This window comes from Mytilus californianus, unplaced genomic scaffold (genome assembly GCF_021869535.1).
Source record: "Mytilus californianus isolate M0D057914Y unplaced genomic scaffold, xbMytCali1.0.p SCAF_10, whole genome shotgun sequence".
Classification (NCBI taxonomy): domain Eukaryota; kingdom Metazoa; phylum Mollusca; class Bivalvia; order Mytilida; family Mytilidae; genus Mytilus; species Mytilus californianus.
In genome coordinates this window covers 863597-935685 of record NW_026262582.1, presented here as the reverse complement: position 1 = coordinate 935685, position 72089 = coordinate 863597, and the positions used below count along the sequence as shown (strand labels likewise).

General features: G+C 32.9%; 3 protein-coding genes across 3 annotated transcripts; all 3 read right to left on the bottom strand.

Moving 5' to 3' along the window:
- Positions 1-34335: 34335 nt before the first annotated feature.
- On the bottom strand, positions 34336-50691 carry LOC127717443 (E3 ubiquitin-protein ligase TRIM71-like). Its single transcript, XM_052223083.1, has 2 exons — positions 48754-50691; positions 34336-34958 (listed from the first exon to the last, which is right to left on the bottom strand). Exon 1 carries the CDS (start codon positions 50655-50657, stop codon positions 49119-49121), a length of 1539 nt encoding a protein of 512 aa, XP_052079043.1. The 5' UTR covers positions 50658-50691; the 3' UTR covers positions 34336-34958; positions 48754-49118.
- LOC127717441 (E3 ubiquitin-protein ligase TRIM71-like) lies at positions 34955-37162 on the bottom strand. Its single transcript, XM_052223081.1, has one exon. The coding sequence runs from the start codon at positions 37012-37014 to the stop codon at positions 35323-35325; it is 1692 nt and encodes a 563-aa protein (XP_052079041.1). The 5' UTR covers positions 37015-37162; the 3' UTR covers positions 34955-35322.
- An 11277-nt stretch (positions 50692-61968) lies between the features above and the next one.
- Positions 61969-64157, bottom strand: LOC127717442 (uncharacterized). The gene has a single exon (XM_052223082.1). The coding sequence runs from the start codon at positions 64146-64148 to the stop codon at positions 62469-62471; it is 1680 nt and encodes a 559-aa protein (XP_052079042.1). The 5' UTR covers positions 64149-64157; the 3' UTR covers positions 61969-62468.
- Between the last annotated feature and the right edge of the window lie 7932 nt (positions 64158-72089).

The following is a 72089-nucleotide window of genomic DNA, read 5'->3' as shown; positions in this document are numbered from 1 at the left end:
CTTTTTAATAGATTTACCAGATTTAAACATCAGTGAACTTGTTTGACCTTAATTTATTTGTGTTTTTGTTTCATTGAAATTGAAAGTTTGAATTTTGGTGGTGTCACTTTAACTGTTTTAGAGTTATGCCCCTTAACATATGGAAAAATTGCTGAATTTTTCGTTTCCGTTCTCTAACTTTAGTTTGCCTCAACCAAATGTTATGAAACTTATACACAATGCTTATTACCACACAATACAGATCAAGTTTGAATTTTGGTGGTATCACTTTTACTGTTCTAGAGTTATGCCCCTTTACAAATGGAAAAATTGCTGAATTTTTCGTTTCTGTTCTCTAACTTAAGTTTGCCTCAACAAAATCTTATGAAACTTGTACACAATACTTATTACCACAAAACTCAGATCAAGTACAAATTTGGGTAGTGTCACTTTTACCATTCTTCAGTTATGTCCCTTTATAACTTAATATGATATGCAAGCGGGGGCATCATCTGTGTCCCATGGACACATTCCCAATTTATTTGATTTAAGATTTTGATTACCCCTGTGTACTTTTTATACGACCGCAAAAAAATTTTTGTGGTCGTATATTGGTATGACGTTGGCGTCGTCGTCGTCGTCGTCGTCGTCCGGCATCGTCGTCCGAATACACATTAGTTTTCGCACTCTAACTTTAGTTTAAGTGAATGGATCTCATTGAAATTTTACCATAAGGTTCAATACCACAAAAGGAAGGTGGGGATTGATTTTGGGGGTTATGGTACTAACAGTTAAGGAATTAGGGGCCAAAAGGGGCCAAAAATAAGCATTTTTGTAACTTCCAGACATAACTTGTGTGTAAGTGTATGGATCTCTCTGACATTGTACCACAAGGTTCCATATCACAAAGGGAATGCTTGGATTGATTTTGGGGGTAATTGTCTCCAAATTTTAGGAATTAGGGGCAAAAAAGGGGCAAAAAACAAGCATTTTTCTAGTTTCATGACAATAACTTGTTTGTAAGTGTATGGATCTTTATGAAATTGTACTACAAGGTTCCATATCACAAAGGGAATACTGGGATTGATTTTTGGGGTAATTTCCTCCAAATATTAGGAATTAGGGGCCAAAAAGGGGCAAAAAACAAGCATTTTTCTAGTTTCATGACAATAACTTGTTTGTAAGTATATGGATCTTTATGAAATTGTACTACAAGGTTCCATATCACAAAGGGAAGGCTGGGATTGATTTTGGGGGTTTTCCCTCAAAATTTTAGTAATTAGGGGCCATAAAAGGGCAAAAAAAACATGCATTTTTCTAGTTTCAGGACAATAACTTGTGTGTAAGTGTATGGATCTCAATGAAATTGTACTGCAAGGTTCCATATCACAAAGGGAAAGCTGGAATTGAGTTTGGGGGTAATTGCCCTAAACGTTTAGGAATTTGGGGCCAAAAAGGGGCCAAAAAACAAGCATTTTTCTAGTTTCCAGACAATAACTTGTGTTCAAGTGTATGAATCTCTCTGAAATTGTACTGCAAGGTACCATACCACAAAGGGAAAGCTGGGATTGAGTTTGGGGGCGATGAATCATAAGGGGGTTCAAAAAATTGGGGGGGGGGATTTTTTTTTTCCTTTTTTTTCTTTAACATTTTCCATTTTAAATTGGTTATTTGTGATTTATATATAAAAGCAAATAATAATGATATGGTTTGAATAGGCATACATGTGAACCTCCCGACGGGAGTACAATAATCCCTTTTTCAGGGGTCTCCTCCCCCCCTCCCGTTGAAAAAATCCCGTGTATGAAATTTTTCATGAATGAAAAATTTCTGCCCAACATAACATCTCAGGCATCTGGTGTAACTGACATTACCTGAAGTTATATTTTACCTGTAAATCAATTAACATGCATAATTATATGGCTTCACTTGTCAGCTTGGGTGTCAAACATACTGGTAAGCAACGATTTTTACCTCAGGCTAACTGCCGTTGTGTAACAAAAACTGTGTATTTATTGGGTTACTTCCCTTGATTTATCCTGTTTTAAGTTACTTTCCTTTTAATAATGAAAATTTTTAAAAGAATATAAATAAAATATAAATTGAACAAATAATCATAAAAGGATGGTTATTAAATGATTTTAAATGTCTTAGGACAAATAAAAAAATAATAATTTGAAAATTATTTGAGGATTCTATACTTCCTTTTAAGGCTTAAATTGAAATTTATATAATAACTATGACCCTAACTTTACAGATAGAATGAATTTCTGAGTTTGCAAATAAAAACTATTTGCAAGAGAAAAAAAAAAAATAAAAACTATTTGCAGACAGCTAAACAAATGTTCTGGTTGCAATGATTGTTTTATAGAATATGAAGTAAAAAATTTAAAGAACATACTGGAAAAAAACAATGTTAGATTGAACATGTAGAATATAAAGATGGAGAAACTTTATAAGTACAAGGGTACTATAAACATAATAAATTGGTTGGAAAGTTGAAGAAAACACACTTTAAAAGACCATTTTTACAGCACACGGTAACATTTACAACAAAATTAATGTCGATTAAAAACCTCCTGATCTGAGTCCTAATCTCCTGACCAAAATTTCCCAATCTCCTGATCTGAGTTTCACAGTCCATCACATGTATGAATAGGTAAATTGAAAATTTTTAAGTTCTTAGACCACTTTCATTCTGTGTCAGAAACCTATGCTGTGTCAAATATTTAATTACAATCCAAATTCAGTGCTGTATCAAGCTTGAATGATGTGTCCATACTTGCCCCAACTGTTCAGGGTTCGACCTATGCGGTCGTATCAAGCTGCGCCCCAGCGGAGCATTTTATTCACAGAGAAAACCATAAATATTTTGTCTGTATTTAGCCTGAGATGCTGACCATGTTTGACGCACTCTGTCTCACTTCTTTTGCGATTCCCACAAATTATTATTTTTGCTAAATGATGGCAAAAGCACACAACAGTTGAGCTAAAAATTGCCTTAAAAGTAAAATAAAAATCACAAATGTATTCCTTTATTTCATAAATTACATTGGTGATGATTACTGTTATTGTCAACATATATATTTGTTCCACCTAACAGAAGTTCCCCTGGAAACTTTGTTATAAACAATTCCATAATATCTGTTCCAATTGGAACAAGTATTCTATACCCTTTCCATTAGGCAGTGGAAATCCATTTGGAACTTCTATTTTGACAATATGACTGTATATGAGCTGGGTCAGATAGAAATTAACCTTATGCAATTGCACATTTACATGTACATGTATAAGACTTTGATTGATTTTGGCATATTCAAATATGAAATAAAAGATGCATTTTGGTCTGTTTTGAAGGGTTCTTATAATAATTTAATTTTCAAACAGTTCAAGATTTTCTGTACAGATTTTTTCAACCTTAAAAAGGTTAACAGATGCATTGATATTTATTTGCATAAGGTCGATTTCTATCTGACGCAGCCCATTTCATTACTAAGACAAGACTACAATTTTTCATCATGAGTTATCTTTCTTTAACCTGGTATTTCTTTTTAGACATTGTCATCAAATTCTTTAACAATCAATTTTTTATAAAAATTAGATATTACTGATGGATCAATTTACAAGCATGGAATTTTAGATAAAAGGCTATTTTGAAAATAAGTAAATAAATAAATTAGAAAATATATTTCATATATCTTTTTTGAGAAATTTACTGCAGTGAAAAAAATTACCATTGGTTCTTGCAAGGATTTGTATGGTAAGTCTTACTATACAAATCCTTGGTTCTTGTAAATAAAGACATTAAATAAAAGAGGAATTTTTGTAAATTCCAACTACAACTAATAAGATTTTTACTAATTAACAAAATAAATAACACAAAATTGTACAAACAAATTACATTGACAATGTTATCCTTTTTTTCATGCCTCCTCCCAAAGTAAGCATAAGTACAGTAAAAATCTCTTTTACTAAGCATATGAAATGATGAAAAAAGATTGAATATATCGGATATACATATAAAACTTGACATAACACAATTCATGTTTTTATCATTTCGTGTTTTACTTTTGCCATAATCATTAGTCTTCAATTAGTAAACATTCTTCACAAGAAAAGATAATATCAAATTTTTTATCAATACCCATTGACTTAAAACAAAGAATAATATCAGAAATTTAATTGAACATTTTGATTCTAGAGTTGTTTAGTTTTGTACACATTATTAAAAAATGAAGTTCATCTTCCACCTCTATATTACTTAGGAGGCATAGCTTCCTTGATATTTCATATGGGGCAATTTCTATTTTCTTAAGCAATTAGGCCAAAGATACCAAAGGGACATTCAAACTCAAAAGTAAAAAACAAACTGACAAAGCCATGGCCAAAAATAATAAAGCAAGAAAGGAAAAATAATTACATATACACAACATAGAAAACTAAAGACTGAGCAACACCAACCCAACCAAAAAGAGGGGTGATCGCAGGTATTCCGGAAGGGTAAGCAGATCTTGCTCCACATGTGGCACCTGTTGCTCATGTAAGTACAAACCCGGTGATAAGTCTTACTCAGTTGGTAACATTAAGCTGTTTTATAAATAAATCATATAACTTCAGTGCTTATTCTAATGTTGGCATTGTTTTTTTTATGACATTCTCGTCTTATTTCGATAAAAGATACTTTTGACATTCTTTAGGAGCATTAGAGATTACCCCTAGTTTTTGATGGAGTTTGTTACTCAGTCTTTAGGAGCATAAGAGATCACCCCTAGTTTTTGATGGAGTTTGTTACTCAGTCTTTAGGAGCATTAGAGATCACCCCTAGTTTTTGATGGAGTTTGTTACTCAGTCTTTAGTTGTATATATTGATTATATTTCTAGTTTTGTTTGTCTTTTGTATTTTCCTTGCCGATGTAAGTTTGTCTTTGAGTTTTGAATTTCCCCTTGGTATCTTTACTTTACAATTTTCTGTAATTTGGTTGAATTCTCATAGAAAATTAGTCTTATAATGATCTGGGTGACTGAAATGTTAATTACAACACCAGACCACCATAGATGTCCCATCATGTTAGTTAAGGTGTTATCTAAAGAAGTAGTGTGTTATGTATTAACTAACATTAATCATGATAAATCAATTACACTTTTTGTCATATTTAACAGGAAGGATTTTAGTTGATTATCAGTTATTTAATATTTTTTGTATCAATGATAGTCATATGCCAAAAAATAAACAATCAAATTTATAAATCAGATTGAAGAAGTCTGATTAATGGCCTGTATATGTTCTGTGGTTGTAAATTATATATAAAAAGACATTTGGTATGATTGCCAATGAGACAACTATCCACAAGAGACCAAATGACATGGAAATTATTATCTATAGGTCACTGTATATCATGTATATATAAATAGTCTACATTCCCTTTTTATGCCCCCTCCTTAGCAGAGGGGCATTAAGTTTTACCCTTGTCCCTCCGTACGCACGTATGTACGTCCTAAAATTGGTTTCTGTTCTCTAACTTTAGTTTGCCTCAACCAAATGTTATGAAACTTATACACAATGATTATTACCACAAAACACAGATCAAGTTTGAATTTTGGTGGCATCACTTTAACCGTTCTAGAGTTATGCCCCTTTACAAATGGAAAAATTGCTGAACTTTTCGTTTCCATTCTCTGACTTTAGTTTGCCTCAACCAAATGTTATGAAACTTATACACAATGCTTATTACCACAAAATACAGATCAAGTTTGATTTTTAGTGGTGTCACTTTTGCTGTTCTACAGTTATGCCCCTTTACAAAAGAAAAAATTGCTGAATTTTTTATTTCTGTTCTCTAACTTAAGTTTGCCTCAACCAAATGTTATGAAACTTATACACAATACTTATTACTACAAAACTCAGATCAATAACACATTTGGGTAGAGTCACTTGTACCATCTTCAGTTATGTCCCTTTATAACTTTATATGGTATGCAAGTGGGGGCATCATCTGTGTCCCATGGACACATTCCCCATTTATATTTGTATTCTTGACAGTGCTCAAATTTTTTTTTCATCAACCAATAACTTCATTGATTAAATAAAAATGGCAGGGAAGATGTTTGCAAGTGATTTTTTTCAGAGGAGAAATTAAACATTGAAACAAGTGACAATCAAAATATTTTAGCTGAAGTACAGTCGTTTTCCCTTCAATGTAAATCTTGTGTGATCCCAATCCCTGGTCTGACCCTTCAGACTAAACATGAAGATGTGTTGTAACTTTAGTGATAGTGTCTGCCCTGTCTGGTATATTATAACATCTTGGTTATATTAGTTTAACACTGTGTATCTTACTGCAATTTCCCAATTTACCACACCCAATCCATAAAACCTCATTTTTGTCAATTTCAAGACATAGAGGTATTTCTATTCCTAGGCTTTCTACATCTATAAATTCAATAACCTTCCCAGCATGATTTAATACATGTATAACATTATAAAATCTGTCAGAAACTAATAGCATGTCTGTAGAGGTAATTGCCAAATCACTTGGATAAAATTCATCTTGGTAAGAATAGATACCAGCAATACCTGTGTAGGTCCAACTGAGTTGTCCCCCATAATCTACCATTACTAGTCTACCCTCCCTATCTTTGTTTATAAAATCTATAACTACTATCTTATCATTAACAGAATTGAATTTATGCAGAAATGAAAACAGTCTCTGATTGTCCCTATCATATTCAATTGTATGTTGTATGTCACCATCCTGGTTCATAACTACAAGTCTTCTGATAGTTTCTTTTGTTGGGGGGAATGTATCAGGAATAGATTCTTTCAAACCTACTAATAACTTATTATCTTTGGTTATATGGACTCCTAAAGTTATTAATGGAGAAAAGGACTTAAATTTCTTTAACTGTCCATCTTTGGTATATAGTTTCAGATCACTCTCTGCAGATGACACAATTATTTCTCCATCCTTTGTCAATGTCATACCATAGACTACTATCTCAACTTCTTTCTCTACTTTGATATTATGATTTTCAAATTTTATTTTCTGTAACTTTGTATCTTGATAGTTTCCTATAAAAGCAGTATTGTCACTAGATAAAAGTATGCATGTCACAGTCTCAACCTCACTTCGATAAGTGTCTATAAGTTCAAAGTCTGGAACTGTATAAATATCACCAAGCATTTGACTTCCTATTTTCACTTGCATTTTGCTAGGAATGAACTTTGCCTTATATGGTTTGATTGTTTTAACTGCGTATTCTAGAAATGACTTATCTAAGTTTTTACTTGTAGCAAAAATATCTTCTGCTTGATGAGACTGCAGCGCTTGATTTATGTTTTTCTTCCTGGTTTTCAACTCATCTTCTCTTTTTTTTATTGCAGAAAGTTCTGTTTTGATCATATTTTCTGAAGGTTTCCATTTTGTTTCATGCTTTTGTAAAAGGTCATTGGCATGTTTCGAAATAGCTTCTTTCATTTCTTTCTCAGCTTTTAGAATAAGTCTTCTTGTTTCTTTAAAATTTGTATCACCATCGGAAAGCATTTTTTGCAGTTTGTCTTTTTCATTTAAAAAGATTTGAAGATTTGTTTCATATGTATCTATTAATTTCTTCATTTCAGAGATGATATCGTTATACACTTCACCAATGGCTTTGAAGTCATGTAGTTTATGGGTCTCCACAACACATTCGGAACAGGCAGGCACACTGCATTTATTACAGTAGAAAAAACACCTCTGTTTAGTATGCTTTGTACATACCATGTTGTCAAGGTGTACTTTGCGAATGGAAGAAGCAAAAGTTTCTGTTTCTAAATCTTTTATATTTGTAATGTTATGCTCAATAGATGCCTTACTTTTACTGTGTATCTTTGAACTGCACAGTTGACATAGGAATAGTTCACAATTAAAACAATACCATTTAATATCCTGGGATTCTTCACAGAACTTACATACAGCAGGAGTTTGTCCTTCCCCTGAAGACGCCATTTTTGTAATATATGTTGTAACTATCGGTGCTTTACCTTCTCACTGTAAATTTATTATGATAGATATGGTTTGTTATTATTTAACAATGTTTAAAGGACTGTTAAATAATAAATGAGCAGTGAACCAGTATTTTTGGCTAAATGGGTAGAAACAAAGCAATAAGTTGAAATTGTACAAAGATTGAAAAAGGATATTTTTACATTTTTTATTTGTCTTATTTGTAAAATGATTTGTATTTTAGACTATTTGTCTTTACAAACTAGAATTAAAGAATAAGAATATTTATTATTCCAATCAAGGGCCCTTGATGGGCAGCATGACATGTACACATAAAACAATACATCATGATTTGTAACAGAAAAACATTTTTATGCCCCAGCCATAGCGGAGGGAGTATTAAGTTTTACGCTTGTCCGTCCGTACCTACGTCCCAAAGTTGGTTTTCGTTCTCTAACTTTTGTTTGCCTCAAACAAATGTTATGGATCTTATACACAATGCTTATTACCACAAAACACAGATCAAGTTTGAATTTTAGTGGTGTCACTTTTACCATTCCAGAGTTATGCCCTTTACAAATGGAAAAATTGCTGAATTTTTTGTTTCTGTTCTCTCAGTTAAGTTAGCCTCAACCAAATGTTATGAAACTTATACACAATGCTTATTATCACAAATTACAGATGAAGTTTGAATTTTGGTGGCATCACTTTTACCCTTCTAGAGTTATGCCTCTTTACAAATGGAAAAAATGCTGAATTTTTCGTTTCAGTTCTCTAACTTTAGTTTGCCTCAACCAAATGTTATGAAACTTATACACAAATGCTTATTACCACAAAACTCAGAACAAGTACAAATTTGGGTAGCGTCAATTTTACAGTTTTTGAGTTATGTCCCTTTATAACATTAAATGCAAGCAGGGGCATCATCTGTGTCCCATGGACACATTCCCCATTTATTTTATATATTGAACTCTATTGTAGTCAATGTTGCATAAAAATGATGCAGTAATAATAATTCTAGATTAAAATTTTTTTCAGGAAATCCTTTCCCATTTTCAAACTTCTTAAATTTGAGTAAGTCTTAAATAACTATCAGTAAACTCTTTCTCTTTATTAGTAAATAAAAAAATCATTAACATGCAGGACATTTTTAATTTACTTAAACAGCTTGAAAATAAATGAATACTTAGTAGGAATCATTTTTCATGGAGAATTAAATTAGGATAGTAGGAATTTAGTATTATCAATGATCTGGGTGACTAAGTTGTTAATTAACACCAGACCACCATAGATTTATGCTAAGATGTTTTCAAAGAAGTAGTGTGTTATTTATTACCCCTTATGTAGTTGGTGATGCTCAGTCTTAAGTTTTCAATGCTGTGTTTTGAATACTGTTGTTTGTCTTGTTTTGGTCTATTTGGTTTTTTGCGTGAACCCCCTGAGGAGCTAACGCTTATTCAGGTATTTATGTCTTTGATACGGTCACTCTATGGATAGGCTACCATGTGCATTGTATATTTCAACAATCAAAGTGCATTTGTAGATTGGAAAGTAAAACAATAAAGACTAGGTTGCAGTCAAAAAATCATTTATATGTTAGAAGCTCTTTGCCTTTTGACAAAACATGTTTTTAGCTCACCTGACCTGAAAGGTCAAGTGAGCTTTTCTCATCACTTTGCGTCCGTCGTCTGTAGTCCTGCGTCCGTCGTCTGTCGTCCGTTGTCCGTAAACTTTTACAAAAATCTTCTCCTCTGAAACTACTGGGCCAAATGCACCCAAACTTAAACACAATCGTCATTCAAGTATCTAGTTTAAAAAATGTGTCCGATGACCCAGCCAACCTACCAAGATGGTCGCCATTGCTAAAAATAGAACATAGGGGTAAAATGTAGATTTTGGCCTATATCTTTGAAACCAAAGCATTTAGAGCAAAACTGACAAGTGTAAAATTGTTCATCAGGTCAAGATCTATCTGCCCTGAAATTTTCAGATGAATCGGACAACCTGTTGTTGGGTTGCTCCCCCTGAATTGGTAATTTTAAGGAAATTTTGCCGTTTTTGGTTATTATCTTGAATATTATTATAGATAGAGATAAACTGTAAACAGCAATAATGTTCAGCAAAGTAAGATCTACAAATAAGTCAACTTGACCAAAATGGTCAGTTGACCCCTTAAGGAGTTATTGCCCTTTATAGTCAATTTTTAACCATTTTTCGTAAATTTTTGTAATCTTTTACAAAAATCTTCTCCTCTGAAACTTTTAAGACAAATTTAACCAAACTTGGCCACAATCATCATTAGGGTATCTAGTTTAAAAAATGTGTCCGATGACCCCGCCCGCGAACCAAGATGGCCGACATGGCTAAAAAAGAGTACATAGGGTAAAATGCCGTTTTTGGCTCATATCTCTGAAACCAAAGCATTTAGAGCAAATCTGATGAGATAAAATTGTTCATTAGGTCAAGATCTATCTGCCCTGAAATTTTCAGACCAATTAGGCAACCCATTGTTGGGTTGCTGCCCCTGAATTGGTAATTTTAAGGAAATTTTGCCGTTTTTGGTTATTATCTTGAATATTATTATAGATAGAGATAAACTGTAAACAGCAATAATGTTCAGCAAAGTAAGATCTACAAATAAGTCAACTTGACCAAAATTATCGGTCGACCCCTTTAGGAGTTATTGCCCTTTATAGTCAATTTTTAACCATTTTTTGTAAATTTTTGTAATCTTTTACAAAAATCTTCTCCTCTGAAACTACTAAGACAAATTTAACCAAACTTGTCCACAATCATCATTAGGGTATCTAGTTTAAAAAAATGTGTCTGATGACCCCGCCCGCGAACCAAGATGGCCGACATGGCTAAAAAATAGTACATAGGGTAAAATGCAGTTTTTGGCTTATATCTCTCAAACCAAAGCATTTAGAGCAAATCTGATGAGATAAAATTGTTCATTAGGTCAAGATCTATCTGCCCTGAAATTTTCAGACCAATTAGGCAACCCATTGTTGGGTTGCTGCCCCTGAATTGGTAATTTTAAGGAAATTTTGCCGTTTTTGGTTATTATCTTGAATATTATTATAGATAGAGATAAACTGTAAACAGCAATAATGTTCAGCAAAGTAAGATCTACAAATAAGTCAACTTGACCAAAATTGTCGGTCGACCCCTTTAGGAGTTATTGCCCTTTATAGTCAATTTTTAACCATTTTTTGTAAATTTTTGTAATCTTTTACAAAAATCTTCTCCTCTGAAACTACTAAGACAAATTTAACCAAACTTGTCCACAATCATCATTAGGGTATCTAGTTTAAAAAAATGTGTCTGATGACCCCGCCCGCGAACCAAGATGGCCGACATGGCTAAAAAATAGTACATAGGGTAAAATGCAGTTTTTGGCTTATATCTCTCAAACCAAAGCATTTAGAGCAAATCTGATGAGATAAAATTGTTCATTAGGTCAAGATCTATCTGCCCTGAAATTTTCAGACCAATCAGGCAACATGTTGTATGGTTGCTGCCCCTGAATTGGTAATTTTAAGAAAATTTTGCAGCTTTTGGTTATTATCTTGAATATTATTACCATGATTATAGATAGAGATAAACTGTAAACAGCAATAATGTACAGCAAAGTTAGATCTACAAATAAGTCAACATGACCAAAATTGTCAATCGACCCCTTAAGGAGTTATTGCCCTTTATAGTCAATTTTTTACAATTTTCATAAATTTTGTAAATTTTTGTAAATTTTTACAAAATATTTTCCACTGTAACTACCGGGCCAAGTTCATTATAGATAGAGATAATAGTAAGGAGCAAGAATGTTCAGTAATGTAAGATCTACAAACACATCACCATCACCAAAACACAATTTTGTCATGAATCCATCTGTGTCCTTTGTTTAATATGCACATAGACCAAGGTGAGCGACACAGGCTCTTTAGAGCCTCTAGTTAATAATGTGAATGTTTATTAAATATCAAGTATAATGATAACGCAATTATATAATTCATGCTTTGAGACGGTCCCTGTACATGTTGTGTGTGTAGTATTTACAGCTTGCTCCATTGTGACAATTAACCTGGGAATAGTTTATTGATATATAATGTCTCAGAAAAAACTGATTATTTCTGAATGTTTGTCATTTGATATTTTGTATTTCAATCATAGCATGGGAAAATGTCAGAAAGCATGAAGAAAATTAAGAAGACAATATTTCTGTTAAAAATATTTATCTTAGGTCGGAAACACAGTAGTCGGAAAGCAGAAAGATATTCAAACAAAAGGACTATTCTGTCAAAAAAATCTAATTTCATTAATAGATACTACCAGACCAAGAGAATATTCACTATCAAGTTTAAACTGAGACTGAATTTATTCTTAATAGAATATGATTAAAATTGTCATATATACGTGCATTATGTCTCACAGGTTTAAAGAGTCATTACATTATGAAAATTATATGCAACGTATGAGCACCAATGAGCAGTGATGCGTATCCAAAGTTAGCTAAATATCTAAATTCTAAACGGTTGTGAATGAAAAAAATACTTGCATGGTTTCAATTCACAAGGATTTTAAATCCTTGCATCTCACAAAAAACATAATTAATATTTTACAATAATCATAACAAAATTTAATTCCTATCATAATGTTAATTATTTTATACTGTTTTAGTATTGGATTTATAAGTCTCTGTTTATATTTTGTATAGCAATATATTCATATAGTGGAATGTTAGACTTTAAAAAGAGATTGATTTGATAAATAAAATGTCAATCTGTAAATATTTATTAATATTATTCTAAATTTTTCGGAAAAAATTCACTAACAGGAATGTATGTTAATTATAAAATTTCAAAATTTTTGTTTGTTTGTTTGTTTTAATAGTTCAACCTTATAGCATCTAAATATTTGTACTATGGTACGATTTTGAAAATTGTATTCATTGTGTTGACCAGCTGCCATTCACATTATACATCACCCTGTTCATACGCACACAGGTCTGTGTTCACAAAAATTCCAGATAAAATGTCAATGAATCTGGAGTCAAAACACTAGAGGTAGGTAGTTTGTCATCAGAATTCAACTATTAGATTAATACATTTGATGACGCAAATGAGTATTCTTATCCAGAGTATCAGTGCATATGCTTTCTATTTACTATTTCTTGCGCAAAAAATACCACGTGCATGCATAAATATTAATTTCACTCGTGAATGCAAATTTTCGCTTTTCTTATCTTAATTCAGGACACGGCAGTAAGAACTTGACACGTGACTTTCAAGCACAGTCATCATTACTTACGGTATTCTGACCTGTAGCTGTTTCTCTTTTGTTTTCCTTTTTTAGTCACTATCCTATTATAAACATTAACATTTTTGAAATGCTGAGGATTTTCTACCCAAGGAATAGATTACTTAACTTCGTACTTTATTTAGTCTTTTTAACTTTTTTTATTCAAGCATCACTGATGATTCTTTGTAGAATTAAATCGAGTCTGGCGTACAACATTTTAACATGGTATCTTTTTATATCTACATATCTTTTTATATAAGTTGATTCTTTTGAGAGTATGTTCAGGTATTCATAAATTAAACTTCTGAAAATAAGAAATTCTTCAAAACCAAGTTTTCCTGTAGAATATTTGGATTGATTTAAGTAAAATCAGAAAATCCTTAAAATTTGAGATGTTTTATGAAACCAAAATAAGTCTCTATATAAGAGGTCCCAATGAAGCTGGTGTGTTACTCTCAAGAAAAATATACGAAACCTTCTTATAAATTGCATGCCGCAGGGTTTCACTTCACATGGATATTGGACTTTAAACTTTTCTATACAACATCTACCATGAGTACAGACAGCTTCAATAACGAGTTGAGAATAATTGAAGGCATCCAGGAAACAAAATATGAAGATATGATAGATAAAATAAATGCCTCCAGATTATAAAGCAACCTGAGTGCTTAAATTTATATTGCGATTGGTTTGTGCAATTTGCATTAGACATCCGGTTTGTAGAAACTGGGATTTGCAAAAGGGTTATGAAAAAATGATGTACACTCCCACTTAATAAATAACATAGTCGAGCCTTAAAATGTATATTCAAATAGGAGCTGTATATATACACTTTTCTATTCACAATTATCCAACATTGCTTTCAACTGACTTGTGCAAGAATCTACACACAATTATATATTTTTAATAAAGATGTTTTAACATCATCATTATCTTATTTTATTCACAATCAACTATTTCAATTCAAAAGCAAACAAAAATTCAGCAACAATTTTTTGGTGACCAGTCAGCGGTCTTTGGTTCACGTATTGCTTTTCTTTTTTTTAAAGAAAGCAACTTGTTTTGCCATAGCATTGTCAGTATATAGATAAGGTGATGTGGTGTGATTGCCAATGAGACAAATATCCCCCAGAGTTCAAATGAAGTTTATGTAAGCAATTATAATCAACGGCCTTCAGTAAATTGTCTGCTATAAAAGGCCCTTTGGTATGGACTTTGCTCATTGTTGAAGGCTGTACAGTGACCTATAGTTGTTAATTTCTGTGTCATTTGGTCTCTTGTGGAGAGTTGTCTCATTGGCAATCATACCACATCTTCTTTTTTAGCTCACCTGACCTGAAAGGTCAAGTGAGCTTTTCTCATCACTTTGCGTCCGTCGTCCGTAAACTTTTACAAAAATCTTCTCCTCTGAAACTACTGGGTCAAATTTAATCAAACTTGGTCACAATCATCATTGGGGTATCTAGTTTAAAAAATGTGTCCGGTGATCCGGTCAACCAACCAAGATGGCCGCCATGGCTAAAAATAGAACATAGGGGTAAAATGTAGATTTTGGCTTATATCTCTGAAACCAAAGCCTTTAGAGCAAATCTGACATGGGGAAAATTGTTCATTAGGTCAAGATCTATCTGCCCTGAAATTTTCAGATGAATCGGACAAACCGTTGTTGGGTTGCTGCCCCTGAATTGGTAATTTTGAGGAAATTTTGCTGTTTTTATACGACCGCAAAAAAATTTTTGTGGTCGTATATTGGTATGACGTTGGCGTCGTCGTCGTCGTCGTCGTCCGGTGTCGTCCGAAGACACATTGGTTTTCGCACTCTAACTTTAGTTTAAGTGAATGGATCTTTATGAAATTTTACCACAAGGTTCAATACCACAAAAGGAAGGTTGGGATTGATTTTGGGGGTTATGGTAATAACAGTAAAGGAATTAGGGGCCAAAAAGGGGCCAAAAATAAGCATTTTTGTAACTTCCAGACATAACTTGTGTGTTAGTGTATGGATCTCTCTGACATTGTACCACAAGGTTCCATATCACTAAAGGAATGCTGGGATTGATTTTGGGGGTAATTGCCTCCAAATTTTAGGAATTAGGGGCCAAAAAAGGGGCAAAAATCAAGCATTTTTCTAGTTTCATGACAATAACTTGTGTGTAAATATATAGATCTTTCTGAAATTGTACTACAAGGTTCCATATCACAAAGGGAAAGCTGGGTTTGAGTTTGGGGGTAATTGCCCTAAACATTTAGGAATTTGGGGCCAAAAAGGGGCCAAAAAACACATTTTTTTCTAGTTTCCAGACAATAACTTGTGTTCAAGTGTATGGATCTCTCTGAAATTGTACTGCAAGGTACCATACCACAAAGGGAAGGCTGGGATTGAGTTTGGGGGTGATGAATCATAATGGGGGTTCAAAAAATTTAGGGGGGGGGATTTATTTTTTTTTCCTTTTTTTTCTTTTTTTCCTTTTTTGTTTCTTTTAAAATTTTCCATTTTAAGTTGGTTATTTCTGATTTATATTTAAAATCAAATAATAATGATATGGTAGGAGATACACACCAAACAGGATGTGTAAATTATTATATAATAAGTATTGTGCAATAGCAAGAAATTTTCAATTGCACAGTATTGCACAATAGCAAGAAATCTTCAATTGCACAGTATTGCGCAATAGCAAGAAATCTTCAATTGCACAGTATTGCGCAATAGCAAGAAATATTTAATAGCACAATATTGCGCAATAGCAAGAAATTGTCAATTGTACAGTATTGCGCAATAGCAAGAAATATTTAATAGCACAGGATTGTGCAAAAGAAGATACTTCCTATAAATTGCTTATTTCTTGACCAATTTCAATGGGGTTTTATTCTTGATTTCATGGGGTTCTTTAATATGCTGAATCTAACCGTGTATTTAGTTTTTGGATTTTGGGCCCCGTTTTTAAATTGGTCCACATTGAGGTCCAAAGGGTCCAAAATTAAACTTTGTATGATTTCATCAAAAATTGAATTATTGGGGTTCTTTGATATGCCGAATCTAACCGTGTATTTAGATTCTTAATTTTTGGTTCCGTTTTCAAATTGGTCTACATTAAGGTCCAAAGGGTCCAAAATTAAACTTAGTTTGATTTTAACAAAAATTGAATTCTTAGGGTTCTTTGATATGCTGAATCTAAACATGTATTTAGATTTTTGATTATGGGCCCAGTTTTCAAGTTGGTCCAAATCGGGGTCCAAAATTAAACTTTGTTTGATTTCAACAAAAATTGAATATATGGGGTTCTTTGATATGCTGAATCTAACCATGTATTTAGATTTTTGATTTTTGGGCCCCGTTATCAACTTTGTCCACATTGAGGTCAAAAGGGTCCAAAATTAAACTTTGTTTGATTTCATCAAAAATTGAATTATTGGGGTTCTTTGATATGCCGAATCTAACCGTGTATTTAGATTCTTAATTTTTGGTTCCGTTTTCAAATTGGTCTACATTAAGGTCCAAAGGGTCCAAAATTAAACTTAGTTTGATTTTAACAAAAATTGAATTCTTAGGGTTCTTTGATATGCTGAATCTAAACATGTATTTAGATTTTTGATTATGGGCCCAGTTTTCAAGTTGGTCCAAATCGGGGTCCAAAATTAAACTTTGTTTGATTTCAACAAAAATTGAATATATGGGGTTCTTTGATATGCTGAATCTAACCATGTATTTAGATTTTTGATTTTTGGGCCCCGTTATCAACTTTGTCCACATTGAGGTCAAAAGGGTCCAAAATTAAACTTTGTTTGATTTCATCAAAAATTGAATTCTTGGGGTTCTTTGATATGCTGAATCTAACCATGTATTTAGATTTTGGATATTGGACCATAATAGGTGAATGTCCAATTTAAAATTTTTAAGTTCTTAGACCACATTCATTCTGTGTTAGAAACCTATGCTGTGTCAAATATTTAATCACAATCCAAATGCAAAGCTGTATCAAGCTTGAATGTTGTGTCCATACTTCCCCCAACTGTTCAGGGTTCGACCTCTGCGGTCGTATCAAGCTGCGCCCTGCGGAGCATTTTATTGGTTATTATCTTGAATATTATTATAGATAGAGATAAACTGTAAACAGCAATAATGTTCAGCAAAGTAAGATCTACAAATAAGTCAACATGACCAAAATGGTCAGTTGACCCCTTAAGGAGTTATTGCCCTTTATAGTCAATTTTTAACCATTTTTCATAAATTTTTGTAATCTTTTACAAAAATCTTCTCCTCTGAAACTTTTAAGACAAATTTAACCAAACTTGGCCACAATCATCATTAGGGTATCTAGTTTAAAAAATGTGTCTGATGACCCCGCGGCGAACCAAGATGGCCGACATGGCTAAAAAAGAGTACATAGGGTAAAATGCCGTTTTTGGCTCATATCTCTGAAACCAAAGCATTTAGAGCAAATCTGATGAGATAAAATTGTTCATTAGGTCAAGATCTATCTGCCCTGAAATTTTCAGACCAATTAGGCAACCCATTGTTGGGTTGCTGCCCCTGAATTGGTAATTTTAAGGAAATTTTGCCGTTTTTGGTTATTATCTTGAATATTATTATAGATAGAGATAAACTGTAAACAGCAATAATGTTCAGCAAAGTAAGATCTACAAATAAGTCAACGCGACCAAAATAGTCAGTTGACCCCTTAAGGAGTTATTGCCCTTTATAGTCAATTTTTAACCATTTTTTCGTAAATTTTTGTAATCTTTTACAAAAATCTTCTCCTCTGAAACTACTTGGCAAAATTTAACCAAACTTGGCCACAATCATCATTGGGGTATCTAGTTTAAAAATTGTGTCCGATGACACCGCCCGATACAAGATGGCCGACATGGCTAAAAAATAGTACATAGGGTAAAATGCAGTTTTTGGCTCATATCTCTGAAACCAAAGCATTTAGAGCAAATCTGACGAGGATAAAATTGTTCATTAGGTCAAGATCTATCTGCCCTGAAATTTTCAGACCAATCAGGCAACACGTTGTTGGGTTGCTGCCCCTGAATTGGTCATTTTAAGAAAATTTTGCAGCTTTTGGTTATTATCTTGAATATTATTATAGATAGAGATAAACTGTAAACGGCAATAATGTACAGCAAAGTAAGATCTACAAATAAGTCAACATGATCAAAATTTTCAATTGTCCCCTTAAGGAGTTATTGCCCTTTATAGTCATTTTTTTACAATTTTCATAAATTTTGTAAATTTTTGTAAATTTTTACATAATATTTTCCACTGTAACTACTGGGCCAAGTTCATTATAGATAGAGATAATAGTAAGGAGCAAGAATGTTCAGTAAAGTAAGATCTACAAACACATCACCATCACCAAAACACAATTTTGTCATGAATCCATCTGTGTCCTTTGTTTGATATGCACATAGACCAAGGTGAGCGACACAGGCTCTTTAGAGCCTCTAGTTTATCCTTAAATGAATATATGAAACAATTCAATTGAGAAAACTTACGACTTAATTTATAACAAAACAATTTACGATAAACAAATATGACAGACATGAACTAACAACAACCACTGAACTACAGGCTCCAGACTTGGGAAAGGTTTTCTACTTTGAGTTTGAATGTCCTTTTGGTATCTGTTGCCTCTCTTGTTAAATCATGAAAATCTACTTTTTAATTTAAGCATAAGATGACTAAAACTAATTTTAAAAAATGAAAGTGAAGTTGTTTGTGATTGTTATGGCAGTGTAGAAATGTAACACTGAACCAAGTGAAATAATAAAATACTTCGGCTGACATAGTCTACAAGTTAATCTATGGAAAAATATAAAATAACAAAAATACAGAACTCTAAGTAAATTTAAATCGGAAAGTCCCTTATCAAATGACAAAATTAAAAGCTCAAACACATCAAACAAATGGAAAATAACTGACATATTCCTGACTTGCTACAGGCATTTCCTTATGAAGTTTCTTTCCCTACTTTCTAAATATTTCATGATCTAATCCCTGTACTGATCTTTCAGATTAAATATGAAGATGATCATGTTTAGTTTATTTTGATAGAAACCTCATGGTTAAATTAGTCTAACACAGTTAATCTTAGCCCTTCCAATTTTGTCTGTGGAGAATGGATTACACCCAATCCATAAAACTTCATTTATGTCAATATCAAGACTTGAAGGACATTCTATTCCTAAGCTCTTTACATCTCAACATAAAATAACCTCTCCATCAGGATTTAATACATGTATGGCATGGTTTTCAACATCAGAAACTAAAATCATATTTGAAGACCTTATTGCCACATTTCTTGGATAGAAACTGACGTGCTCAGAATTTAAATGATTAAAACCATTGTAGGTCCATTAGAGTTGTCACCCTTGATCTAACACTTATTACCCTCTTTTCATTTTCTTTTAAGATCAATCACTACTATCTTATTATTGAAAGTATTGATTCTATGAGGATATGTTAACATTCTCTTATTGTCCCTATCATATTCAATAGTATGATGTATGTCACCATCTTCATTCATAATCACAAGTCTTCTGAAGCTGTCTTCTGGTGCAGGTAATGTAACCGGAAAAGATTCTGTCAAACCTACTATTATCTTATTATCTTTTGTTACATGAACACATAGAGTTTTCAAGGGAGAAAAGGACTTAAATGTCATTAATTGTTCCCCCTTTGTATATAGTTTTAGATCACTTTCTCCAGATGACACAAGTATTTCTCCTTCTTGTGTTTTTACCATATCACACACTTTTATCTGATGGTCTTTCTCTACATTGATATTATGATTTTGAAATTTTACTAGTTGTAACTTTTGACTGGTCATGCTTCCTATAAATGCAGTGTTGTCATCATTGACTAGTATTTTTGTTACAGTTTTAACATCACTTTCATAAGTGTTTACAAATTCCAAGTAAGGAATTGTATAAATTTCACCAAACATTTTACATCCAATTCTCAGCTGTAAATGGCTAGGGATGAACTTTTTCTGATAACTCTTAATTTTTTGGACTGAATATGGTGGCAATGACTTATCTATGGTTTTACATGTATAGAAAATGTCTGCCACTTGATGAGACTGCAAATTGCTTGGTTTAGATTTTTCTTCTTAGTTTTTAATTCCTCCTCGTTCTTTGTCAGGACGGAAAGTTCAGTTTTGATCGTATATTCTGATGGTTTCAATTTTGCATCTAGCTCTTGCAAGAAGTCTTTATCATGCTTTGAAATAGCCTCTTTCATTTTCTTCTCAGTTTGCAAAATTATGTCCCTTGTTTCTTGAAAATCTGTATCCCCATCTGATAGTATTTTTTGAAGTCTGTCCTTTTCATTTCTAAAGAATTGAAGATAGGTTTCAAAATTATCTTTAAGTTTCTTCATTTCAGATATGATATCATTATACATTTCACCAAGGTCTTTAAAGTTATATTCTTTATGAGGTTCCATTAAACATTTGGAACAAGCAGGCACCCTGCATTCATTACAGTAGACAAAGCACCTTTGTTTACTATGCTTTGTACATACCATGTTTTGGAGATCCACTTTACGCATTGAGGAGGCTAGCCCCTCTTTATCAAAATCTAAATTTATAATTTCATGTTCCATTGATGCCTTGATTTTACTATGTATCTTTGAACAGCACAGTTGACATAGAAATAGCTCACAGTTGATACACTTCCACTTAATGTCTGGGCATTCTTCACAGAACTGACACACAGCTGGAGACTGTGCTTTCCCTGTCGACTGAGATAACGCCATTTTGGGTATAATATCCATACACTATGGGTTTTACTTCATCATTGTAAGATAATTATCACTGATATAATGACATTGAGGTCATATTATACACAATAGTAAATACCGATAATGTTTTGATTATTCAAATATTTAAAGATCTGATAACAAGACTAGTTATATAGCACCTTAGACAAAAAGCTTCCCAATTGTGAACTTTCCATTTCTATGTAGCAAAATTCCAGCAGCGCCTGCATACCGAGTATATATCTCCCAGTTGGTACGATATTCCAGGGCTTGTATTTTCTATCATGATTTCCTTGATACAGGATTGCTGCTCACAAAGAAGCTATTAAACCAAGAGTTCCAAGAGGCTAAGTTGAAATCATCCCTTCATTAATTTTACAGACGCCATCACGAGTTGGTTGACTATTATGGAATATCTGCTTCACAGATGATAGCGGATATGTTCCTAATGTCGTAACTACAATCCCGTCCCCTTTTCATACTGGGTTGTACTAACATGAGCAACACTACGGGTGCCACATGTGGAGCAGGATCTTTACCCTTTCGGAGCACCTGAGATCACCCCCAGTTTTGGTGGGGTTTGTGTTGCTCAGTCTTTAGTTTTGTGTACTATTGTTTGTCTGTTGGTCTTTTTCTTTTTTAGTCATGGCGATGTCAGTTTATTTTCAACTTTTGATTTTGAATGTCCCTCTGGTATCTTTCGCTTCTCTTTTAGAAATTTTATGTCATTATGTCATTCCCTGGATTCATTATTATTCTTTGGATACCAATTTTCATTGATTTCTATATTCAAAACAAATTATACTTTGGCAAAACCATGAAATCAAATATCGAAGAAAATACATTTACGGGACGTATTATGGTATACCGTTGTCCGTCCATCTGTCTGTCTGTCGTCAACATGTCGGACCATAACTCAAAAACACTTGAACCAGTTTTCATGAAACTTTGGTGAATTGTTTATATCTGTTGAAGTAAGCTCCCTTTCAATTTTTATAACTTTTAGATTTTTAGATTCCGAGGTATAATATTTATAAAAAAGGGGAGATTTTCCAGTTTTTGGACATTAACTGAAAAGTGCTATGAGCAGTTTTCATGAAACTTTGGTGACTGGTTTATATCTATTGAAATAACCTCCCAAATCAAAATAGAATTAGAAAAAAACATGGAACCAAAAATTAGAAAAGGTAAGAATTTAATAGATGAACTGAATATGTCTCTACACACCCAATATCATACACCCTTAGACAACAGTCAAGATGTAAGATGACACAGTAAATTGAACTGCAAATTATTTCATTCTTAATTCTATCTTAAATGACAAAAATTTCACTTGCAATACTTTGTATTACACCATTTCATATGATGTATGACTCACTTCATATTCAATTCTAAGTAAAACTTTCAACTACTGCAAACATTTCACAATTTTATATTGACGCTTCAGAAAAAAAATATAAATAAAATACCTATTGATATATATGCTACATTTTGCCAACACTCAGCTTATATTACCGGTATTTCAGACCAAAAATACAAAGATCATTTTAATGTTAATTTTCTTTATAAGGAAATGCCTGTACCAAGTCAGGAATATTTCTATTCATTTGATGTGTTTGAGCTTTTGATTTTGATAAGGGACTTTCTGTTTTGAATTTTGAATTTTCCTTGGAGTTTGGTATTTTTGTTATTTTACTTTTTAATAATAAAACCCCATGAACAGGGTTGGTCATATAGATGATGAGATTTAAGCCCTTAAAAATAGACCAGTATACAGTTATATATGCTATTACTGCTTATAGTATATCTGTGAAAGATTTTTTTGAATATTATGTTGTATCTCACCATCTTGGTTCTTAACTACAAGTTTTCTGATACTGTCTTTTGATGCAGGTAGTATTAAATATTCCACCAACCCCACTATAATCCTATTATTGTTTGTGACATGAACACCCAAAGTTTTCAAGGGGGAAAAGCCCTTAAATGTCTTCAATTTACCTTTTTTTTGTATTAGAGTTTCAGATCATTTATTTTAGATGATACTAGTATTTCTCCAGTTTTTGTCTTTTCCAAATAATATGCTTCTATTGGGATTTCTCTCTCTACTCTTATATCTTGGTTTTCAAATTTGACTTTTTGCAGTTTTTGACCATGTTGACTGTGAAAAGTTCCTATACATGCAGTATCATCATCGAAGATGAGAATATTCATCACATCTTTATAATCACTATGATAAGTGTCTACCATTGTAAAGTTTGGAACTGTATGAAAGTCACCAAGGACCCATTCCACATCCTATATTCATTTGCACTTTGCTTGTAATGAACTTTATTTTATTAGGTTTGATTTGTTTAACTGAATAGTTTTGCAATGACTTGTGTAAGGTTTTGTTTGTAGAGAAAATGTCTGCCACCTGATGTGCCTTTAATCCTTGGTTTAGGTTGTTCTTTCTAGTTTCCATCTCATCCTCATTCTCTGTCATGGCATAAAGTTTAGTTTTAATCGTATTTTCTGATGAGTTACCTTGATTTGTCTCTTAATAGATTTACCAGATTTGAACATCAGTTAACTTCTTTGACCTTAATTTATTAGTCCCCTAGGGATGAAGTCGAAGGGGACTTTAGGTTTGCACTATGTCCATCTGTCTGTCTGTCTGTCCATCCATCAGTCTAACAAATCAATTTTCCACACTTTTTTTCTTCGTGCTTGAAGATATTGATTTGATATTTGGTATATAGCTTTATCATGACAAGTTACAGATCAAGTTTGAATTTTGTTTTGGTCATGATTTTGTCCAGAGTTCAGGTCCTTGGAATTAAAAAATTCACTCAAATTGTTGGTTTTCCGCATTTTTTTCCGTCATGCTTGAAGATTTTGATTTGATAATTGGTATATAGTTTTATTATGACAAGTTGCAGAACACTTTAAAATTGTTTGCCGGTGTAATGATTTTGTGCAGAGTTATGGTCCTTGAACTTACTAAATTCACTCAAATAATCAATTTTCCACCCTTTTTTTGTCATGCTTGAAGATATTGATTTAATAATTGATATATAGTTTTTATCATAACAAGTTACAGATTAAGTTTTAGTAATGTTCCTCTCTGATGATTTTGTGCAGAGTACTCTCAAATCGTACTTTTGTGTTAATTTGACCTGTTGATACAAATTGTAATTAGTCCCCTACCGACGAAGTCGAAGGGGACTTTAGGTTTGCACTCTGTCCGTCTGTCTGTCCATCCTTCAGTCTGGCAATTCAGCTTTCCATACATGTTTTCTTCGTTCTTGAAGATATTGATTTGATATTTGGTATATAGTTTTATCATGACAAGTAATAGATCAAGTTCGAATTTTGTTCCTGTCTGATGATTTAGTCCAGAGTTATGGTCCATGAAAAAACTCCATAACTAATGTTAGAGTACTATGTTAAACCACATAATCTGTACAAAGGGAGATAACTCATTTTTTAAAAGACATTCTTTGGTAAATTGTTTGAGGAATTTTGTGGCAGGTTTATATGTTATTTTGTATAAACTAATTTTCTGAATGCTACATGTATATATATATATATATATATATTTATTACATTACATTGTGTAGATAAAAGTTGTTGACATTTTATAGGTAAGTTACAAATCTATATTAGTTTGTGACAAATAAAAGAAAAAATATTTGGAACTATTAATAATATTTGATTGTAATTTGAAAATAGATATACATTGTATTACATCATATTTAATGTTAGAGTGTTATAGGTTTTCCACACTTTTTTCATCATGCCTGAAAATATTGATTGACAATTGGTAAATAGTTTTATCATGACAAGTTACAGATCAAGTTCAAATTTTTTGATAATTTTGTGCAGAGTTATGGTCCTTGGACTTGAAAAAATTCACTCATATATTCAGTTTTCCACACTGTTTTTAGTCATGCTTGAAGATATTGACTTGATATTTTCTTTTTGTTTACACCGTGACAAGTTATAGAACAAGTTAGCATTTTGTTCCAGTATAATGAATTTTTACCCGGTAGGGGACTATGTATTGCCATGCAATACTCTCAGAATGCTTGTTCTTTTTTGTTATTTAATGTTTACTTATTTAGGGTTATATCTCGTCTCTCTATTTTTAATATATACCAGCTTTGATAAGTGTTTGGTATGACTAGAAATTTTCACTTCTGTTCTCGTACTATGAACAACAAAATTATTTATTTGGTAAAAAATATTTCCGTTCTCCATTTATACTGTATACCTTACAACAAAATTATTTTCATTTACCTGTGTACATTATTCTATTTGGGGCATTTTGTTCAAGGTTATGGTTGACTTTCTGAAATTATTTAACATCTCACAGCGGTATACTACTGTTGCCTTCATTTATTCACCCCTTATTTTATTGATTTTGTATTTACATTGTGTCATAGATCAAAATAATTCGTTCATGTGTATGTTCACTTGCTTGTGTTAATCAGGAACATATATATTGACGGGACTTGACACTACCTGATTGTAGTCGATTTTATCGTCGTGCCATAGTTAATAAAGATACGATACAGAAACGGACATGTGTTAAAAACGGACTCGCTATTATCCTAATAATTTCTGATATTATCAATAAAATGTCATTCAAACTAGTTTTATAGTGATGCTAGTGTATCAAACTTGTATTCTGTCACTTCAAATTTGTTAAAATCACAAGCATTTCATCACAGAATTGTGCAAAATGCAAACCAGGTAATAAAAAAATGGCGGCCATTGCCGCGATGATTTACAAATTCCCAAACTATTATAAAACACTTCACATCAAATAAATCAAACTTATTTTGGTAATTTTATATGACAAAATATATCTACTAAATGATAAAACTTGTATTTATTTTCAATTAGAATTATGTGGTTTATTTGTTGAGCAGTTCTGATAGTTTTTTCAGTCAGACGCTACCAAAATCCGTATATCTCGGGAAGTCTCGGGGAGTCCGAGATTTTATCAATTTTATACTGAAAAGCGTACCAGATTCATTTCCCGTTAGATATACTGTTCCCAGTGTTAATATGTCTTTTGATTGAGTTAAGCCACTTCAATTGATATTTTATAGTGTGTCTTTCTATGTTGTGATGTTAGACTATTGTTTCAGGTAAGGGTGAAGGTTGGTACCTATTAAAATGTTTAAACCAGCTGCATTTGTTTGCACCTGTCCTAAGTCAGGAACCTGTTGTACAGTAGTTGTCGTTTGTTTGTTGTGATTCATAAGTGTTTCTCGTTTCTCTTTTTGTCGAGCCTGCAACTTTTGTCGCAAAAGCAAGATATATTGATCCTACATTCCGGCGGCGGCGGCGGTGTCCACAAATATTTATTCTGTGGTTTAAGTTTTTGAAATTTTAATAACTTTCTTAAACTATCCTGGATTTCTACCAAACTTGGACAGAAGCTTGTTTATGATCATAAGATGGTATCCAGAAGTAAATTTTGTAAAAAAAAAAATTCTGTTTATCCGTATTTTACTTATAAATGGACTTAGTTTTTCTGCCAGTTTACATTACATTCACTCTGTGGTTAAAGTTTTTAAAATTTTAATAACTTTCTTGAAATATCCTGGATTTCTACTAAACTTGGACAGAAACTTGTTTATGATCATAAGATAGTATCCAGAAGAACATTTTGTAAAAAAAAAAATCCTGTTTATCTGTATTTTACTTATAAATGGACTTAGTATTTCTGCCAGTTAATGTTACATTCACTCTGTGGTTAAAGTTTTAAAATTTTTAATAACTTTCTTAAACTATCCTGGATTTGTACCAAACTTGGACAGAAGCTTGTTTATGATCAAAAGCTAGTATCTAGAGGAAATGTTGTAAAAATTTATTTCCTGTTTTTCCGTATATTACTTATAAATGAAATTAGTTTTTCTTCCAGTTAACATTACATACAGTCTGCAGTAAAAGTATTTAAAACATTTATTAGATTCATAAACCATCCTGAATTTTTACCAAACTTGGACAGAAGCTTCTTACAATCAAAAGATAGTATCTAGAGGAAATCTTTAATAATTTTTTCCCCATTTTTGTTGAGCCTGCAACTAACAGCAAAAGTAGGCGAGACACTGGGTTCCGTGGAACCCTTACGAATTTTTTATATAGATTAGACTGTTGGTTTTCCCGTTTGAATGGTTTTACACTAGTAATTTTTGGGGCCCTTTATAGCTTGCTGTTCGGTGTGATCCAAGGCTCCCTGTTGAAGGTCGTACTTTGACCTATAATGGTTTTTCTTTTACAAATTGTGACTTGGATGGAGAGTTGTCTCATTGGCACTCATACCACATCTTCTTATATCTATTATGGTCCTTGGACTTGGAAAATTCACTCAAATAATCAGTTTTCCCCACTTTTTAGTCATGCTTAGAGATATTGACCTAATAATTGTTATATAGTTTACACCATGTTAACATATAGATCATGTTAGCATTTTATTTCAGTACAATGCATTTTTAACCGGTAGAGGACAATGTATTGCCATGCAATACTATTGGAATGCTTGTTTGCCTTGTTCTTTCATTGAAGAATACTCCATATTTATTCAAACATGTGATTTAAATGTATCCAATTATTATACACTCCACTGTACAAGGTAAGGAGGGATTGGCTTGCCTCCAAACATGTTTAACCCTGCAACATTCTGTATGTGCCTGTCCCAAGTCAGGAGCCTGTTACTCAGTGGTTGTCGTTTGTTGCTGCATATCTGTTTTACGTTCATTCTTTTGTACATAAATCAGGCTGTTAGGTTTCTTGTTTGAACTGTTTTACATTTGTGGTTTTGGGGCCTTTCATAGCTGACTATGCAATATGAGTTTGCTCATTGTTGAAGGCTGTACAGTCTCTTTAGTTGTTAACTTCTAAGTCATTTGGTCTCTTGTGGAGAGTTGTCTCATTGGCAATCATACCACATCTTCTTATTTTTATACGACCGCAAAAAAATTTTGTGGTCGTATATTGGTATGACGTTGGCGTCGTCGTCGTCGTCCGGTGTCGTCGTCCGAAGACACATTGGTTTTCGCACTCTAACTTTAGTTTAAGTGAATGGATCTCTATGAAATTTTACCACAAGGTTCAATACCACAAAAGGAAGGTTGGGATTGATTTTGGGGGTTATGGTACCAACAGTAAAGGAATTAGGGGCCAAAAAGGGGCCAAAAATAAGCATTTTCTAGTTTCCAGACAATAACTGTGGAACGGTGTATGGATCTCTCTGAAATTATACTACAAGTTTCCATACCACAAAGGGATGGTTAGGATTTGCTTTGGGGGTTTATGGCTCAAACCGTTTTAGAATTAGGGGCAAAAAAGGGGGAAAAACAAGGTTGTCCTGGTTAATGGACAAATACTTTAGTACAAAACATAATTTAAAGCAGTGTAAGGGAGATAAATCAAATACATCATTGAAATTATCTCCCTTACACTGCTTTTAAATTATGTATAAAGTAATGGTTAATGAACAATAAAGATAATTTAAAACAGTGTAAGGGAGGTAATCCAAATACAACGTTTTGGTTACTTCCCTTACACTGCTTTTAAATTATGTTTAAAGAAATACATATTTATAAAGGAAGACCAGTAAAAATATCTGCAAATGTTGCATCTTTTTTTTTAAAATCCATATGAAAGATTTGACACTATATTTTTATACGACCGCAAAAAAATTTTGTGGTCGTATATTGGTATGACGTTGGCGTCGTCGTCGTCCGAAGACACATTGGTTTTCGCACTCTAACTTTAGTTTAAGGGAATGGATCTCTATGAAATTTTACCACAAGGTTCAATACCACAAAAGGAAGGTTGGGATTGATTTTGGGGGTTTTGGTACCAACAGTAAAGGAATTAGGGGCCAAAAATAAGCATTTTTGTAACTTCCAGACATAACTTGTGTGTTAGTGTATGGATCTCTCTGACATTGTACCACAAGGTTCCATATCACAATAGGAATGCTGGGATTGATTTTGGGGGTAATTGCCTCAAAATTTTAGGAATTAGGGGCCAAAAAAGGGGCAAAAAACAAGCATTTTTCTAGTTTCATGACAATAACTTGTGTGTAAGTGTATGGATCTTTCTGAAATTTTACTACAAGGTTCCATATCACAAAGGGAAAGCTGGAATTGAGTTTGGGGGTAATTGCCGAAACGTTTAGGAATTGGGGGCCAAAAAGGGGCCAAAAAACACATTTTTCTAGTTTCCAGACAATAACTTGTGTTCAAGTGTATGGATCTCTCTGAAATTGTACTGCAAGGTACCATACCACAAAGGGAAGGCTGGGATTGATGATGGGGGTAATTGCCTCAAAATTTTAGGAATTAGGGGCCAAAAAGGGGCAAAAAACAAGCATTTTTCTAGTTTCAGGACAATAACTTGTGTGTAAGTGTATGGATCTTTCTGAAATTGTACTACAAGGTTCCATATCACAAAGGGAAAGCTGGGTTGGAGTTTGGGGGTAATTGCCCTAAACGTTTAGGAATTTGGGGCCAAAAAGGGGCCAAAAAACACATTTTTCTAGTTTCCAGACAATAACTTGTGTTCAAGTGTATGGATCTCTCTGAAATTGTACTGCAAGGTACCATACCACAAAGGGAAGGCTGGGATTGAGTTTGGGGGTGATGAATCATAAGGGGGTTCAAAAAATTTGGGGGGGGGATTTTTTTTTTTTTCCTTTTTTCCTTTTTTTTTTCTTTTAAAATTTTCCATTTTAAGTTGGTTATTTCTGATTTATATTTAAAAGCAAATAATAATGATATGGTAGGAGATACACACTAAACAGGATGTGTAAATTATTATATAATAAGTATTGTGCAATAGCAAGAAATTTTCAATTGCACAGTATTGCACAATAGCAAGAAATCTTCAATTGCACAGTATTGCGCAATAGCAAGAAATCTTCAATTGCACAGTATTGCGCAATAGCAATAATCCAATAGCAAAATATTGCGCAATAGCAAGAAATTGTCAATTGTATAGTATTGCGCAATAGCAAGAAATATTTAATTGCACAGTATTGTGCAAGAGAAGATACTTCGTATAAATTGATTATTTCTTGACCAATTTCAATGGGGTTTTATTCTTGAATTCTTGGGGTTTTTTAATATGCTGAATCATACCGTGTATTCAGTTTTTGGATTTTGGGCCCCGTTTTTAAATTGGTCCACATTGAGGTCCAAAGGGTCCAAAATTAAACTTTGTTTGATTTCATCAAAAATTGAATTATTGGGGTTCTTTGATATGCAGAATCTAACCGTGTATTTAGATTCTTAATTTTTGGTTCGGTTTTCAAATTGGTCTACATTAAGGTCCAAAGGGTCCAAAATTAAACTTAGTTTGATTTTAACAAAAATTGAATTCTTAGGGTTCATTGATATGCTGAATCTAAACATGTATTTAGATTTTTGATTATGAGCCCAGTTTTCAAGTTGGTCCAATCGGGGTCCAAAATTAAACTTTGTTTGATTTCAACAAAAATTGAATATATGGGGTTCTTTGATATGCTGAATCTAACCATGTATTTAGATTTTTGATTTTTGGGCCCCGTTGTCAACTTTGTCCACATTGAGGTCAAAAGGGTTCAAAATTAAACTTTGTTTGATTTCATCAAAAATTGAATTCTTGGGGTTCTTTGATATGCTGAATCTAACCATGTATTTAGATTTTGGATATTGGACCATAATAGGTGAATGTCCAATTTAAAATTTTTAAGTTCTTAGACCACATTCATTCTGTGTCAGAAACCTATGCTGTGTCAAATATTTAATCACAATCCAAATGCAAAGCTGTATCAAGCTTGAATGTTGTGTCCATACTTGCCCCAACTGTTCAGGGTTCGACCTCTGTGGTCGTATCAAGCTGCGCCCTGCGGAGCATTTTATTATATCCATATAGGAGCTCTTTAAAAAAAGAATGAAATTAAACAAGTATTAGCTTTAAACTTAATGGTCTAAATATATCTTAGCTGTTGTTTTGCTGAATAGCACAGTTTTATCCACTTTGCTGATCAAATACATTCTTAACACTAAATAAAGAACACCAAAGCTCTTATTTGACTGAAATTTTGATTATCTCTGCCTGCATACTTTCTCACATAGAAAACCATAGTTAATTTGTCAGTAAGCAGAAGATGCTGACTTTGTTGATGCAATCAGTTTCACTCCTTTTGCGATTCCCACAAATTCAGTATTTTTACGACCGCAAAAAAGTTTTTGTGGTCGTATATTGGTATGACGTTGGCGTCGTCGGCATCGTCCGAAGACACATTGGTTTTCGCACTCTAACTTTAGTTTAAGTGAATGGATCTTTATGAAATTTTACCACAAGGTTCAATACCACAAAAGGAAGGTTGGGATTGATTTAAGGGGTTATGGTACCAACAGTAAAGGAATTAGGGGCCAAAAAGGGGCTAAAAAAAATAAGCATTTTTGTAACTTCCAGACATAACTTGTGTGTTAGTGTATGGATCTCTCTGACATTGTACCACAAGGTTCCATATCACAAAGGGAAGGCTGGGATTGATGATGGGGGTAATTGCCTCAAAATTTAAGGAATTAGGGGACAAAAAAGGGGCAAAAAACAAGCATTTTTCTAGTTTCATGACAATAACTTGTGTGTAAGTGTATGGATCTTTCTGAAATTGTACTACAAGGTTCCATATCATAAAGGGAAAGCTGGAATTGAGTTTGGGGGTAATTGCCAAAACATTTAGGAATTGGGGGCCAAAAAGGGGCCAAAAATAAGCATTTTTCTAGTTTCCAGACAATAACTTGTGTTCAAGTGTATGGATCTCTCTGAAATTCTACTGCAAGGTACCATACCACAAAGGGAAGGCTGGGATTGATGATGGGGGTAATTGCCTCAATATTTTAGGAATAAGGGGCCAAAAAGGGGCAAAAAAACAAGCATTTTTATAGTTTCAGGACAATAACTTGTGTGTAAGTGTATGGATCTCTCTGAAATTGTACTGCAAGGTACCATACCACAAAGGGAAGGCTGGGATTGATGATGGGGGTAATTGCCTCAATATTTTAGGAATTTGGGGCCAAAAAGGGGCCAAAAAACACATTTTTCTAGTTTCCAGACAATAACTTGTGTTCAAGTCTATGGATCTCTCTGAAATTGTACTGCAAGGTACCATACCACAAAGGGAAGGCTGGGATTGAGTTTAGGGGTGATGAATCATAAGGGGGTTCAAAAAATTTGGGGGGGGGGATTTTTTTTTTTTCATTTTTTTTTTCTTTTAAAATTTTCCATTTTAAGTTGGTTATTTCTGATTTATATTTAAAAGCAAATAATAATGATATGGTAGGAGATACATACCAAACAGGATGTGTAAATTATTATATAATAAGTATTGTGCAATAGCAAGAAATTTTCAATTGCACAGTATTGCACAATAGCAAGAAATCTTCAATTGCACAGTATTGGGCAATAGCAAGAAATCTTCAATTGCATAGTATTGCGCAAAAGCAAGAAATATCCAATAGCACAATATTGCGCAATAGCAAGAAATTGTCAATTGTCCAGTATTGCGCAATAGCAAGAAATATTAAATTGCACAGTATTGTGCAAAAGAAGATACTTCGTATAAATTGCTTATTTCTTGACCAATTTCAATGGGGTTTTATTCTTGAATTCTTGTGGTTCTTTAATATGCTGAATCTAACCGTGTATTTAGTTTTTGGATTTTGGGCCCCGTTTTTAAATTGGTCCACATTGAGGTCCAAAGGGTCCAAAATTAAACTTTGTTTGATTTCATCAAAAATTGAATTATTGGGGTTCTTTGATATGCCGAATCTAACCGTGTATTTAGATTCTTAATTTTTGGTTCGGTTTTCAAATTGGTCTACATTAAGTTCCAAAGGGTCCAAAATTAAACTTAGTTTGATTTTAACAAAAATTGAATTCTTAGGGTTCTTTGATATGCTGAATCTAAACATGTATTTAGATTTTTGATTATGGGCCCAGTTTTCAAGTTGGTCCAAATTGGGGTCCAAAATTAAACTTTGTTTGATTTCAACAAAAATTGAATATATGGGGTTCTTTGATATGCTGAATCTAACCATGTATTTAGATTTTTGATTTTTGGGCCCCATTATCATCTTTGTCCACATTGAGGTCAAAAGGGTCCAAAATTAAACTTTGTTTGATTTCATCAAAAATTGAATTCTTGGGGTTCTTTGATATGCTGAATCTAACCATGTATTTAGATTTTGGATATTGGACCATAATAGGTGAATGTCCAATTTAAAATTTTTAAGTTCTTAGACCACATTCATTCTTTGTCAGAAACCTATGCTGTGTCAAATATTTAATCACAATCCAAATGCAAAGCTGTATCAAGCTTGAATGTTGTGTCCATACTTGCCCCAACTGTTCAGGGTTCGACCTCTGCGGTCGTATCAAGCTGCGCCCTGCGGAGCATTTTATTTGTTTTGATATGTATTGTCTTTCTATGTTGTGATGTTACACTATTATTTCAGAAAAAGGGTGAAGGTTTGGTACCATTAAAACGTTTAAACCCGCTGCATTTGTTTGCACCTGTCCTAAGTCAGGAATCTTATGTTCAGTAGTTGTCATTTGTTGATGTGGTTCATAAGTGTTTCTCGTTTCTCGTTTTTTATATAGATTAGACCGTTGGTTTTCCTGTTTGAATGGTTTTACACTAGTAATTTTTTGGGGCCCTTTATAGCTTACTGTTCAGTGTGAGCCAAGGCTCCGTGTTGAAGACCGTACTGTGACCTATAATGGTTTACTTTTATAAATTTTTACTTGGATGGAGAGTTGTCTCATTGGCACTCATACCACATCTTCTTATATCTATTGTTAGTGTATTTATGAGATTTAAACATCAGTACACTTTACTGTAGTCTCTAATTTTCCTGTGTTTCTTAAAATTTAATAGCGTGCTCCTACGTGACCCGGAGAAAATTATGGCGATCTAGACAGCAAAAACAGTGATAATGACATTGTAATAAAAAAAATCCTGGGTCATGTTGGCGCAGGCACTTAAAAACTAAAAAATCGTTGTACGGAACACCTCCAAAGTGAATAATAATTTCAATATCTGAATAATAACAGAAAGTTTACCCCCCTCACCTCACCCAGTTGCTGAAATTAATGGTTTTGAAGTTCATCCAAACAAACTTCAAACCTCAGGGAATATTTTAACATGATAAGTAGCTTTCCAAAACAAAATTTGAAAAATAAGAAAATAGGGGGACCAAAACGGGGGCTTATCGTACCTTGTCCTTTGCCTTAAAAGTAAAATAAAATTATAAAGATATTCCTTTATTTTATAGATTACATATATTGGTGATGATTACTGATATGACTATATAATATATCATTACTTAGACAATACTATAATTTGTCAAAATGAGTTATCTTTCTTTAACCTGGTGTTAATTCTTACATATATTGTAAAATATCTTAGACAGATTTTGTCACAAATTTATCTTGACAAATCTCGTTACAATCCAATTTACATGAAAAATGAAATAGTAATGATGGACCAATGGTCCTTTTCTTTAGAAAATCCTTTTTAATTGTGGACATGTATATAATGTTAAATAACAAACTACTGTACTTTGAAAATAAGTAAAATGAATTTACTAGAAACATTTGTTCATTGACATTTTCATTCAAGTTTCAAATACCTTCAATACTTTGGCAAATGTATTGCTGTGAAAAAAACCCAAAATAAATCAGTTACCATCAGAAGTTGTTGTAAAGAAGGAAATTTTGAAAACCAAGTGACTGAGATGTTAATTACTACACAAGACCACCTTAGATGTCTGTTAAGATGATATCTAAAGAAGTATTTAGTACTTAATTTAATCATGATAATTCTCTTTGTAAGGTTTTATTTGATGTTAGTTTTTTTTGTATTTTGTATTTGCATACACCTTAAAAAATTTAAAATTGAAAAGTTATTGTAGACAACTGATAATATTGGCCTCAAAATATCCTGTTGTGTCATTGTCTGACCTCCTAATGATATATACCCAAGATCTCCCTTGTTTCATATTCTTAATTTTGTCCATAAACTTCTTTTTGTGAACCAATAACTAAAATGATAAAAAAATTATGGGGAAGTTATTTGTGGGTGATTTTTAATTGTAGTAATTAACACAAGTGAACAATAAAATACTATGGCTGAAGTGTAGTCACTTTCCTTCTTTTTAATTATATTCTGATCCCTATAGATTAAATACAAATATGTTTTATAGCTTTAGTGCTTTAAAGTCTGGTCTATTTTTAACGTCTAAGTCATATTAGTTTAACACAATGTATTTTACCCTTCTTGTTTTTGTCACTTTCCCATGCATTGCACCCAATCCATAAAACATCTTTTTTGTCAATACTAAGACTCCAAGGTGATTCTATTCCTACACTTTTAACATCCTTATATGCAATAACTTCCCCATCAGGATTTAAAACATGTATAGCATGATTCAAAGAATCAGACACTAAAATCATGTCTGTAGAGGTAATTGCCAAATCCCTTGGATGGAATTTAACTTGGTCAGAATTAATACTATTACAGCCATTGTAGGTCCAATGGAGCTGTCCCCTGTAATCTAACATTACTACCCTTCCTTCATGTTCTTTGTTTATAAGATCTACAACTACTACCTTTTCATTCAAAGTATTGATTCTATAAGGATATGATAGCAGTCTCTTATTTTCCCTATCATATTCAATAGTATGTTGTATGTTACCATCGAGGGCCATAACCACAATTCTTCTGATACTGTTTTTTGTTACAGGTAATCCAGAAGATTCTGTCAAACCTAAAATTATCTTATTATCTCTAGTGACATGAACTCCTAAAGTTTTAAGTGGAGAAAAGGACTGAAATGACTTTAACTGAACATATGTGGTGTAAAATTTGAGGCCATTTTCTCCACATGACACAAGTATTTCTCCATCCCCTGTCCATGACATATCAAAGGTTGCTGTCATAACTTCTTTCTCTAATTTGATATCATGATTTTCTATTTTTATTTTCAGTAACTTTTTATTATAATAGCTTCCTATAAATGCAGCATTGTCACTAGATAAAAGTATACATGGCACATTTTCAACATCACTTTGATAAGTGTCAATAAGTTCAAAGTCTGGAACTGTATAAAGATCACCAAACATTTTACTTCCTATATTCTCTTGCAGATTGCTAGGAATAAACTTTGAATTTTTTTGTTTAATTTGTTTAACTGAATACTTTGGCGATGACGTATCTAAGGTTTTACTTGTAGAGAAAATGTCTGCCACATGATGAGACTGAAGTGCTTGATTTATATTGCTCAACCTTGTTTCCAACTCATCCTCTTTCTTTGTCATAGCAGAAAGTTCAGTTTTTATCATATTTTCTGAAGACTTCCATTTTTTTTCAAGTGTTTGTAAAAGGTCTTCAGCAAATTTTGAAATAGCTTCTATCATTTCCTTCTCAGTTTTCAGAATTATGTCTCTTGTTTCTTGGAAATTCGTATCCCCATCTGATAGTATTTTTAAAAGGTTATTTTTTTCTTTTTTTAAAAACTGGAGATTGGATTCAATTGTGTCTTCTACTTTGTTTATGTCAGCAAGAAGTCCTTCATAAACTTCATCAAGGGCTTTGTATTCATGTTTTTGATGGACCTCAATTGTGCATTTCGAACAAGCGGGCTCGCTGCAGTCTTTACAATAGACAAAGCATTTTTCTTTACCATGAATTGTACATTGCATATTTTGAAGGTCCACTTTACGCATTGTTTTGGCAAAATCCATTGTCTCAATATCTTTTATATTTATTATTTCATGTTCCATAGAAGCCTTGCTTTTATTGTGTATCTTTGAACAGCACAGGTTACATAGAAATAGCTCACAGTTAACACATTTCCACAGAATCTCTGGTGAAATCTCACAGAACTGACATACAGCCGGAGTTTGTGCTTTCCCTATAGACTGAGAAAAGGCCATTTTGGGTATAATATCCAATCACTATCAGTGATTAAAAATAGGTTTACTTCCCCATTGTTAGAAAACTATCAAAGGTAAAACGGCAACATGGTCATAGTTTACATTTAAGTAAATAGCAGATAATGTTTTTATCATTCAAATATTTAAAGAACTGATAACAAGAAAAGACAGGAGTTAAACATGTGCAACTATACAAATCTTTTAGAAATACAGTAAATATGAATTTAGCAGTATGTTTTTTTTTTATTTTGATGGAAGAGAAAGTATTTTAATTACACCATGACAAGTTATAGATCAAGTTAGAATTTTGTTCAAATACAATGAATTTTAACTGGTAGGGGACTATGTCTTGCCATGCAAAACTTACAGAATGCTTGTTAGTCCCCTACCTACGAAGTCGAAGGGGACTTTAGGTTTGCACTCCATCCGTCTGTCCGTCTGTCCATCTGTCCGTCTGTCCATCTGTCCATCCGTCAGTCCGGCAAATCAGCTTTCCACACTTTTTTTCTTTGTTCTTGAAGATATTGATTTGATATTTGGTATATAGTTTTATCATGACAAGTTATAGATCAAGTTCGAATTTTGTTCCGTTCTGATGATTTAGTCCAGAGTAATGGACCATAACTCTGGACCATATCTAATGTTAATAGAGTACTATGTTGAACCATATTTCTGTACAAAGGGAGATAACTCATTTTTTAAAAGACATTCTTTGTTAAATTTAATTGAAGAATTTTTTGGCAGGTTTGTTTGTTATTTAGTATAAACTAATTTTCTGAATGCTATATATATAAATAAAAATTATGAAGAGAAATCCTTTAATTAGATAATAATCTATTTTTATTAATGTATATATTTCAATACATTACATTGTGTAGATAAAAATTGTTGACATTTTATAGATAAGTTACAAATCCATATTAGATTGTGACAAATGAAAGAAAAAATATTTGGAACTATTAATTATATTTGATTATAATTTGAAAATAGATATACACTGTATTACATCATATCTAATTTTAGAGAACTATTAATCATATCTAATGTTTTTATAAGACCGCAAAAAAATTTTTGTGGTCGTATATTGGTATGACGTTGGCGTCGTCTTCGTCGTCGTCGTCTGGCGTCGTCCGGCGTCGTCCCAAGACACATTGGTTTTCGCACTCTAACTTTAGTTTAAGTGAATGGATCTCTATGAAATTTTACCACAAGGTTCAATACCACAAAAGGAAGGTTGGGATTGATTTTAGGGGTTATGGTACCAACAGTAAAGGAATTAGGGGCCAAAAAGGGGCCAAAAATAAGCATTTTTGTAACTTCCAGACATAACTTGTGTGTTAGTGTATGGATCTCTCTGACATTGTACCACAAGGTTCCATATCACAAAAGGAATGCTGGGATTGATTTTGGGGGTAATTGCCTCAAAATTTTAGGAATTAGGGGCCAAAAAAGGGGCAAAAAACAAGCATTTTTCTAGTTTCATGACAATAACTTGTGTGTAAGTGTATGGATCTTTCTGAAATTGTACTACAAGGTTCCATATCACAAAGGGAAAGCTGGAATTGAGTTTGGGGGTAATTGCCGAAACGTTTAGGAATTGGGGGCCAAAAAGGGGCCAAAAATAAGCATTTTTCTAGTTTCCAGACAATAACTTGTGTTCAAGTGTATGGATCTCTCTGAAATTGTACTGCAAGTTACCATACCACAAAGGGAAGGCTGGGATTGATGATGGGGGTAATTGCCTCAATATTTTCGGAATTAGGGGCCAAAAAAGGGCAAAAAACAAGCATTTTTCTAGTTTCAGGACAATAACTTGTGTGTAAGTGTATGGATCTTTCTGAAATTGTACTACAAGGTTCCATATCACAAAGGGAAAGCTGGGTTGGAGTTTGGGGGTAATTGCCCTAAACGTTTAGGAATTTGGGGCCAAAAAGGGGCCAAAAAAACACATTTTTCTAGTTTCCAGACAATAACTTGTGTTCAAGTGTATGGATCTCTCTGAAATTGTACTGCAAGGTACCATACCACAAAGGGAAGGCTGGGATTGAGTTTGGGGGTGATGAATCATAAGGGGGTTCAAAAAATTTGGGGGGGGGGGGATTTTTTTTTTTTTTCCTTTTTTTTTTCTTTTAAAATTTTCCATTTTAAGTTGGTTATTTCTGATTTATATTTAAAAGCAAATAATAATGATATGGTAGGAGATACACACCAAACAGGATGTGTAAATTATTATATAATAAGTATTGTGCAATAGCAAGAAATTTTCAATTGCACAGTATTGCACAATAGCAAGAAATCTTCAATTGCACAGTATTGCGCAATAGCAAGAAATCTTCAATTGCACAGTATTGTGCAATAGCAAGAAATATCCAATAGCACAATATTGCACAATAGCAAGAAATTGTCAATTGTACAGTATTGCGCAATAGCAAGAAATATTTAATTGCACAGTATTGTGCAAAAGAAGATACTTCGTATAAATTGCTTATTTCTTGACCAATTTCAATGGGGTTTTATTCTTGAATTCTTGGGGTTCTTTAATATGCTGAATCTAACCGTGTATTAAGTTTTTGGATTTTGGGCCCCGTTTTTAAATTGGTCCACATTGAGGTCCAAAGGGTCCAAAATTAAACTTTGTTTGATTTCATCAAAAATTGAATTATTGGGGTTCTTTGATATGCCGAATCTAACGGTGTATTTAGATTCTTAATTTTTGGTTCCGAGGTCCAAAGGGTCCAAAATTAAACTTAGTTTGATTTTAACAAAAATTGAATTCTTAGGGTTTTTTGATATGCTGAATCTAAACATGTATTTAGATTTTTGATTATGGGCCCAGTTTTCAAGTTGGTCCAAATCGGGGTCCAAAATTAAACTTTGTTTGATTACAACAAAAATTGAATATATGGGGTTCTTTGATATGCTGAATCTAACCATGTATTTAGATTTTTGATTTTTGGGCCCCGTTATCAACTTTGTCCACATTGAGGTCAAAAGGGTCCAAAATTAAACTTTGTTTGATTTCATCAAAAATTGAGTTCTTGGGGTTCTTTGATATGCTGAATCTAACCATGTATTTAGATTTTGGATATTGGACCATAATAGGTGAATGTCCAATTTAAAATTTTTAAGTTCTTAGACCACATTCATTCTGTGTCAGAAACCTATGCTGTGTCAAATATTTAATCACAATCCAAATGCAAAGCTGTATCAAGCTTGAATGTTGTGTCCATACTTGCCCCAACTGTTCAGGGTTCGACCTCTGCGGTCGTATCAAGCTGCGCCCTGCGGAGCATTTTATTTCACTCATATAATCAGTTTTCCACACTTTTTTTTGTCATGCTTGAAGATATTGACATGATATTTACTTTTTGTTCACAAGTTATAGAACAAGTTAGCATTTTGTTCCAATAAAATGAATTTTTACCCGGTAGGGGACTATGTATTGCCATGCAATACTCTCAGAATGCTTGTTTAAAATAAATTACCTAACATGATCATGATAAATGAATAACACTTTTTATTGAATTATACATATAGGGATTTACTCATTCCATAGCTGTCTAAAGACATATTCACCACTACACCTAACCTTAGTTTATTTATATTCTGAACTTTGCGTAAACTCTTCTTTTGAGAACCAATATTTAAATTGAGGAAAAAGTGACAGGGAAGTAAATTTGTTTGTGATTGATTTTTCATCGTAGAAATTGAAAAAGAACACTGAAATGGGTGGACAAAATATTTTTTCAGCTGAAGCCCCTTTCCCTTCTTTGTAAATCTTTTATAATCCCAATCCCTGGTCTGAATTGCAGAGTAAACACAAAGATGTTTTGTAGCTTTATTGGTAATGTGTGGTTTTTATAAAGTTTTGTTTATATAAGTTTAACCCTGTGTATCTTAGCCTTCTTGTCTTTTTTTACCAATGCATTACACCCAATCCATAAAACCTCATTTTTGTCAATACTAAGACTCCAAGGTAATTCTATTCCTAAGCTTTTTTAACAACCTTACATGCAATAACCTCCCCAGCAGGATTTAATACATGTATAGCATGATTCAATGAATCAGAAACTAAAATCGTGTCTGTAGAGGTAATTGCCAAATCCTTTGGATGCAATTTAGCCTGACCAGAGTTGATACTATTACAGCCATTGTAGGTCCAATGGAATTGTCCCCCATAATCTAACATTACTACCCTACCCTCAAATTCTTTGTTTATAAAATCTACAACTACTATCTTATCATTGTAAGAATTGATTCTACAATGAAATGTCAGCAGTCTCTGATTGTTCCTATTATATTCAACAGTATGTTGTATGTCACCGTCTTGGTTCATAACCGAAAGTTGTCTGACTTTCTTTCGTTGGGGGGAATGTCACAGAAATATATATTCTCTCAATCCTATTATAAACTTATTTTCTTTGGTTATATGACTATTTTGAAAATAAGTAAAAAAAATAAATAAGTAGCATTTTTCACTGACAATTTTATTCTGGTTTCATATATCTTTTTTCAAAAATTTATTGCTGTGAAAAAAATTAAAAAAAACGAAGATAAAAAAAATCATTCAACTTTGGGGATTATACTATTCTTTCAAGAACCATTGGGTCTAGTAAATTAGGACATGACATAAAAGAAGAGTTTTAGAAGTGTAATATCCAACTACAACTAATAAGATTTTTTCTAACTAACAAAATAAACAATACAAAACTGTACAAACAAATTACATAGACAAAAAAAAAACAAATTACATAGACAAAAAACTGTTATCCTTTTTAACATGCCTCCTCCCAAGTAAGCTTTTAAATTGTTAGTACAGTGAAGAACTCTTTTACTTAGCACATGTAATGAAGAAAAAAACCCTATTAAATATAAAAATAAAACCAGTTCATGCACAACTTTTATGGTTGTAATTCTTATCATTACGTATCTCACTTATGCCATAATCAATAGTCTTCAATAGAATATTAAGAATAAGAATATTTATTATTCCAATCAAGGGCCCTTGATGGGCAGCATGACATGTACACATAAAACAATACATCATGATTTGTAACAGAAAAACATATTTTTTTATACATTGAAATTATCACATTCTTCACAAGAAAGAATAATGTCAAATTTTTTTTCATTACTTGACTTAAAACAAGGAACAATATCAGAAATTTGATTGAACATTTTGATTTTAGAGTTGTGTGTTTGTGTACACATTACATTGTATTACAAAATGAAGTTAATTTTGCATCTCTATATTACTAAATAACTTCCTTGATATTTCGTCTGGGGCAATTTCCATTCACTTATGAGAGAGGCCAAAGATACCAAAGGGACATTCAAACTCAAACTGACAACGCCATGGCCAAAAAACCAAGAGAAGACAAACAGCAGTACACAAAACACAACATAGAAAACTCAAGACTGAGCAACACCAACCCCACCAATAGAGGGGGCGGGGTGATCTCAAGTGCTCTGGAAGGGTAAACAGGTCCTGCTCCACATGCATGACATGTGGCAACTACTGTGTTGCTAATGTAAGTATAAACCCAGTGATAAGTCTTACTCCGTAGGTAGCATTAAGCTGTTAATAATTAAACTTAAGTGCTTATTCTAATTTTGGCATAGTTTTTTTTTATATCATTCTCAGCTCACGTCAATAAAAGATACCTTTCACATTCTTACCAGAGATTACCCCTAGTTTTTGTTGGGGTATGTTACTCAGTCTTTAGTTGTATATATTATAACACTGTGGATCTTAGCCTTCTTACGTTTGTCTTTTTCCCATGTACTGCACCCAATCCATAAAACGTCATTTTTGTCAATATCAAGACTTAAAGGTAATTCTATTCCCAGCAGGATTTAATACATGTATAGCATTATTCAACAAATCAGACACTAAAATCATGTCTGAAGAGGTAGTTGCCAAATCCTTTGGATAGAATTTAACTTGGTCAGAATTGGTACTATTACAGCCATTGTAGGTCCAATTGAGTTGTCCCCCATAATTTAACATTACTACCCTCCCCTCAAATTCTTTGTTTATAAAATCTACAACTACTATCTTGTCATTGTAAGAATTGATTCTACGAGGAAATGTTAGCAGTCTCTGATTGTTCCTATCATATTCGATTGTATGTTGTATGTCACCATCCTGGTTCATAACCACAAGTCTTCTGATGCTGTTTTTAGTTGGGATTAATTGAACAGGAAAAGATTCCGTCAACCCTACTATTATCTTATTATCTTTGGTTATATGGACTCCTAAAGTTTTTAATGGAGAAAAGGACTTAAATGCCTTTAACTGTCCATTGTTGGTATATAGTTTCAGATCACACTCTGTAGTTGACAGTAGTATTTCCCCATCCTTAATCCATGACATATCATAGACTGCTATCTGAAATTCTTTCTCTACTTTCATGTTATGATTTTCAACTTTTATTTTCTGTAACTTTTTATGAAGATAGTATCCTATTAAGGCAGTATTGTCACTAGATAAAAGTATACTTGACACATTATCAGCCTCACTTTGATAAGTGTCTATAAGCTCAAATTCTGGAACTGTGTAAAGATCACCGAACATTTGACTTCCTATTTTCATTTGCATATTGCTAGGAAAGAACTTTGCCTTATAAGTATTGATTGTTTTATCTGAATATTTGAGGAATGACTTATCTAAGGTTTTACTTGTAGAGAAAATGTCTGCCACATGATGAGACTGCAGTGCTTGATTTAGGTTGTTCTTCCTGGTTTCCAACACATCCTCTCTCTTTTTTATTGCTGAAAGTTCTGTTTTGATCATATTTTCTGAAGGTTTCCATTTTGTCTCAAGTTTTTGTAAAAGGACTTTGGCATGTTTCGAAATAGCCTCTTTCATTTTTTTCTCAGTTTGTAGAATTAGTCCTCTTGTCTCTTGAAGATTTGTATCACCATCGAAAAGCATTTTTTTAAATGTTTCTTTTTCATTTCTGAGAGACTGAAGATCGAATTCAAATGCATCTATTAGTTTCTTCATTTCAGAGATGATATCTTTATACACTTCACCAATGGCCTTAAAGTCATGCAGTTTATGGGTCTCCACTACACATTCTGAACAGGCCGGCTCACTGCATTTATTACAGTAGAAAAAACACTTCTGTTGAATATGCTTTGTACATACCATGTTATCAAGATCTACTCTCCGCATAGAAGTAGCAAAGTTCTCTGTTTCTAAATCTTTTAAATTTATAATTTCATGTTTCATTGATGCCTTACTTTTACTATGTATCTTTGAACTGCACAGTTGACATAGAAACATGATGTGCCTGCAAAGCTTGGTTTATGTTGTTCTTTCTAGTTTCCATCTCATCTTATTCTCTGTCGTGACAGAAAGTTCAGTTTTAATCATATTTTCTGATGAGTTACCTTGATTTGTCTCTTTTAATAGATTTACGAGATTTGAACATCAGTTAACTTCTTTGACCTTAATTTATTAGTCCCCTAGGGATGAAGTCGAAGGGTACTTTAGGTTTGCACTCTGTCCATCTGTCTGTCTGTCCATCCGTCAGTCTGACAAATCAATTTTCCACATTTTTTTTCTTCGTGCTTGAAGATATTGATTTGATATTTGGTATATAGCTTTATCATGACAAGTTACAGATCAAGTTTGAATTTTGTTTTGGTCTGATGATTTTGTCCAGAGTTAGGGTCCTTGAAATAAAAAATTCACTCAAATTGTTGGTTTTCCGCATTTTTTTTCGATTTTTTGAAGATTTTGATTTGATAATTGGTATATAGTTTTATTATGACAAGTTGCAGAACAAGTTAAAATTTTTTGCTGGTGTAATGATTTTGTGCAGAGTTATGGTCCTTGAACTTACAAAATTCACTAAAATAATCAGTTTTCCGCCCTTTTTTTGTCATGCTTGAAGATATTAATTTAATAATTGGTATATAGTTTTTATCATAACAAGTTACAGATTAAATTTTAGTAATGTTCCTCTCTGATGATTTTGTGCAGAGCACTCTTAAATTGTACTTTTGTGTTAATTTGACCTGTTGATACAATTTGTAATACTTTTTTGTTATTAAATGTTTACTTATTTAGGGTTATATCTCATCTCTCTATTTTTAATATATACCAGCTTTGATAAGTGTTTGGTATGACTAGAAATTTTCACTTCTGTTCTTGTACTATGAACAACAAAATTATTTATTTTGTAAAAAATATTTCCGTTTTCCATTTATACTGTATACCTTACAACAAAATTATTTTCATTTACCTGTGTACATTATTCTATTTGGCATAATTTTGTTCAAGGTTATGGTTGACTTTCTGAAATTATTTAACATCTCACAGCGGTATACTACTGTTGCCTTCATTTATTCACCCCTTATTTTATTGATTTTGTATTTACATTGTGTCATAGATCAAATTTATTCGTTCAGTGTATGTTCACTTGCTTGTGTTAATATGTCTTTTGATTGAGTTAAGCCACTTCAATTAATATTTTATAGTGTGTCGTTTTATGTTGTGATGTTAGACTATTGTTTCAGGTAAGGGTGAAGGTTGGTACCTATTAAAATGTTTAAACCCGCTGCATTTGTTTGCACCTGTCCTAAGTCAGGAACCTGATGTTCAGTAGTTGTCGTTTGTTGATGTGGTTCATAAGTGTTTCTCGTTTCTCTTTTTGTCGAGCCTGCAACTTTTTTCGCAAAAGCGAGACATAGCGATCCTACATTCCTTCGGCGGCAGCGCTGGCGGTGTCCACAAATACTTATTCTGTGGTTTAAGTTTTTGAAATTTTAATAATTTCTTAAACTATCCTGGATTTCTACCAAACTTGGACAGAAGCTTGTTTATGATCATAAGATAGTATCCAGAAGTAAATTTTGTAAAAAAAAAAAATCCTGTTTATCCATATTTTACTTATAAATGGACTTAGTTTTTCTGCCAGTTAACATTACATTCACTCTGTGGTTAAAGTTTTAAAATCTGAACCAAACTTGGACAGAAGCTTGTTTATGATCAAAAGCTAGTATCTAGCTGCCTTTAGGAAACCATAATGCTTTCCTATTTGCTGCTGACACAGTATGAGTCATGGACATGTTTAATTTCTACTTTCTTTTTGGCTAATTATTATATATTTAATTGTTCCAACATTTTGTGTACTATACATATGTGGATATCTATTTTTCTTTTTTTCTTTTTGGGCTGCTTGTTTGTTATCTATATCAACCACACTTGCAATAAAATGCATTAGTATTAAAAAAAACAACATACTATAGATTCTTTATCTACGTATTCTTTAAGAACTTAAATAGTTCTCGTTTAACTTTTTTTTTTTTTTTTATCTCATTGTTTGTATTGTATTATGAAAAATTATTGATGTTGTAATGTTTATGCCCTTTGGGGCCCATAATTGGAAATAAAATATCTTATCTTATCTTAACTTAGAAGGAAATTTTCTAAAAATTTATTTCCTGTTTTTCCGTATTTTACTTATAAATGGACTTAGTTTTTCTTCCAGTTAACATTACATAGAGTCTGCAGTAAAAGTATTTAAAACATTTATTAGATTCATAAACCATCCTGAATTTTTACCAAACTTGGACAGAAGCTTCTCACGATCAAAAGATAGTATCTAGAGGAAATCTTTAATAATTTTTTCCCCATTTTGTTGAGCCTGCGACTAACAGCAAAAGTAGGCAAGACACTGGGTTCTGCGGAACCCTTACAAATTTTTTATATAGATTAGACCGTTGGTTTTCCCGTTTGAATGGCGATGTGAGCCAAGGCTCCCTGTTGAAGGCCGTACTTTGACCTATAATGGTTTTTCTTTTACAAATTGTGACTTGGATGGAGAGTTGTCTCATTGGCACTCAAACCACATCTTCTTATATCTATTATGGTCCTTGGACTTGGAAAATTCACTCAAATAATCAGTTTTCCCCACTTTTCAGTCATGCTTAGAGATATTGACCTAATAATTGTTTTATAGTTTACACCATGTTAAGATATAGATCATATTGCATTTTATTTCAGTACAATGCATTATTTAACCGGTAGGGGACTATGTATTGCCATGCAATACTATTGGAATGCTTGTTTATCTTGTTCTTTCATTGAAGAATACTCCATATTTATTCAAACATGTGATTTAAATGTATCCAATTATTATACACTCCACTGTACCAGGTGAGGGGGGATTGTTTTGCCACCAAACATGTTTAACCCTGCAACATTCTGTATGTGCCTGTCCCAAGTCAGGAGCCTGTAACTCAGTGGTTGTCGTTTGTTGCTGCATATCTGTTTTACGTTCATTCTTTTGTACATAAATCAGGCTGTTAGGTTTCTTGTTTGAACTGTTTTACATTTGTGGTTTTGGGGCCTTTCATAGCTGACTATACAATATGAGTTTGTTCATTGTTGAAGGCTGTACAGTCTCTTTAGTTGTTAACTTCCATGTCATTTGGTTTCTTGTGGAGAGTTGTCTCATTGGCAATCATACCACATCTTCTTATTTTTATATCCATATAGGAGCTCTTTAAAAGAAAAATGAAATTAAACAAGTATTAGCTTTAAACTTAATGTTCTAAATATATCTTAGCTGTTGTTTTGCTGAATAGCACAGTTTTATCCACTTTGCTGATCAAATACATTCTTAACACTAAATATAAACACCAAAGCTCTTTTTTGACTTAAGACTTAGATGATCCCTGCATACTTAACCATAAATATTTTGTCTGTTAGCCAGAGATGCTGACCATGTTGATGCACTCAGTATCACTCCTTTTGCGATTCTCACAGATTTTGTTTTTTGTTTTGATATGTATTGTAAATGTAATTATGAGATTTAAACATCAGTACACTACAGTTGTCTCTAATTTTCCCAAATGTAATAACATACATTTACTGTGAAAGTTGTCATGATGTTTGATAAATATGAATACAATTAATCTAAACTCTCAAAGAATGACTTAATTGATCAAGTTTGTTTCAATTTGCCCCCCTGATTTCTCATCAGAAGTTTGATTTAAAAGTTCAAATGAAGGACTGACTTCAGATTCCAAATGATGGCAATAACACACAACAGTTGAGCTAAAATTTACCTTAAAAGTAAAATAAAATTGTAAAGATATTCCTTTATTTTATAAATTATATATATTGGTGAAGATTACTGATATGACTATATAATATATCATTACTTAGACAATACTACAATTTGTCAACATGAGTTATCTTTCTTTAACCTGGTGTTAATTCTTACATATATTGTAAAATATCTTAGACAGATTTTGTCGCAAATTTATCTTGACAAATCTCATTACAATCAAATTAACATGAAAAATGAAATAGTAATGATGGACCAATGGTCCTTTTCTTCAGAAAATCCTTTTTAATTGTGCACATGTACATAATGTTAAATAACAAACTACTGTACTTTGAAAATAGGTAAAATGAATTTATTAGAAACATTTTCTCATTGACATTTTCATTCAAGTTTCAAATATCTTTAATACTTTGGCAAATGTATTGCTGTGAAAAAAAAACCAACAATAAAACCAGTTACCATCAGAAGTTGTTGTAAAGAAGGAAATTTTGAAAACCAAGTGACTGAGATGTTAATTACTACACAAGACCACCAAAAATTCTGTTAAGATGATATCTAAAGAAGTATTTAGTACTTAATTTAATCATGATAATTCTCTTTGTAAGGTTTTATTTGATGTTAGTAATTTTTTGTATTTTGTATTTGCATACACCTTGAAAAATTTAAAATTGAAAAGTTATTGTAGACAACTGATAATATTGGCCTCAAAATATCCTGTTGTGTCATTGTCTGACCCCCAAATGATATATACCCAAATCTTCCTTGTTTCATATTCTTAATTTTGTCCATAAACTTCTTTTTGTGAACCAATAACTAAAATGATAAACAAAGTTATAGGGAAGTTATTTGTGGGTGATTTTTAATTGTAGTAATTAAACACAAGTGAACAATAACATACTATGGCTGAAGTGTAGTAACTTTCTTTCTTTTTAATTATATTCTGATCCCTATAGATTAAATACAAATATGTTTTATAGCTTTAGTGCTTTAAAGTCTGGTCTATTTTTAACATCTAAGTTATATTAGTTTAACACAATGTATTTTACCCTTCTTGTCACTTTCCCATGCATTGCACCCAATCCATAAAACATCTTTTTTGTCAATACTAAGACTCCAAGCTGATTCTTTTCCTACACTTTTAACATCCGTATATGCAATAACCTCCCCATCAGGATTTAAAACATGTATAGCATGATTCAAAGAATCAGACACTAAAATCATGTCTGTAGAGGTAATTGCCAAATCCCTTGGATAGAATTTTACATGGTCAGAATTGATACTATTACAGCCATTGTAGATCCAATGTAGTTGTCCCCCATAATCTAACATTACTATCCTACCCTCATATTCTGTGTTTACAATGTCTACAACTACTATCTTATCATTGAAAGAATTAATTCTACGAGGATAAGTTAGCAGTCTCTGATTGTTTGTATCATATTCAATAGTATGTTGTATATCACCATCCTTGTTCATAACCGAAAGTTTTCTGATACTGTCTTTTGTTGGGGGGAATTGAACAGGAAAAGATTCTGTCAACCCAACTATTATCTTATTATCTTTGGTTACATGTACTCCTAATGTTTTCAAGGGAGAAAATGACTTAAATGTATTTAACTGTCCATCTTTGGTATATAGTTTCAGAGCACTCTCTGTAGATGACGCAAGTATTTCTCCATCCTTTGTCAATGCCATATCACAGACTGTTATTTGAACTTCTTTTTCAACTTTGATATTATGATTTTCTATTTTTATTTTCTGTATGTTTTTATGATAATAGCTTCCTATAAATGCATTATTGTCACTAGATAAAAGTATGCCTGTCACATTTTCAACATCACTTTGATAAGTGTCAATAAGTTCAAAGTCTGGAACTGTATAAAGACCACCAAACATTTTACTTCCTATATTCACTTGCAGATTGCTAGGAATAAACTTTGACTTTTTTTGTTTAATTTGTTTAACTGAATACTTTGGCGATGAAGTATCTAAGGTTTTACTTGTAGATAAAATATCTGCCACATGATGAGACTGAAGTGCTTGATTTATATTGCTCATCCTTGTTTCCAACTCATCCTCTTTCTTTGTCATAGCAGAAAGTTCTGTTTTGATCATATTTTCTGAAGACTTCCATTTTTTTTCAAGTTTTTGTAAAAGGTCTTCAGCAAATTTCGAAATTGCTTCTTTCATTTCTTTCTCAGTTTGTAGAATTATGTCCCTTGTTTCTTGGAAATTTGCATCCCCATCTGGTAGCATTTTTAAAAGGTTATTTTTTTCTCTTTTTAAAAGCTGGAGATTGGATTCAATTTTGTCTTCTATTTCATTTATGTCAGCAATAATCCTTTCATAAACTTCATCAAGGGCTTTGTATTCATGTTTTTGATGGACCTCAATGATGCATTTCGAACAAGCAGGCTCACTGCAGTCTTTGCAATAGATAAAGCATTTTTCTTTACCATGAATTGTACATTGCATATTTTGGAGGTCCACTTTACGCATTGTTTTGGCAAAATCCACTGTCTCAATATCTTTCATATTTATTATTTCATGTTCCATAGAAGCCTTGCTTTTATTGTGTATCTTTGAACAGCACAGGTTACATAGAAATAGCTCACAGTTAATACACTTCCACTGAATCTCTGGTGAAATCTCACAGAATTGACATAATGCCGGAGTTTGTGCTTTCCCTATAGACTGAGAAAAGGCCATTTTGGGTATTATATCCAGTCACTATCAGTTATTTAAAATAGGTTTTACTTCCTCATTGTAAGAAAACTATCAAAGGTAGAACGGCAACATGGTCATGATTTGCATTAAGTAAATAACAGATAATGTTTTTATCATTCAAATTTTTTTAAAGAACTGATAACAAGACAAGACAGGAGTTAAACATGTGCACTTGAGAAATTTGAGGTCCTTTTGTCATCTAAGACAAAAAATCTATTTGAGTATATGTTATATTTTTTATTTGGCCATTCAAGGACCGGGGGTGGGGGTGGGAGTGGGGGGGGGATGATAGGGGCACATTTATACAAATCTTTTAGAAATACAGTAAATATAAACTTAGCGAGTATGTTTATATTGATTTTGATGGAATTGATCGGAAATAAGATTTAACTTTAATATGTGATAAAAGATATCCCCTTGAGGAATGGTTTGTAAAAAGCAATATTATTAATGTGAAGCATGAACATATTCTTATATTCTTAACTTTTCCCAATCTAATCCCTGACCTAAAAAGTTTAGTGATTAAGATTATAACACAATCATGCAATGGTGACTGCTGTACTCCAAATTTTGATATTTTTACCTATTCTGTTTGTTTGTTTTGCTCACACCTTGATGTCAATATAATGAAATTCTATGCGATAGGGGTATACTACTATTGCCTTTATTCATGCAAGGTTTAATCCACTATTTTCAAAATAAGGAAATGTCTGTACAGAGTCAGGAATATGAAAGTTGTTTTCCATTCGTATGATGTGTTTGAGCTTTTCATGTTGCCATTTGATTAGAGAATTTCTATTTAAAATTTTCCTTGAAGTTCTGTATTTTTGTTAATTTACTTTTTTTTTTGGCAGATCTTTTAGAATTGCTCACAACTTCTTGGATGTATGTATTGCTCTACATATGTCTTTTTGTGTTGTTGATTAGTTGACATATACTCTGCACCATTTATTCAACCATGTGATATAAAAAATGAAAAGAACACATTATAAATTTCATGTGTCCCAAGTGCTTTTCTGGATTTACCTTCATCAGGAATGCTCAAAGCCTGAATAAATGTATCCAATAACTATACAATGATGGTTAACCAAACATCAGCTCAGTATTAAGTAAAGAGGACTGATAAAGATGATTAAAACTTTCATTTTAATGAAGTTTTATGAAATAAATGACATAGAGATGATCTAAAACACTGTCTGTATGTGGGGTTTATTGCTTTTACTGGCTGTTTTTCTTTGTTATTTTTTTTGGAGATGTTGGTGGTTGGTGGGGTCTGTTAAGCTGTCCAGTATTTTTGGTCACTCCTATTATCTTTTTATACCCCCCCCCCCCCCCCCTTTTTTTAAAAAAAGGAGGTTTACTGTTTTACCTCTGTCTGTCCATCCATCAGTCCGTCCGTCTGTCCGTCAGTCCCATGAATATTTTTCGTCGCATCTTTCTCGGGAACTACATTACAAGGATTTGAGTCAGCTATACGGTATGATGCGTTTTCAGATTCATCACTCAACAACTTCCTGTTTACGGAACACTTGTATCATTTTACACATGATAGCCAAGTTGAAAATTTTTGTCACATATTTCTCAGGAACTACAATACAAGCATTACTGAAATTTGGTTTCAGGGTTTATATAAGTCAGCTATACTGTGTGATGCATTTCCAGATAAGAAGTTAGCAATATCCTTTAACTCTACATTCCGCTATATAGATGATGTTCTGTCACTAAATAATACAAAATTTGGTGACTATGTTGAACGAATCTATCCCATCGAACTAGAGATAAAGGATACTACAGATACAGTTAAGTCTGCCTCATATCTTGACTTACATCTAGAAATTGACAATGAGGGTTGGTTGAAAACAAAACTTTAAGACAAAAGAGATGATTTCAGCTTCCCAATTGTGAACTTTCCATTTCTATGTAGCAACATTCCAGCAGCGCCTGCATAGGGAGTATATATCTCCCAATTGATACGATATTCCTGGGCTTGTGTTTCCTATCATGATTTCCTTGATAGAGGATTGCTGCTTACAAGGAAGATATTAAACCAAGAGTTCCAAATGGTGAAGTTGAAGTCATCCCTTCGTAAATTTTACGGATGCCATCACGAGTTGGTTGACCGTTATGGAATAACCGTTTCACAGATGATATCGGATATGTTCCTTATGTCGTAAATACAATACCCTCCCTTTTCACGAATGTCACTCACCGAATTAGACTATTTACCGGATTTGTAATAACATAAGCAACACAACGGGTGCCACATGTGGAGCAGGATCTGCGTACCCTTCCGGAGCACCTGAGATCACCTGAAGTTTTTCGTGGGGTTCGTGTTGCTTAGTCTTTGGTTTCCTATGTTGTGTCATCTGTACTATTATTTAAAATTGAGAATGGAAATGGGGAATGTGTCAAAAAGACAACAACCCGACCATAGAACAGACAACAGCAGAAGGTCACCAACAGGTCTTCAATGTAGCGAGAAATTCCCGCACCCGGAGGCGTCCTTCAGCTGGCCCCTAAACAAATATATATTTGTCTGTTTGTCTTTTTGTTTTTGGCCATGGCGTTGTCAGTTTGTATTTGATCTATGAGTTTGACTGTCCCTCTGGTATCTGTCGTCCCTCTTTCAGCAACTTCCTGTTTACTGAACACTTACATATTTCTACACTATTAAAATATCCACTTGCGGCGGTTGTATCATCAGTGAGCAGTAGCTCGCAGTTTCACTTGTTTTTTGTTTTTATTTGGTATTATTCCTTGCAAGACAATTAACAGCATAATGAACATTTAATGTATTGTTCCTTGTGTTTGTTTGTTAGGTTTGATGGACATGTTCATATTTATAAAGGATAGTCAGCAATGTCCTTTGGGATATAATTTATATTTGCCTCTCCTTTTTATACGACCGCAAAAAAATTTTGTGGTCGTATATTGGTATGACGTTGGCGTCGTCGTCGTCGTCGTCGTCGTCGTCCGAATACACACTGGTTTTCGCACTCTAACTTTAGTTTAAGTGAATGGATCTTTTTGAAATTTGACCATAAGGTTAAATACCACAAAAGGAAGGTTGGGATTGATTTTGGGGGTTATTGTACCAACAGTTAAGGAATTAGGGGCCAAAAAGGGGCCAAAAATAAGCATTTTCTAGTTTCCAGACAATAACTGTGGAACAGTGTATGGATCTCTCTGAAATTATACTACAAGTTTCCATACCACAAAGGGATTGTTAGGATTTGCTTTGGGGGGTTATGGCTCAAACCGTTTAGGAATTAGGGGCAAAAAAGGGGGAAAAACAAGGTTGTCCTGGTTAATGGACAAATACTTTAGTACAAAACATAATTTAAAGCAGTGTAAGGGAGATAAATCAAATTCATCATTGAAATTATCTCCCTTACACTGCTTTAAAATTATGTATAAAGTAATGGTTAATGAACAATAAAGATAATTTAAAACAGTGTAAGGGAGGTAATCCAAATACAACGTTTTGGTTATTTCCCTTACACTGCTTTTAAATTATGTTTAAAGAAATGCATATTTATAAAGGAAGACCAGTAAAAATATCTGCAAATGTTGCATCTTTTTTTTTTACAAAAAAATCCATATGAAAGATTTGACACTATATTTTTAATTCTATTATAAAATAGATTAAGTTAGCACTATGGTAAATTTAAATGGGTAATTATGGTTGTCAACTCCATTGGAAATTTGAATTGAGATTATGACCATATCTTGAGGGAAAGAATTTTTTTGGGGAAAAAAGGGGGGGGGGGGATAAAAAGAAATTGTGGGGGGTCAATTTTTTCTTATTTCAGATTTCAGAAATTAAAAAGAATTATTCTTCAAATATTATTTTTTTTTCAAATTTCAAATATTGAAAAATTTCAAGAAGTAATCTTTAATTGCACAGTATGGCGCATTAGATTTGTAAAATCTTTGATCACATTTATTTATTTGTTATGCCGAATCTAACAGTGTATTTAGATTTTTAATTTTGGGTCCAGTTTTCAAATTGGTCTACATTAAGGTCCAAAGGGTCCAAAATTAAACTTTGTTTGATTTTAGCAAAAATTGAATATATGAGGTTCTTTGATATGCTGAATCTAAACATGTATTTAGATTTTGATTTTTGGCCCAGTTTTCAAGTTGGTCCAAATTGGGGTCCAAAATTAAACTTTGTTTGATTTCAACAAAAATTGAATATGTGGGGTTCTTTGATATGCTGAATCTAACCATGTATTTAGATTTTTTATTTGTGGACCCCGTTATCAAATTGGTTCATATTGAGGTCAAAAGGGTCCAAAATTAAACTTTGTTTGATTTCATCTAAAATTGAATTATTGGGGTTCTTTGATATGCCAAATCTAACTGTGTATTTAGATTTTTAATTTGTGGACCCCGTTATCAAATTGCTTCATATTGAGGTCAAAAGGGTCCAAAATTAAACTTTGTTTGATTTCATCTAAAATTAAATTCTTGGGGTTCTTTGATATGCTGAATCTAAACATGTGTTTAGATTTTTTATTATGGGCCCAGTTTTCAAGTTGGTCCAAGATAGGGTCTAGTATCTAAACTTTGTTTGATTTCAACAAAAATTGAATATATGGGGTTCTTTGATATGCTGAATCTAAACATGTATTTAGATTTTTGATTATGGGCCCAGTTTTCAAGTTGGTCCAAATTGGGGTCCAAAATTAAACTTTTTTTTATTTCAACAAAAATTGAATATTTGAGGTTCTTTGATATGCTGAATCTAACCATGTATTTAGATTTTTTATTTGTGGACCCCGTTATCAAATTGGTTCATATTGAGGTCAAAAGGGTCCAAAATTAAACTTTGTTTGATTTCATCAAAAATTGAATTATTGGGGTTCTTTGATATGCCAAATCTAACCGTGTTTTTAGATTTTTAATTTGGGTCCCGTTTTTTAAATTGGTCTTCATTGAGGTCCAAAGGGTCCAAAATGAAACTTAGTTTGTTTTTACAAAAATTGAATTCTTGGGGTTCTTTGATATGCTGAATCTAAACATGTGTTTAGATTTTTGTTATGGGACCAGTTTTCAAGTTGGTCCAAGTTGGGGTCCAAAATTAAATTTTTTTTGATTTCAACAAAAATTGAATATATGGGGTTCTTTGATATGCTGAACCTAACCATGAATTAGTGGGCCCCGCTATCAAATTGGTTCATATTGAGGTCAAAAGGGTCCAAAATTAAACTTTCTTTGATTTCATCAAAAATTGAATTATTAGGGTTCTTTGATATTCCAAATCTAACTGTATATTCTAGATTTTTAATTTTAAGTCCTGTTTTTTAAATTGGTCTACATTAAGGTCCGAAGGGTCCAAAATTAAACTTAGTTTGATTTTAGCAAAAATTGAATTCTTGGGGTTCTTTGATATGCTGAATCTAAACATGTGTTTAGATTTTTGAGTATGGGCCCAGTTTTCAAGTTTGTCCAAGTTGGGGTCCAAAATTAAACTTTGTTTGATTTTAACAAAAATTGAATATATGGGGTTCTTTGATATGCTGAATCTAACCATGTATTTTGATTTTGGACATTGGACCATAATAGGTAAATTAAAAAAATTCAAGTTCTTAGACCACATTCTTTCTGTGTCAGAAACCTATGCTGTGTCAAATATTTAATAACAATCCAAATTCAGAGCTGTATCAAGCTTGAATGTTGTGTCCATACTTGCCCCAACTGTTCAGGGTTCGACCTCTGCGGTCGTATCAAGCTGCGCCCTAGCGAAGCATTTTATTTCTTTTTATTTGATTAAGGCAGACTTCATACAGGGGCTTTTCAAGAATAATGAAATTAAACTTGTATTAGCTTTTGACTTCGTGTTTCACTATATCTAAGATACTGAATAGTCTATGCTGATCACATCTATTACAATGAACACAGCAGCTTTTTGACTGAAGATTTTGATTCCTGCTATGTTTTATTTCACATTAAACAATATTTTGTCAGTAAGCAGGAAATGCTTCAGTTTCACTCCTTTTGGAGTGGATGCTATTCCTAGTTTTTATACGACCGCAAAAAAATTTTTGTGGTCGTATATTGGTATGACGTTGGCGTCGTCGTCGTCCGGCGTCGTCGTCGTCGTCGTCGTCGTCCGGCGTCGTCCGAAGACACATTGGTTTTCGCACTCTAACTTTAGTTTAAGTGAATGGATCTTTATGAAATTTTACCACAAGGTTCAATACCACAAAAGGAAGGTTGGGATTGATTTTGGGGGTTATGGTAATAACAGTAAAGGAATTAGGGGCCAAAAAGGGGCCAAAAATAAGCATTTTTGTAACTTCCAGACATAACTTGTGTGTTAGTGTATGGATCTCTCTGACATTGTACCACAAGGTTCCATATCACTAAAGGAATGCTGGGATTGATTTTGGGGGTAATTGCCTCCAAATTTTAGGAATTAGGGGCCAAAAAAGGGGCAAAAAACAAGCATTTTTCTAGTTTCATGACAATAACTTGTGTGTAAGTGTATGGATCTTTCTGAAATTGTACTACAAGGTTCCATATCACAAAGGGAAAGCTGGGTTTGAGTTTGGGGTAATTGCCCTAAACTTTTAGGAATTTGGGGCCAAAAAGGGGCCAAAAAACACATTTTTTTCTAGTTTCCAGACAATAACTTGTGTTCAAGTGTATGGATCTCTCTGAAATTGTACTGCAAGGTACCATACCACAAAGGGAAGGCTGGGATTGAGTTTGGGGGTGATGAATCATAATGGGGGTTCAAAAAATTTTGGGGGGGGATTTATTTTTTTTTCCTTTTTTTTCCTTTTTTCCTTTTTTGTTTCTTTTAAAATTTTCCATTTTAAGTTGGTTATTTCTGATTTATATTTAAAATCAAATAATAATGATATGGTAGGAGATACACACCAAACAGGATGTGTAAATTATTATATAATAAGTATTGTGCAATAGCAAGAAATTTTCAATTGCACAGTATTGCACAATAGCAAGAAATCTTCAATTGCACAGTATTGCGCAATAGCAAGAAATCTTCAATTGCACAGTATTGCGCAATAGCAAGAAATATCCAATAGCACAATATTGCGCAATAGCAAGAAATTGTCAATTGTACAGTATTGCGCAATAGCAAGAAATATTTAATAGCACAGGATTGTGCAAAAGAAGATACTTCCTATAAATTGCTTATTTCTTGACCAATTTCAATGGGGTTTTATTCTTGATTTCATGGGGTTCTTTAATATGCTGAATATAACCGTGTATTTAGTTTTTGGATTTTGGGCCCCGTTTTTAAATTGGTCCACATTGAGGTCCAAAGGGTCCAAAATTAAACTTTGTTTGATTTCATCAAAAATTGAATTATTGGGGTTCTTTGATATGCCGAATCTAACTGTGTATTTAGATTCTTAAATTTTGGTTCCGTTTTCAAATTGGTCTACATTAAGGTCCAAAGGGTCCAAAATTAAACTTAGTTTGATTTTAACAAAAATTGAATTCTTAGGGTTCTTTGATATGCTGAATCTAAACATGTATTTAGATTTTTGATTATGGGCCCAGTTTTCAAGTTGGTCCAAATCGGGGTTCAAAATTAAACTTTGTTTGATTTCAACAAAAATTGAATATATGGGGTTCTTTGATATGCTGAATCTAACCATGTATTTAGATTTTTGATTTTTGGGCCCCGTTATCAACTTTGTCCACATTGAGGTCAAAAGGGTCCAAAATTAAACTTTGTTTGATTTCATCAAAAATTGAATTATTGGGGTTCTTTGATATGTCGAATCTAACCGTGTATTTAGATTCTTAATTTTTGGTTCCGTTTTCAAATTGGTCTACATTAAGGTCCAAAGGGTCCAATATTAAACTTAGTTTGATTTTAACAAAAATTGAATTCTTAGGGTTCTTTGATATGCTGAATCTAAACATGTATTTAGATTTTTGATTATGGGCCCAGTTTTCAAGTTGGTCCAAATCGGGGTCCAAAATTAAACTTTGTTTGATTTCAACAAAAATTGAATATATGGGGTTCTTTGATATGCTGAATCTAACCATGTATTTAGATTTTTGATTTTTGGGCCCCGTTATCAACTTTGTCCACATTGAGGTCAAAAGGGTCCGAAATTAAACTTTTGTTTGATTTCATCAAAAATTGAATTCTTGGGGTTCTTTGATATGCTGAATCTAACCATGTATTTAGATTTTGGATATTGGACCATAATAGGTGAATGTCCAATTTAAAATTTTTAAGTTCTTAGACCACATTCAATCTGTGTTAGAAACCTATGCTGTGTCAAATATTTAATCACAATCCAAATCCAAAGCTGTATCAAGCTTGAATGTTGTGTCCATACTTCCCCCAACTGTTCAGGGTTCGACCTCTGCGGTCGTATCAAGCTGCGCCCTGCGGAGCATTTTATTGTTTTTTACCGTTATATGTCTCTTTGACACATTCCCCATTTCCATTCTCAATTTTATTCTTATAGGATTTATGAAATTTGAAAATCAGTCAACAACTGTTGTCTCTAAATTACCAAAATGTTAAAATATATTTTTTTTAAAAGTTGTCATGTTGTTTGATTGACAGGAATACTATTAATCTAAACTCTCAAAGGATAACTTAAATGAAGTATGTTTCAATTTGCACTCTGGTTTCGCAGAAGAAGTTTGATTTAAAAGTTCAAATGAAGGACTGACTTCAGATGTTAAATGATGGTAATAGCACACAACAATTGATCTAAAATTTGCCTTAAAAGTAAACGAAAATTGTAAAGATATTCCTTTATTTCATAAATTACATATATTGGTGATGATTACTGATCATTATTTAGACAATACTACAATTTTTCATCATGAGTTATCTTTCTTTAATCTGTTGTTTCTTTTTAGATACATGTATTGTAAAATTCTTTAACAATCAAATTTGTATATACATTAAATAGTACTGATGGATCAATTTACAAGCATTGAAATTTGAATAATAGACTATTTTGAAAATAAGTAAATAGATAGATTAGAAACATTTTTTCACTGAATATGTTATTCCAGTTTCATATATCTTTTTTGAGAAATTTATTGCTGTGAAAAAATATTAAAAGAATGAAGAGAAAAAAATTCTTCAAGTTTGGGGATTATAGTATTCTTTCAACAATAAAAGACTATTACCATTGGTTCTTGTACATAAGGACATTAAATAAAAGAAGAATTTTATCAGTGTAAAATCCAACTACAACTTATAAGATTATACTAATTAACAAAATAAACAATACAAAATGGAACAAAACAAATTATATTGACAAAAATATTAACTTTGTGTTATGCCACCTCCCAAGTAAGCATTTAAATTATTACATTTAGAACAGAAGTACAGAAAAAAACTCTTTTTCTAAGCACATGTAAAGAAGAAGAAAAGACCTATTAAATATTGATATAAAGCCAGACTTAAAAAAATGCATGCACACCTTTTTATTGTTGTTCTTGTGATTAAGTATCTCACTTTTGCCATAATCAATAGTCTTCAATATGTCAGATTCTTCACAAGAAAAAAAAATTAAAATTTAGCTTCACTACTCATTGACTTGAAACAAAGTACAATATCAGAAATGTAATTAAAAATTTCGATTCTAGAGTTGTTTAGTCGTGTACACAATATTACTAAATGAACTTCATCTTCCCCCTCTATATTACAAAGGAGGCATAACTTCTTTGATATGGGGCAATTTCTATTTTCTTAAGAGGAGGCCAAAGACACCAAAGGGACATTCACGCTCATTAGTTGACAACAAACTAACAATGCCATGGCTAAAAAAAAACACACAAAGACCAAACAACAGTACACAAAACACAACAGAAAACTGAAGACTGAGCAGCACCAAACCCTACCAAAAGCCGGGGGATCTCAGGTGCTCTGGAAGGGTACATCTCTACATGTGACTCCTGTTGTGTTGCTCATGTAAGTTCAAACCCAGTGATAAGTCTTACTTGGTAGGTAACATTAAGCTGTTTCATAGATAAGTGATATAACTTCAGTGCTTATTCTAATTTTGGCATAGTTTTTTTTATAGCATTCTCATCTCATTTCAATAAAAGATACTTTTCACATTCTTACAAGAGATTACCCCTAGTTTTTAATGGGGTTTGTTACTTAGTCTTTAGATTAATATATATTATATTTCTGGTTTTCTTTGTCTTTCGTATTTGCCTTCACAAAAAATGTCAGTTTGTCTTTCAGTTTTGAATGTCCCCTTGGTATCTTAACTTGACAATTTTCTGTAATTTGTTTGAATTCTCATAGAAAATTAGTGTTATAATGATCTGGGTGACTGAAATGTTAATTACAACACCAGACCACTACAGATGTTTGTTAAGGTGTTATATTGTTATATAAAGAAGTAGTGAGTTATGTATTACCTAACTTAATCATGATTAATGAGTTACACTTTTTGTAAAACTAGACATAAAGGGTTTTAGTTGTTTATCAGATATTTAATGATTTTTAAAAATATAGGAGAGTCACATAGCAAAAAATAAACAATACATATTCATAAATCAGATTGTAGTCTGATTAATGGCCTCTATATGTTCTGTGGTTGTAAATTCACTGTCTAAAGATATATAAGATAAGATAAATTTTATTTCCAATAGAGGACCCATTATAGGCATAGTCATTACATTGATGTTTTATATCACACAATTGCAATAGACAATACACAAGAAAATAAAAAAAAAGAAATACAACTGTGAAAAAAAACATGAAATAATAGTTAATAATACATGTAGTCACGTAAAGCAGTATGTTTAGTGTTTATTGACCATGCACCAGAAGCAGCATCACATCCATTATAAAAGAAGATTTTGAGTCAAGTCCTTCCTCGTGGCTGATGCATATGAACAAATAGTATTGTTGTTGTTCATATGCAGGAGTCACCAAGGGCAGGTGCTTAAAGGACACTCAAGCCAATACACAGAAATATGAACACTTAAACACTTATATATATATATAAGATAATTTATTTCCAATTATGGGCCCCAAAGGGCATAAACATTACAACATCAATAATTTTTCATAATACAATACAAACAATGAGATAAAAAAAAAAAGTTAAACGAGAACTATTTAAGTTCTTAAAGAATATGTAGATAAAGAATATATAGTATGTTTTTTGTTTTTTTAATACTAATGCATTTTATTGCAAGTGTGGTTGATATATATAAAAAGAAGATTTGGTATGATTGCCAATGAGACAACTATCATCAAGAGACCAAATGACACGGAAATTAGGGACATTCTGTTTTGAATTTTCCTCGGAGTTCAGAATTTTTGTGATTTTACTTTCTACTAATGGTCAAGGCATATCATGTATATATACAGTCTACATTCCCTTTTATTTGTATTCTTCACTGTGCTAAAAACTTTTTTTCACCAACAAATAACTTAATTGATAAAATAAAAATAGCAGGGAAGATGTTTGCGAGTGATTTTTTTCGGAGGAGAAATTAAACACTGAAACAAGTGACAATCAAAATATTTCAGCTGAAGTGTAGTCCTTTTCCCTTCTATGTAAAACTTGTGAGATCCCATACCTGGTCTGACCCTTCAGATTAAACACAAAGATGTGTTGTAGCTTTAATGGTAGTGCCTGGTCTATTATAACCTCTTGGTTATATCAGCTTAACACTGTGTATCTTAGCCTTCTTACCTTTGCACCCAATCCATAAAACCTCATTTTTGTCAATATCAAGACATATAGGGAATTCTATTCCTAGGCTTTTTACATTCTTCCATAGAACGACCTCCCCAGCAGCATTTAGTACATGTATAGCATGATTTAAAGTATCAAAGACTAATAGCATGTCTGTAGAGGTAATTGCCAAGTCCTTTGGATAAAATTTTACATGGTCAGAATTGATACTATTACAACCATTGTAGATCCAATGTAGTTGTCCCCCATAATCTAACATTACTATCCTACCCTCATATTCTTTGTTTACAATGTCTACAACTACTATCTTATCATTGAAAGAATTAATTCTACGAGGATAAGTTAGCAGTCTCTGATTGTTTGTATCATATTCAATAGTATGTTGTATATCACCATCCTGGTTCATAACCGAAAGTTTTCTGATACTGTCTTTTGTTGGGGGGAATGGAAAAAGAATAGATTCTCTCAAACCTACTATTAACTTATTATCTTTGGTTACATGGACTCCTAACGTTTTCAATGGAGAAAAGGACTTAAATGTTGTTAACTGTCCATCTTTGGTATACAGATTCAGATCACTCTCTGCAGATGACACAAGTATTTCTCCATCCTTTGTCAATGTCATACTATAGACTGCTATCTCAACTTCTTTCTCTACTTTGATATAATGATTTTCTAATTTTATTTTCTGTAACTTTTCATTATTAATGCTTCCTATAAAGGCATTATTATCACTAGATAAAAGTAGACATGGCACATTTCCAACCTCACTTTGATAAGTGTCTATAAGTTCAAAGTCTGGAACTGTATAAAGACCACCAAGCATTTGACTTCCTATTTTCACTTGCATATTGCTAGGAATAAACTTTGCATTATAAAGTTTGATTGTTTTAACTGCATATTCTGGTAATGGTCTACCTAAGTTTTTACTTGTAGAAAAAATGTCTGCCACTTGATGAGACTGCAGCGCTTGTTTTAGGTTGTACTTCTTGGTTTCCAACTCATCCTCTTTCTTTTTCATGGCAGAAAGTTCTGTTTTGGTCATATTTTCTAAAGGTTTCCATTTTGTTTCAAGTTCTTGTAAGAGGTCTTTGGCATGTTTCGAAATAGCCTCTTTTATTTCCTTCTCAGCTTGTAGAATTAGTCCTTTTGTCTTTTGAAAATTTGTATCACCATCGGAAAGCATTTTTTGCAGTTTGTCTTTTTCATTTCTATAGATTTGAAGATTTGATTCAAATGAGTCTATTAGTTTCTTCATTTCATAGATGATATCTTTATACACTTCACCAATGTCTTTAAAATCATGCAGTTTATGGGTCTCCACAACACATTTTGAACAGGCCGGCTCACTGCATTTATTACAGTAGAAAAAACACCTCTGTTGAATATGCTTTGAACATATCATGTTGTCAAGATCTACTTTACGCATGGAAGTAGCAAAGTTCTGTGTTTCTACATCTTTTAAATTGATAATTTCATGTTCCATTGATGCCTTACTTTTACTATGTATCTTTGAACTGCACAGGTTACATAGAAATAATTCACAGTTAATACACTTCCACTTAATTTCTGTGGATTCTTCACAGAACTGACACACAGCTGGAGTTTGTGCTTTCCCTATAGACTGAGAAAACGCCATTTTGGGTGTAATATCCAGTCGCTATGGGTTTTACTTCCTCATTGTAAGAAAACTATTAAAGGTAAAATGACAACATGGTCATAATTTACATTTAATTAAATAATATATAATTCATTGATCATTCAAACATTTAAAGAACTGATAACACCTATCAATACACCTTGAGGACATAACCCTGAATGGGTGTATCTAGTTTACACCAAGATATTATTGAATACAGAATGGTAGTTTTTAATAACTTAGGAGTGGGGTCTTTCAGCAATTTGACCATATGTTATTGAAAAGCATGATAAATGCAGGGTATCCAATTTTTGAACTACATCTTGGTGTAAGACAAGATATGTATGCAAAGAAATTTGAGTCCTTATGTCATAGTGTGGATTCATTATTATTCATTAGATAATAGTTTTCATGGATTTCTTGTGTAACTAACTAACTAACTAACTAACTAGTTAGTCCCCTACCGACGAAGTCGAAGGGGACTTAAGGTTTGCACTCCAACTGTCCGTCTGTCTGTCTGTCTGTCTGTCCATCCGTCCGTCAGTCCGGCAAATCAGTTTTCCACACTTCTTTTCTTCGTGCTTAAAGATATTGATTTGTTATTTAGTGTATTGTGTTATCATGACAAGTTACAGATCAAGTTCGAATTTTGTTCCGGTCTGACGATTTTGTGCAGAGTTATGGTCCTTGAACTTAGAAAATTCACTCAAATAATCAGTATTCCGCACTTTTTTTTTGTCATGCTTGAAGGTATTGATTTAATGAGTGGTAGATAGTTTTATCATGACAAGTTACAGATCAAGTTCGAATTTTGGTCCGGTCTAATGATTTTGTGCAGAGTTATGGTCCTTGGACTTGGAAAATTCACTCAAGTAATCAATTTTCCACTTTTTTTCCCTTCATGCTTGAAGATATTGACTTGATATTTGTTATATAGTTTACACCATGACAAGTTATAGAATAAGTTAGCATTTTGTTCCAGTACAATGAATTATTAACCGGTAGCGGACTATGTATTACCAGGCAATACTCACAGAATGCTTGTTTTATTCAGTATAAAATCCAGTACAAAAGGATCATTGCTGAAATACATGAAAACATAGAAAAAATAAAACAAAAAAGAGACAGCAATTTTGTGACAATATAACAAACAATTGACAAAACACACACATCAATTATGCAATTATTCTCACTGATGAATTTCTGATTATGATACATTTGTCTATATATATAAGAAATCTGTTGAGAACATCAGTCATTGTCAGTCTCTGTACAGTTCATTAAATATCTAAATTTTTCAAAATTATCTAAATTACAAAAACACAGTATAATATTAACAATGTCATCATAAAACTTTTTCCTATCGTCTTGATAGAGGTTGCATTCATATATGAAATGAAATTCATCTTCAATTTTGTTATCAATACAATGTTTACATATTCTTTGACCGAAAGGTGTATTATTATATCTGCCTTTTTATACGACCGCAAAAATTAAAAATTTTTTGGTCGTATATTGGTATGACGTTGGCGTCGTCGTCGTCGTCGTCCTGCGTCGTCCAAGACACATTGGTTTTCGCACTCTAACTTTAGTTTAAGTTAATGGATCTCCATGAAATTTTACCATAAGGTTCAATACCACGAAAGGAAGGTTGGGATTGATTTTGGGGGTTATGGTACCAACAGTTAAGGAATTAGGGGCCAAAAAGGGGCCAAAAATAAGCATTTTTGTAACTTCCAGACAATAACTTGTGTGTAAGTGTATGGATCTCTCTGACATTGTACCACAAGGTTCCATATCACATAGGGAAGGCTGTAATTGATTTTGGGGGTAATTGATTCAAAATTTTAGGAATTAGGGGCCAAAAAAGGGGCAAAAAACAAGCATTTTTCTAGTTTCATGACAATAACTTGTGTGTAAGTGTTTGGATATTTCTTAAATTGTACTACAAGGTTCCATATCACAAAGGGAAAGCTTGAATTGAGTTTGGGGGTAATTGCCCGAAACGTTTAGGAATTGGGGGCCAAAAAGGGGCCAACAATAAGCATTTTTCTAGTTTCCAGACAATAACTTGTGTTCAATTGTATGGATCTCTCTGAAATTGTACTGCAAGATACCATACCACAAAGGGAAGGCTGGGATTGAGTTTGGGGGTGATGAATCATAAGGGGGTTCAAAAAATTTGGGGGGGGGGGTTTCTTTTTTTTTTTTTTTTCCTTTTTTTTTCTTGTAAAATTTTCCATTTTAAGTTGGTTATTTCTGATTTATATTTAAAAGCAAATAATAATGATATGGTAGGAAATACACACCAAACAGGATGTGTAAATTATTATACAATAAGTATTGTGCAATAGCAAGAAATTTTCAATTGCACAGTATTGCACAATAGCAAGAAATCTTCAATTGCACAGTATTGCGCAATAGCAAGAAATCTTCAATTGCACAGTATTGCGCAATAGCAAGAAATATCCAATAGCACAGTATTGGGCAATAGCAAGAAATATTCAATTGCACAGTATTGTGCAAAAGAATATACTTTGTATAAATTGCTTATTTCTTGATCAATTTCAATGGGGTTTTATTCTTGAATTCTTGGGGTTCTTTAATATGCTGAATCTAACCATGTATTAAGTTTTTGGATTTTGGGCCCTGTTTTTAAATTGGTCCACATTGAGTTCCAAAGGGTCCAAAATTTAACTTTGTTTGATTTCATCAAAAATTGAATTATTGGGGTTCTGTGATATGCCGAATCTAACCGTGTATTTAGATTATTAATTTTTGGTTCCGTTTTCAAATTGGTCTATAGAAAGGTCCAAAGGGTCCAAAATTAAACTTAGTTTGATTTCAACAAAAATTGAATTTATGGGGTTCTTTGATATGCTGAATCTAACCATATATTTAGATTTTTGATTATGGGCCCAGTTTTCAAGTTGGTCCAAATCGGGGTCCAAAATTAAACTTTATTTGATTTCAACAAAAATTGAATATATGGGATTCTTTGATATGCTGAATCTAACCATGTATTTAGATTTTTGATTATGGGCCCAGTTTTCAAGTTGGTCCAAATCGGGGTCCAAAATTTAACTTTGTTTGATTTCAACAAAAATTGAATATATGGGGTTCTTTCATATGCTGAATATAACCGTGTATTAAGTTTTTGGATTTTGGGCCCCGTTTTTAAATTGGTCCACATTGAGGTCCAAAGGGTCCAAAATTTAACTTTGTTTGATTTCATCAAAAATTGAATTATTGGGGTTCTTTGATATGCCGAATCTAACCGTGTATTTAGATTCTTAATTTTTGGTTCCGTTTTCAAATTGGTCTACATAAAGGTCCAAAGGGTCCAAAATTAAACTTAGTTTGATTTTAACAAAAATTGAATTTTTAGGGTTCTTTGATATGCTGAATCTAAACATGTGTTTAGATTTTTGATTATGGGCCCAGTTTTCAAGTTGGTCCAAATCGGGGTCCAAAATTAAACTTTGTTTGATTTCAACAAAAATTGAATATATGGGGTTCTTTGATATGCTGAATCTAACCATGTATTTAGATTTTTGATTTTAGGGCCCCGTTATCAACTTTGTCCACATTGAGATCAAAAGGGTCCAAAATTAAACTTTGTTTGATTTCATCAAAAATTGAATTCTTGGGGTTCTTTGATATGCTGAATCTAACCATGTATTTAGATTTTGGATATTGGACCATAATAGGTGAATGTCCAATTTAAAATTTTTAAGTTCTTAGACCACATTCATTCTGTGTCAGAAACCTATGCTGTGTCAAATATTTAATCACAATCCAAATTCAGAGCTGTATCAAGCTTGAATGTTGTGTCCATACTTGCCCCAACTGTTCAGGGTTCGACCTCTGCGGTCGTATCAAGCTGCGCCCTGCGGAGCATTTTATTCTATGTATAAATTATGGTTAGAAATTCTTAATTTACCGAACTGTCTAATATATTGTGTATATCTAAACATAAAAGGAGTAGGCCCAGTAAGACCCCTTTTTGGCCCCATAATATAGCATTTTACAAATGTGTTAAAAATGTATACTTTTAGCTATTTATTGGAAAGTAGAATACTTTTGTTAAATAAATATGGGCTGTTTTAACAACACTTGTGTTCAGTCTTAATATTTAAATATATGTTGTATTTGATGATAATACATAACATATTTAAAGGCTGAGACTGAACACAAATGCAGCCACTTACATTTTAGACAAAAACCACCTGAAAAGTGATGTTTTATGGCAATTATTTGATAGATTTTTCACATTTAAGTTTGAATTTGAATGACTTTACATAAATTAATTGAATCGACTGAAGCATACACTATTTTTAATATGTACCACCTTTTAAAGTATTTAGTATGACGATAAATTTTTACTTCTGTACTTGTACTGTGAACAACAAATTTATTTGTTTTGTGAGGGATGTTTCTGTACTCCTAACAACAAAATTATTATATTTAATTTGACCATGTTGATTCTGAAAAGTTCCTATACATGCAGTATCATCATCGAACGGAAGATTAGTATATTCGTCACATCTTTATAATCACTATGATAAGTGTCTACCATTGTAAAATATTGAAACAACCTCTTTCATTTCTTTCTCAGTTTGCAGAATTAGTCATTTTGTTTCTTGGAAATCTTGATCCCCATCTGAAAGTATTTTTTCCAGTCTGTCTTTTTCATTTCTCAAGATTTGAAGATTGGATTCAAATTTATGTATTAGTTCCTTTATTTCAGAGATGATATTATTATACACTTCATCAAGATCTTTATAGTCATGCTTTTTATGAGTCTCCATTAAACATTTAGAACAAGTAGGCTCGCTGCATTTATTGCAGTAAAAAAAACACTTCATACCATATTTTCAAGATCTACTTTCTGCATGGAAGTAGCAAAATTTTCTGTTCCAAAATCTTTTAAATCTATAATTTCATGTTCCATCGATGCCTTGATTTTACTATGTATCTTTGAACTACACTGTTCACATAGAAATAGTTCATAGTTAATACATTTGCGCTTGATATTTGTTGATTCTTCACAGAACTGACAGACAGCTAGAGTCTGTGCTTTTTCTATGGGCTGAGAAAATGCCATTTCTATATGTCCAGTAGTGATTGAATTAATAGGATTTTCCTCATTGATAATTTCATTAGATAAATCAAGTAAATAACAAATACAATTTTTTTTATCAGTCAAATGATATTATTATGATTTTTATTGAAGGGCCAATGACGGGCATTGCTCTAATCACTTTGCGTCCGTCGTCCGTCGTCTTCGTCATCGTCGTCCGGCGTCGTCTGTTAACTTTTACAAAAATCTTCTCCTCTGAAACTACTGGGTCAAATTTAACCAAACTTGGTCACAATCATCATTGGGGTATCTAGTTTAAAAAATGTTCCGGTCAACCAACCATGATGGCCGCCATGGCTAAAAATAGAACATAGGGGTAAAATGTAGATTTTGGCTTATATCTCTGAAACCAAAGCATTTAGAGCAAATCTGACATTGAGTAAAATTGTTTATCAGGTCAAGATCTATCTGCCCTGAAATTTTCAGATGAATCGGAGAACCTGTTGTTGGGTTGCTGTCACTAAATTGGTAATTTTAAGAAAATTTTGCAGTTTTTGGTTATTATCTTGAATATTATTATAGATAGAGATAAACTGTAAACAGCAATAATGTTCAGCAAAGTAAGATCTACAAATAAGTTGTCATGACAAAAATTGTCAGTCGACCCCTTTAGGAGTTATTGCCCTTAATAGTCAATTTTTAACAATTTTTGGTAAATTTTTGTAATCTTTTACAAAAATCTTCTTCTCTGAAACTACAGAGACAAATTTAACCATTCCTTGGCCATAATCATTATTAGGGTATTTAGTTCAAAAAAATTGTCTGATGACCCCGCCTTCCAACCATCATGGCCAACTTGGTTAAAAATAGAACATAGGGGTAAAATGCAGTTTTTGGTTTATATCTCTGAAACTAAAGCATTTAGAGCAAATCTGACAGGTGGCAAAAATGTTCATCAGATTTAGATTTATCTGCCCTGAAATTTTTAGACGAATCCGACAATCTGTTGTTGGGTTGCTGCCCCTGAGTTAGTAATTTTACAAAAATTTTGCAGTTTTTTGTTATTATCTTAGATATCATTATAATATCTAATATCTAATACTATTAATTATGATTTTAACCTTATTTTACATGATTTCCAAAGCATCAGTAAATACAGGTGAGCGACACAGGCTCTTGAGAGCCTCTAGTTATAATTATAAATGTTATAGTTAAGAGGCACATCACCTGGAGACAGGTGCCACTAACAGACCAGGATCTGCTTAACATTTCAGAGCAGGATCTGCCTACCCTTTCAGAGCAGGATTTGCTTACCCTTTCAAAGCAGGATCTGTTTACCCTTTTAGAGCAGGATTTGCTTACCCTTTCAGAGCAGGATTTGCTTACCCTTTCAGAGCAGGATCTGTTTACCCTTTCAGAGCAGGATCTGCCTACCCTTTCAGAGCAGGATTTGCTTACCCTTTCAGAGCAGGATTTGCTTACCCTTTCAGAGCAGGATTTGCCTACCCTTTTAGAGCAGGATTTGCTTACCCTTTCAGAGCAGGATTTGCTTACCCTTTCATAGCAGGATCTGTTTACCCTTTCAGAGCAGGATCTGCCTACCCTTTCAGAGCAGGATTTGCTTACCCTTTCAGAGCAGGATCTGCCTACACTTTCAGAGCAGGATCTGTTTACCCTTTCAGAGCAGGATCTGCCTACCCTTTCAGAGCAGGATCTGTTTACCCTTTCAGAGCAGGATCTGCTTACCCTTTCAGAGCAGGATATGTTTACCCTTTCAGAGCAGGATCTGCTTACACTTTCAGAGCAGGATCTGCTTACCCTTTCAGAGCAGGATCTGCCTACCCGTTCAGAGCTGGATCTGTTTACCCTTTCAGAGCATGATTTGTTTACCCTTTCAGAGCAAGATCTGTTTACCCTTTCAGAGCAGGATCTGTTTACCCTTTCAGAGCAGGATCTGCTTACCCTTTCAGAGCAAGATTTGCTCACCCTTTCAGAGCAGGATCTGTTTACCCTTTCAGAGCAGGATCTGCCTACCCTTTCAGAGCAGGATTTGCTTTCCCTTTCAGAGCAGAATCTGTTTACTCTTTCATAGCAGGATCTGCTTACCCTTTCAGAGCAGGATCTGCTTACCCTTCCAAAGCAGATTCTACTTACCCTTTCATAGTAGTATTTACTTACCTTGAGCATTATCATTATCTGCTTACCCTTTCATAGCAGGATATTCTTACATTTTCAGAGCAGGATCTGCCTACCCTTTCAGAGCAGAATCTGTTTACCCTTTCAGAGCAGGATCTGCCTACCCTTTCAAAGCAGGATTTGCTTACCCTTTCAATGCAGAATCTGTTTACCCTTTCAGAGCAGGATCTGCCTACCCTTTCAGAGCAGGATTTGCTTACTCTTTCAAAGCAGGATTTGCCTACCCTTTCAAAGCAGAATCTGCTTACCCTTTCAGAGCAGGATTTACTAACCCTTTCAGAGCAGGATTTGCTTACCCTTTCAAAGCAGAATCTGCTTACCCTTTCAGAGCAGGATTTGCTTACCCTTTCAGAGCAGGATCTGCCTACCCTTTCAGAGCAGAATTTGCTTTCCTTTTCAGAGCAGGATTTGCTTACCCTTTCAAAGCAGGATTTTCCTACCCTTTCAGAGCAGAATCTGCTTACCCTTTTACAGCAGGATCTGTTTACCCTTTCAGAGCAGGATCTGCCTACCCTTTCAAAGCAGGATTTGCTTACCCTTTCAATGCAGAATCTGCTTATTCTTTGAGAGCAGGATTTACCTACCCTTTCAGAGCATTATCTGCTTACTCATTCATAGCAGGACAGTCTTACCCTTTCAAATCAGGATTTACTTACCCTTTC

Coding starts and splice junctions, on each gene's coding strand:
- LOC127717442 (XM_052223082.1), bottom strand. CDS start 64,148: ATGGCGTTTTCTCAGTCTATAGGGAAAGCACAAACTCCAGCTGTGTGT.
- LOC127717441 (XM_052223081.1), bottom strand. CDS start 37,014: ATGGCCTTTTCTCAGTCTATAGGGAAAGCACAAACTCCGGCTGTATGT.
- LOC127717443 (XM_052223083.1), bottom strand. CDS start 50,657: ATGGAACATGAAATAATAAATATGAAAGATATTGAGACAGTGGATTTT.